The sequence below is a fragment of the Channa argus genome, chromosome 15, assembly GCF_033026475.1.
Source record: "Channa argus isolate prfri chromosome 15, Channa argus male v1.0, whole genome shotgun sequence".
In the NCBI taxonomy this organism is placed as follows: Eukaryota; Metazoa; Chordata; class Actinopteri; order Anabantiformes; family Channidae; genus Channa; species Channa argus.
In genome coordinates, this window is record NC_090211.1 from 22579295 (window position 1) to 22651383 (window position 72089).

A 72089-nucleotide genomic window follows, 5' to 3' on the forward strand; every position below is an offset into this window, starting at 1 on the left:
ATTCGATAAGATACGAAGAATGATTTGATGTGTGTTAATAACAAGTGCTGACCTAATTTGACAAATGCGATTTAATTTCATGCAGGTTTGCTACCTGTCACTTACACTGTCATCAGCTGCAATAAGCCCCCCTCCCCATCACCATCCCCAGCCACGAGTCCCCTCCTTTTCCATCTTATTAAAGAAACATTGCTCCATGTTCTGTGCCTCGGGACCCCATCTGGTGTGTTCACAATGACATGCATCATTTGCTTCTGTGCCTGAGGGGTTTACAGCAACCCTGCTTGAACAAAGGGCCACTGCACTGGACCCTGTTAAGGGGTGGGGGAGATAATAACCAACTGCAGCTCAGAAAATCAGATCACATGAGATGGAGTTTATTTTCCAATCAGCATGAAAGAGGAGAACACCTGCTGTAACAACCCCCCCCCCCTCTTAATATTTGCAGGACCCTGCCCACATGCTGTTATGTTGAGGGTCTGTAATGGCGTTTACCCAGACAGCTAGAAATTCCTGAAGTAAAAAAAGCAGCACGGCTTTGCTAAAACACAGCTGCTTTTATGAAACCTTCATTGTTACACTGTCTGTGGAGATTCTCCATCATCCAGGTGATGTTTCTTCAAAACATTTAGATGAGGTGTGAAACAATTCCAGTTGGTTCCAAACATGCACGTTTGTGACTTGGATGAAAAGGGCTTTTTCATCCTCATATGGCTTCACTAAAGAAAACACACCAGTCTGTCATGTGCACTTCTGTCTCTTCTGAACCGTAATTATGGTTCGCGACGCGTTTTGTCTCAAACAAAAGGCGACATGAGCCAACACAGCAGACGCTGTTCATCAGCACTAATTCTTTGACACTGACTTGGTGTGTGACGGCCATTAGTTGCTAGTTTTATAGTCATTTTTAAAATCTTCTTGTGTATATACTGTATACATGTGCTGTACTGTATGCAAAATAAGAAGTATTCAAACACACAGAGCCTTTGTTGTGTTGAAATATCTGAATTAGCCAAAGACCAAGTGGGAGGTGCAGACAAAGGAGACAGGATAGTGTAGGTATGTGGTCCTTTGTTGTCGAGCTGATTAATGAACTGCCCCTGCAGACCACAGCTGGAGGCATAATGATGCAGGGGGGTGTGTGTGCGTGCTGGGGGTGGTGTTTGGAGAATGTGTGGTGCTCATACAGTGTAATATATGTTTATATGTTGAGCTGGAAATTGGGTTTTAAGGTTGCGCTCTCATGTGCCCCGTCTGGCTTTGTCCTGTGGCATCATTCTCGTGTGAGTGAACAGCCTCATATCACTCTGCTACCTGTATGTAAATATGCAGCTGAAGGCAGCTGCTTAACTCGGCTCATAGACTAGACCCCAAAAGAAGCAGCTGCTGTTGAACTGACTGTTCATTTTCCAGTTTCAACAGATAAAGTGTTCATTAGTGATTTAGCTGCCAAAAGCCTGTTATTCACTGTTCCCACTTTGATGTGAGTGGTTTTGTGTTTTCAGTTCTTGTCCCAGCAGCAGATATCGGACCAAACGTCTTGCCTGAGTGCTCGTCTGATGTTTTATGACACTGAAGTGATGGTCTGAATTATTTAAGTGAGGCATGTCACAGTGCATCCAGCTGAACCACACATGCTGTGGACGTTTGCATGCAGCCGTGCAGCTGTGCAATGTGCACGAATGTGTAAACGTGTTAAGCAACACATAGAACTTTTGTCCCGCTCACTAAATTTTGTTGTTGTTCGGTGCACGTGCACGCTGCATTCAAGGGCCCGGTTTCCGTGGTAACAACAAATTAGCACAGCTCAGCCAAGGTCTCTCTGTTTTGCCCTACTGTGTCCTCCATCCCTCGCTCCCAGTTTTCTCCTTCCATTCGTCAGGAGCGTAGTTTTGGGGGGTGGGGGGTGGGTTCCATTCTAGGCTGGTGCAGCCAGAGAGGGAGTGGGGGGGTGGGCAGAGGGATGGAGCAGGGTATATGGGCAGGAGGAGGAGGAAGAGGAGGGAAGGAGACCCATGGGACACTCAGTCAATGTGCTGTAAACCATAACCACCCCACAACAGGCAGACTTCTCATTTCCACGACGCTCGAGTCCCAACTCACCAGAGCAGGGCAGCACACTCAGCGCTGAGGAGTGGGGGGGGGCATGACCCCAGTGAGGTGGGAATGGTGGAGAATGGTAATGATTTTTTTTTAACATGTATTATTCAGGAACAGTAAATACTGTAGATTCGAGAGGGTGAATGTTACATTTCTTTCCTACTTGAAACTTCTCACTATGTCAGTTTTCACGGGAACAGATGTCACTGATAATCACTGGGGTTCTTTGCCTCTTTCATCAAATCTAGGTCAGAAGCTGTGAGCTCATAAAAAGCCTGTGGTATTAATATGTGTGAGGTGATGCTATATTAATGAGGAAGCCACCAGCAGCCTGACAGAAACACCAGACGCTGACCTATTGATTCATTCAGCACGTCTGGGTCCCGGTTTGTTCTGCACTGAACACTTATCTGCTGTTTGCTTTGGGAACCATCATGCACTGGCACGAGCTGGTTTTCAGTTTTGTAGCTGAGATGGAAAAGTTGCTGTGTCTTTAAAAGCAACGTAATCCTGACCCTGTTACCTGAACGTCACTGAAAACACACCAGATCTTTCTTCTTGTGTTTTCTCCAGCTGTTTATCTTGGAAAACCAACCTCTACTATTTGTATAACAGTAAAGGAAGGAAAACTGCATTAGTCTGCATTTTCTTTTAAAAATGTGTCCTCTCTTTCGAGGGAAACCCGGTTACAGGCAGAATGTAAACACATTTTGTCGTCGGGGCACATTGATGCTGCTTCACAGTCACAAATAAACCTTGCTGTGTGGTACTTGACATACACACTGCAAATTAACACAATACTCATCATTTAAAATGCAATCAAAGGTAAAACACTGAAGGTCTCATCATCATCATCATCATCATCATCATCAGCAGCAGCAGCAGCAGCATCCACAGACAGTCCGCGATAGGTTTGTCTTTTTCTGGTTTTACTGGACTTTGGTGAAGGTTCTGAGTGAGGTGAGAGAGATGAGGTTTCCCACACATCTATGGTCTAGAGATCAGTTTGCACTGCTCCCCTCTCATCAGCTCTGACCTGGGATCTGTAGTCATGTATCTGCATGTGTGCAGCTTTCTTTGTCCCCCCCATCTCCTCATCCCTCACTCCTCTGATGTTTGGTTCATGGGTTCATGTCCTCCACTTCCACTCAGGAGCACAGGGAAGGCAGGAAAAGTGAGGGTGGACAGAGGGAGAGAAGGGGAGGGATGGAGAGAGAAAGCTTTGAATACAAATGAGCTGACACACATAATACATGCCCTGCCTCTCCTTCCTCGCCTCCCTCTCTCTCTCTCTCTCGATCACTGTCTCTTGCACACATGTGGAAACACTCTCCCCCCTCTCACACATGTTCCTGCGCTCTCTCTTCCTCTCATCTCTGTCTCCTTGCTGGAACAAATGGAGCACAGGAGGTAATTTCAGCCACTTAATGTGTTAATCTTCGTTGCTTGTTGGAACAAGCCAGTTAAAGGGAGGGTGAGAGGAAGATTTGGAGACGCTCTTTTACTCTTCACTGTGGACCAGGAGGCTGCAGGAGGAGGAAAGGACACACGGAAAGCTTTACCATCATCTGATCTGACATGGCCACTGCATAAGAATCAGGTGCCACGGAAACCGTCTGCGACGAAGTACTCGAGGTAAGGAGGTGGCACGTTTCCTCTTCTCTCTTCTTCTGGTCATTTCTGCAACAGAGCAGTCATGATGTGGAAGTCACCGCTCTGCTGGTTGCGTGCGTCTTCCTCTCGGTCTTTGAGTGGGTCGGGGTGGGGGGAAGAGTGTCTCTGGGGTATTCTGTGTTTTGCCGCGGTATTCCCCAAACAGAAGCCCTAATTACCCAGCGCTGGGTAAATCCGATTATGGTTTTACTCCGCTCTATTGCTTCGTTCTATTAATAGCAGCAAGGAATCGCCGTATGGTCAGAGGAGAGTCTCGGCTCAGGTGTCAGGATAGGTGTAGGTGTAGGTGCTTCCACTGTAGGCTGAGTGTGTGAATGGCTAGTGTGACTGCATGCGTGATGGAGCTTGGAGAGGGACAGTAGCTGGGCAGGAATGTCCATGCTGCACAAACACATCCAGGAAACGGCAAAGCAATGTGAAAGCTGAAGGACGGACAGTGACAGCACTGAGTTAAATCATTTACTTCCATCAATGCTCCACACTGGAAAGTCATCAGTAGTAGTCACATTAATATTATTGTGTTGTGTCAGAGTTATGTTTCTGGACTGACCGTTGGCTTTTAACGCTGCATTGCTGCTGCACGAATCTGAATGAATTCAGTAATTGTACCATATGTGCTGTACAACAATGTGCAGTAACAGTAGCACTAAGCATCATCCAGATTGTTAAGTCCAATTAGCCTTTGCGTGCATGTGCATGCTCACAAGCACTTGCGTGCGTGCTGTATGTCCTGGGGCAGGATGGTGGGCTGCAGAGGCAGCAGAGAGGACATATGGCTGCCTGGGTCTCTACACTTTGACTGAGTCCTCAGAGCAGCAGGGGATTCAGATGTCCTGCTTTCACAGTGTGCTTCTCATCTCCACCATTTTGATTTCATTCCGTCACGTTCTTTTGTTGCATTGTGGGTGTGTTACTGTGTGTGATTCACAGTCGGGACCTTTTTCTTGAACAGAAGCTGCTCCATCAGATGAAAACAAATATAAAACCTCTTGGTCTCCTCATTGAACCCTGGCTGTGAGGAGCTGATGTTGGATGACAACAGGCTCGAAAAAGTGAGGCTGTTCCGACAGTGGTTGCAGAGCCACAGTTTAAGTATGAAGCGGGTCCTGGGCCACATATGTCAGAATTCTAGCTCTGATATGAAAATTTCCCATTTACATTTTTCACTTCCACTTCATCGATGCTGGGAATGTAGCCTTTGTATCCGTGGCTGCATCTGTTCCTCATTATCTGTCCACCAACCTCAGTCTCTTTTGAGCGGTTGGTCAAATTTTCTCTAATTGATAGATGGACATCAGATTAGGCTCCTCTCCAGTCTCCTCCTCTAATCTCAGCAAGAGCAGATGGATTCTTCCATTCACACACACGTAGAGTCACTGCAGTGCTTTGACTTAAAATATAAGTTGTTGGATACAGTCACTTTACTGTATCTGCAGCTACTTTAACTCAATCAGTGGCAAACAGCTGCAACAAAATCACTGTACCTGCAATTTTTGCAACAAGTGGTCACTTTATCTGCGACTGCAGCAACTTCAACCTGCAAATACAACTGCAAGAAATGACACATTACCTGCAATCACTGCTATTAAAGTCAGTTTATCTGCAACTAAAATCCGTTCACTTGTGAACATTGTAAGTAACGTTTACCTGCAGAAAACACCACTGCAGTAAAAATCTGCTTACTGATTATTAGCAGCTTGCTAGCTAAGCTAACCAGCTGACTTCTGGTGACTCCAGCAAAGCTGGACACATTATCTGCTCTGCTAACTTAGTTAGCTAAGTTAGCTCAGGTTAAATGTTAAAGTAAATAAAAGAAACAATGTGACACCAGTGAAAGTTCTGTTATCAATTACAGCTACACTAGCAGCATTTAGCTAACGCTGTTTAGTTTAGTATATTTAATCATTATTATCTCCACTCAGTTTTTCTTTTCTTGTTTTTCTCTCCCAGAATAATATCTCCTCTTCATTTGTGTCAGATGCTTTTCCTTGTTTCATTCGAGCTGTGTGTTGGCACTGAATCATGTGCTGCTTGCCGCAGAGGGACAGTCGGGGTCTTAGGGAGGTTGTGAGACTGCAAACTGTGCACACAGTCAGTCCTGAACATAGTTCACCTTTGGTCAGCCCTCGGGGCCCCTACTGACCTGGGGCCCTAAGCAGTTAGGCCTGCTGGCACGGAGCATGTCTGTTTGCCACCACTGCAGCAAAGGTCAGTTTACCCACGAGCACTGCCACACGAGTCAATGTACCAGCTGTGAGGAAATTCACTTTACCAGTGATCTTCATTGAAGACTAATGGCATGAACAAGGTTATTAAAGAATCTCACAGAGACTCATCAGCCTTGGCCTGGGTTGTGTTTCCTGCAACATGGATGTGCTCATATGAGCTACATTAGTGCAAAAGATGGAGGAAAGATCCTTTTGTTCTATTATTTAGGCTGCCTCACTGGTATAAATGGGACAGGCAGAAAACAGGAACCAACATCAGTGTAACATACAGTAAAACCAGCTCCTCTGTGAAACAGTTTGATGTGAGTGGGACAGCTCAGAAGTTAGCGTTCGCCTGTGGGGACTTAACGTAAGCGTAATGGTTCTCATTCTTTCAGGGGAAGCCTCCCTGGCTCTGTGTCCCATTTAACAGATATTTATCATCAAACGCTTTCCCGCCTCATCGCTGGTCACCCGAGTGGTTTCTCCAAAAGCACAGTTTCATCCCGAGGACTTCTGCCAGCGTCTTTGAACTGCCTCCCACTGAGGGGAATGAAATGGTATCATCACACCATCAGCCTCCAGAGGACGACGAACAGGAACGATTCCTCCCTCCATCGGTTTGTGCCTCGGTTGCTTACTGCTGCTTTCTGTTACCTGGGGCTTCTACTTGTTCGCTCTGACAGATACTTTTTTCTGGATAACTCTCACACACACAGAGTCGAACAAACCCTCTCTAAAAGTGTTCATGGTTGGCACATTGTGTTGTTCTCAGGGCTGCTAAGAGCTTGGCTTCATGCCTTATTCATCCCCCAGGCTGATTCTATCCACCAGTGAAGAAGGAATTAGGAGGAAGAAAGTTCTCCACTCAGCAGCAGAACAGGTCAATCTGACAGCGATTGAGAAAGAAAAAAAATCTCTCTTCCTACCTCTGTGCTCGATCTACAGGGTACAACAACCACCAATATCACTGTAAAGTTAAATGAGTACAACTACTGCACAATACAGTTTGTTGAAGCCAAATTACTGTAAGACACAATTCCCGTTGATTAAACTAGGTTTATGTTTAAGAGTCAAGATTGACATTCAGTTTTCTGACAGTGGAAACTGAAATGTGTTCAAGTAAAATCTACATAAGCAAAGATGAAACCTTAAGGTATCCAGGTTCCAGTCTGGCTTCACCGAGGACCCTCGAGTCGTGTGGGCCCAGACCATTTGGCCACTAACTTGAGGTTCACGTGGCTCAAATCTTCTTCATGCTTTGTCCTCGTTGGTGCTCGGGGTGATGGGGAACCAGAGGTTTGCATAAATGCAGCTTGTCATTTGTTGACTTCACGCTAAATGTTGGAGAAAAGAACAGATCTGTGTTTTGTTGGTGGTGTTGATAGAATGATCAAAGGTCGATTTAATATGGCTGTGTTTCAAATCTGCATGTTTCCTGTTAATACAAAATGTAAAGTTCTAGTGATGTTAGTTTCTATGGAGACAGCAGATGTTCTTCTTTTTGATGGAGCAATTGTGTCCTGCACAACAAAAGCTGTTTTCAGACGTGCACTGCAATCCTGAGTGTTTGCACATATTGCTGTGGGTGAGAAGGCACATGAGCCCAGCTTTACCCAAACTTCATCTTAGTCCACATGAGCCATGTGTGAGCAGAGCAGGTTAGTGATCAGACTGAACAGGTGTGTTGATGATGGTTCTGTCAGGTGAGGATTTGTGCAGCAAACGTTTGTGTAGTGTTGAGCCTCCTGCACATTCTGACCCGACACCCCTGATTTCAAGAGGAGTTCTTCCTGGCTTAGACGGTCTCCCGCTGCGTGTTACATGTGTGAAACGTGTCCGGTTCGTGGAGGTTACAGAAAGTATTTGCGTCTGGTTGTTGTGTCACTTCATGTGTTGTCCTTTAAACGAAAGCGCCATCTTTCTCTGACTTTGCCAAAAGTGTTTGTTACCTACCTGTAACCACACACACACACACACGACATTCAGCTCTGCGTTGTCACAGTCCTGTACTTCACACGTTCAGTCCTGCTCAGGTCCACATCAAACATGGTGGATTCCATCTCATCCACATTCACTTCTTTAAGTTTTATCTGACCAAAGAATGTGCTGCCAATGTTTATAGTCTCCATGTCCAAGTCGTTTGCCTGCCAGATCCACCTGTCCACCTGTCTCCTATTCCCAATCACCCGACCCTCTCTGCCCACCCACACACCTGTTCCCATTTATCTCATCACCCCCCAGTATATTTACCTGCCACACCAGGTGTAGAGGTTTAGGCTTGGTTCCTGTCTGTTCTTTGGACTTTTGACTGGACCTCCCTGTGTGTTTGTCCCTGTAGGATTTTGAATCATTAAACATTGTGTTGAGTGTCTTTGCTTGTTATAAAAATCTGTCCAAGTTGACAACACTTGATTCACCGTTCATGTTAAACCCTAACGCTTAGTTTGCTGAGAGTTCACTGACAACAACCAGTGATGATGTCTGGGCCAGTGAGACAAAGCCGTCTTTCACCAAATGAGATGTTGCAGCTCAAAATGGCCCAATGCTCTCTGAGGGAGAGTTAGGTGATCAAAGATTGATAGCTATGAAGCAGAAATCCCAAGATGTTCAATTAACCTTCACTTATTGAAGACACGTAGTTCGGTTCAAAGATCTGTGTGGCTGACAAACCAAAAGTTGCATCTCAGTGACACAAACCCTTTAATTTTTGCACTTGGTGGAAGAACAGAGGCTTGTTTCAGTGAAGCAGAGCACAGCAGGATGTAGGTGTGTCAGATGTACAACACTGTGCTGCACACAAACCCACCTATCAACTGTCATTTCCTCGATTTCTAGCAGCTGCTTTATTTGTGAATAGTCACCGTGTGTGTACCTACCACAGAGAGCTGGACTGTGGCCCAGCACATTATATTTGCAGGTTTTGCTGTTATTCTCAACATAAGAATAAAACAGCAGTGAACTGTAGGTTCACAGCCCACAGTCACGATGAGACTTGACTTTTAATGCATCTGGTGAATATTCATGGACGCCGCATATGAATAAATGACAAAGTATCAGACAAACCATGTGCTGAGTGAGATAAACAAGCTGCAGTGTGATCGTTGCTGAGAGAAAGATCAGATGAAGCAAAGCCCTGGATCTGTCCAAAGCCTGTTTGTCCTGATTGGATTCCACTTAATCTGACACTCTGGACTTTACCTCAGGTTGGCAAACAGACTAATCGGGTTCCTCCTCTTTGTTCAGGCTCAGGAGGCAGAGAGCTGCACAGAAGGACGCTGAGAAGGACGGAGAGAGGGATGGCGGTGGAGGAGAAGCCCAGTGTGAAGAGCAGCAGCTCCATCGTCCCCTGCTTCCTGTTTGTGGAGGTAGGAAATATTTACACGCGTTTAGTCCTCTGATACTGTGGCTATTAACAAAATGTTAGCATCAACACTTTAAAAGCATAGAAAAGCCACTGAGGTGGCCCTTGGTGGAGGGGCGGGGCCACACCTGGCGGGCTGGGATTTGAACTTGCGGCATTTTACCATTTCCTTTGATGTTTTAAACTCTGACATTACTCTCTCTGCGTCTTTTACCATTAACTTGTTTTCCCTCCGAGGGAAACTTTTGAAGTTTCATTGCTTTTTGTACTTTGATGTCAGTGCCACAGGTCCCTGAAAGCACCTTATCTCCTACTGGTTTCACACTTAATTTTCTCAGTAAGGTGTAAGTCCTCGAACGCTACATCGCCATCCAAGCGTTACAGGCTACACAGATGTTTGGGACATGAGAATCACTTTTTGTCCCAGTTTACTTAGTATTTTAGCAAACTTCCATGAAATCACTCCGGAGTCGGCTAATTGTTTTTAAAACTCTTCTTAAATATGTAAAGTTTATATTTTCAATCTGATTCCCCTTAATTTTTTTGTCAGAATTTAGAAAAAAAGAGTTTTTCAAATGATGAATTCAATAAAGGACATTTAACTCATTAAATAATAAAATAACCAGCATGTATTGTTGGATTGTTATAGCTCTGCGAATGAATCTTTTGCAGCTGTAAAATAAAATAAAATTGATAAACTTACTGTCTGTCTTTAATACATGTTAAATTAGGTCATCGTTTATTTTCAAAATAATTAAAAACACAACGTGAACCATGTTAAAAGTTGTAAAATAATAATCGTACCCCTGTAGTTGTTGTTGTTATTATTTTATAATATTTGATGCCACTCACAGCCTTGATTTCCTTCAGGCTGTTTCCTGGTTTATCTCTGAGACTGTCTGCCCTCTGTGGCTCTGACATTTAACTTTGTGTCCAACCCCAGCAACAGCACTCTCTCCGGCTCGGTGGTAAACTTTTCACTCTGGGACAACTCAACAAACACTTTCTCTGTCGCCAACATCCCGGCTCGGTGGCCCTCAGCCTGCCCTGCTGCAGCACCAGAGGAAGCTGAGGCTTTGAAGAGTGGCTGCACTGTTGTTCTCTGGCATGTTGAGTGTTCTCCGGCCTATTTGTGAGCTGCATGATTCATCGAGGTGTTAGTCGATGTCACAGCACAGTCAGAGTGTATTTTCAGGAGCTGTGTACAGATCACGCCAAAGGTCACTGACTGCGACACACAAACACACACAAATGCAGCTTCATCCCCTGTGGAACATGGGCTCCTCACAGTTTTTACAAGCACTCAGACAGATGACTCAGAGGGCAGAGGAATCCCAAGTCTTCATTGAGTTTTACTGAAACCTGAACTAGTGAAACTATCAGACTGTATCAGATGGATCTCATTGGAAAAACATCAGCGTGCAGGTGCAGCATGCTGTGATGCAGGTGTTGCACTATGTTGTATTTACACATGTAGATCCACATTTGTGCTGAACTAAGTGGCTATTACTGCCTGTACTCTGTGCACTGTATTCTTGCTGAGCTAAGCAGATTCTCTAGATTTCAGGATGACGTGCCTGTCACGAAAAGAAACAGAAAGGACAGAGTTAGATAATATTTTATTGCGTCAAGAAAATATCACAAGATAAACAAAATAAAAAAGTCACAATTTGGTGAGAAATTTCACCCTTAACTAATCTATGTTATAATTTGTCACTGTGCAGAAAAACCATGATGGGAGAGTGTTAGTGATGCTGATGTTGCTTTCTGACAATCAGATTCAAGATTAAAAAAAAGATTACATCGCTTTTATCACTGATCTTCCACTAAATCATTGGCCAATGTTGAGACGATTACACCTGATATAATCTTATGAGCCGTGCTAAAAATTCTTATGACCGTGTCACAGCATAATTGACACCAGACACACTGACCACTGCAGAGCTGCACTCATACTCGTTTAAAATGACACTAACAGTTCTTGGAAACGTTGAATTTCTTATATCATTTATTGCAGCGTTAGAAACATCAATGGTCATTTGTTTTGTCATCTGTGGGGAAGCTGTCAAAACTGAATGAACTGTGGGGCTGAGGCTGTGGGGGGAGAGTGCTGAGGTGAAAGGGACAAAGGTGCAAACAATGAGAAGGTAATTACTGTATTTATTAAAAAAAACTTTCAGTGCCTAATTGCTGCAATTCGCATTAGAGTTCATGTGTCTTCACACAATCGCAGCTCAGTCAGATCAGAACACAAAGACATAATGAACATATTTTTCTGGACATGTGATTATCTCAGTTGTCAGTTGCTAATAAATGTCTATAAAGTAGTTTTGACAGAATCATAAAGAATCTTATTGGACTTGGCTGTGAATCATCACATTTTGATGGTTTCATTAGTCTCATCCAGTCTGCGAGTCTTTGGGCAGGATGCAAACAACAACTGTCATGCGACATTATACTTCCTGTTTACATTCCCCAAATGATTAGAGCTGTAGGTCCAAAGCTTAGAGCTTCACCATCAGTAAGTAGTGCAATTAACAGTCATGTTGCACTTTGGTGGGGGGTCGTTAGAGGATCAGAGTTCTTGATCTATGTGAACAAACCCTCTGCAGTTTTGTAGTTTCATGAGCTGGTGCAGCTTCTCTTCCGACCTCCCCACTGTACCTCTGCCTGGGCCTAACAGGAACCAGGTTACAATGGCCACTCCCCCCCCCCCCCCCCCCCCCCCCCCCCCCCCCCCCGGTGAAGCACTGGTCCCTCTGGTTACCATCCCCTGTAAAAGCTCTCCATTAGGCCACTCCGCCATATGCCTCCCACACATCAGCTTTCAGCCTTCAGGTCTCAGTCAATTCCCTCGCTGACTCTACTTCAGTCTGTCTGTGTGTGTGTGTGTGTGTGTGTCCTGATTTGCCAACACGAATCCCGCACGTTACTGTAGGCAGAGCTGTTTTTGTGCTGCTGCCTCGACTGGTTCGTCCTCATATTCCATGCAGTGAAACAAGGTGTTGAGCTGCTTTGATCAACAACCATCCTCAGACGTACAGTAGCTTGCAGACATCTTTTCAAAACTAAACCTCTTTCACGTGAGCGAGAACGATCCATGTCTGCAGTTCGAGTGTTTTCAACTTAACTTGCGGTGCAGTGACCCTGTGTACACATACTACATGCTCATACTGCATGCAGGGGTCTGTCTTACCAAGCTGAACAATGCACTGACTGTCCCAGTCTGTTACGGATTATTTTGGCCAAAGTGACATACTGATGTCAACTGACATTATGCTACAACATATAAGATAATATTATAAAGTCATAATGTTCTAAGGCATCAGCCAGGTTCATTACTGTACTGTAAAATGATTCACAAATCCTGACATTGATGCACTAACTTGAAATTCATCAAGGCATCAGGTGATGGTAGAAAGCCTTTGCTGGTAATTTAACAAGGTGATTTTAATATCAATCACTGCTCACTATTTTAAAATCAGCTGACTAACAAACATGTGCTGTTAGCATCTCTGACCGGCGTTAACGTAACATAGCTACTTCGCGTTGTTCCCGTCCGCATGTTCGTATCTATGAGGTAAACTTCCAGACACACTTTCTGTGGACAACCATGCGCAGGCCAAACATTTGTGCCTTGCAGAAGTATTCACACCCTTTGAAATTTTCCACAGTTTGTCATGTGACAGCCACAAATGTAAAGGGATTTTATTGGGATTTTATGTGATAGACCAACATAAAGTGATACATAATTGTGAAAGGAAAGGAAAATGATTTCAAAGTTCTTTACAAATGGAGACAGAGCTCATGCTGTCTCTTTCCTACCTCTGCAGCCTTATAATTGTTTGCCATGTTTACTCATTTATATGTGACATTGTGAAATGTGCAGTAATTTGGACTCAGTGGGCAAAAAAATCTAATTGACTGTAGATCTGGAAAAGCATGTTTTACTCCAGGTGTAAACAGCCCGATACACTGTTCAGCATTTAAAAATAATCAGGGAAATAGACTCATGTTGATGCAAGTAGGGCACTGAGTCAGAGTCCAAACTGGGTTTGATCTCGTTTCTGATGCTGTTGCTAAGCAGAGAGCAACATCACATTTCTCCTGCAGCTTTGAGATTTCATGCATCAGAGTCATTGTAGATCAGGGTTTTCTCCCCCTTATATCCTGAGGATGCTTCATGGTAGAATGACAGAGCTTCTGTTGCCTTTTCTTATCTTGAATCCGATTGAACTGGTCTTATGTCAAGTTGGGTCATGAGGACGGCAGATGTAAGTCAGACGGTATTTTGTGTTTAAATCTGAACCGACGACGACGACGACGATGATGTGTCACTGGGAGAGAAAATCATCCCAAAACGAGGAGGTGAAAATGGCATCTGGGCTGAGAAGATGGTGTCAAATGCAGGCAGAAATGCTGCATCATCCACAGTTAGCCTGTGTTTGTGTACTGATGCACATCCTGTTTGATGCACACCTGTCTGCAGTCATCCAACCATCTGTCCGTGTGGAATCACCCAGTCTGAATGGAACTCGTCCAGGCTGTGAGCTCAGACGTGTGATCACACAGCTATGCAGTTAGTATCCTGATAAGACTAGTTTTTGTCACAGGAAGGAATTACAGGTGATATTTATGATACAGTACAGCTGCAAACACACCTCCAGTGGAAAACCAGAGAATCCCCATCACATGTACAATGTTCCCTGCATGTTTGTGATGCACACAGGACTCAAAGCCTGCAGCTTCATGCTGCTTTTAAAACAAGACGTTGTTACTCTTACAGCCCGGTTTGGAGAATGAAGATGACCAGTCTGCGTGTGGTGATCCTGAAATGATGATACGTAGCTGTTGTCCTCGTGGAAGCTGGGTTGGACAAAACATTAAAAACAAATAAATGATTTATTTAAAAATGATGAGTAAGGATGATTAACAGTCCGAGCACAGGCAGCTGTGGCAGCAGCGCCTGAAGTCCTCCGTGAACCGTACAGAGCAATGTCAGTGAACTATTAATAAGTTAATATTTGAGAAGTGGGCTTGTGGCTAAAAAGGCTGCAGACATTATGTGGGGGAGGCTGGTGAGCAGCGAGTCACTAACCAACAGTGATGCGCATTTTCCAAAATGTCAAACTGTTTCTTTAAATGAAGAAAACCCTGTGCTGAGGAAAGGAGCTGTGTGTGTGTGTGTGAGTGAGACAGTGATCCATACTGAGCCGGAAGGACCTGCTCTTTTATTTCACCCCACTCTCATCACCGGTTACCATGGAAACCAATCAGCCAGACTCATTCCCCGACTCCCTTCATCCTCGCCGCCCTAATCAAGAGTCACAACCTTTTCCATCAGAGACACCCACTCAGCCATCTTGCTCTGTGTGTCTCCTCTGTCCCCTCCATTGGCTCCGGCATTTCCCATTTTGTTAAATGTGATTCCCTGCCACTGCTTATCTCTCTTGTCTCACAGTTTGGGCAGATTTCTCTCGGCCGTTCAGAGACACACAGATATCCACGTCACTACTCCACTTCTGTACAAGCAGTAGGATGAATTCCTACATGTTGGTTCAGGATCCAGTTTTGAATCTTTAGATCAGGTTCTCTCTGTTCAGTGTCTGTTTCCTCTCTGATTTGGCAGAATCAGCACAGAACAAAAGACTGAAGAGTCTGTGTAATTTGTGTAGTTTGTAGAACTGGGAAGGACGAGTGCTTGGTCTGCCATCAGTGTTACAACCAACTCTGTGACCTGAGGCTGAGCAACAACCAGTTAGGGATGCACAATAGCGCCTAACCCAGTCTGGTATCCCCCTGCAAAGTGCCTTGGATAAAAGCACTATCTCATGCAGGTGTCTTAAACAGTTGCTGCACGTCAGTGTTGGAATCCTTTCACACCGTTTAGCTTCAGTCCCTTTAAAAGTGTTTGAGGCAGTTGTTAGTTGAAGGCACAGTAGGCGTCTGCTGCCATCAGAGCAAGTAGTTGATGACAACAGGACAAATATTTCATCCTACATAACACTTCTGTCTGTATCCTCTGGTCACTTCACAACTTGACCACTGTAACACTCTGTTTTCTGGTCTTTCACACAAGCTTCTCCATAAACTCCTCTGGTTCAGAACTCTGCTGCTCGTATTATAACCCACACTCCCACCATACAACATGTCACCCACACTCTTCAACTGCTTCACTGGCTTCCCACCAAATATCGTATTGACTTTAAAATCCCCCCCGAACTTTTAAAGCCCTTCATTACCTTGCACCACCATTCAGAGCTCCCACAGTTGTAACGCCTTCTATCAGTCAGGCCTAACAAGTCGGGGGCTTGTCCGGGAGTCAGGCTTAATATACTGATCACAGGAGCCGTTGGATTGCAGTAGCCTCAGTGAGGAGACATGTAGTGAAACTCAGCCTTTCAGCTCGGCTTAATGTCTGTGACTGGGTTTAATTCTTCATTACTGAACTTTGTCGCTATCAACATAACCAGTTGTGACAGTGAGATTAGCTGGACTGTGCAGAAGTGCACTGCATTCATATTTACTTGATCATGTGTCACAAGATGCTGTTTCATCAGTGCTATTTGAAGAGGACCCAGAAAAGGTGCAGACTACAAATGAAATAGGTTTTATTGTTAGTATGTGGGGGGAGATGAAGGGGTCAGCAGCAGGGAACACTTCGGAGGAGGCTGGACACAAGACACGATGGGAAAGTCTGAGGTGGAGAGGACAGGTGAATACGGTGAGAGACACTAATGGAACAGGCTTGGGTCTTACTGTGAAGAAGCGCAGATGGGACATGATGGCTACCGGGGTCTGGAGTGTGGCGAGGAAGCAGCTGGGATGGTTGGAACAGGCAGGGGGCAAAAACACACCAACGCCGGCTGAAAAGATCAGGTTAAGCACAGAAAGTAGCAACTGAAAAAGGCCGTGTCAGCAAACATCCACATAATAGTGATGAAACTAGAAAGTAACGAATAAATAGAGACAGTACCTACGAGTCCAACGTAAAGACATCCACTTGAGACAGATCAGTGCGACTCAAACAGAGGATCGATCAACCCGAGGTTTTATTCACAAAAGAAACAATAGAGCAGACTTTCCCGTGGGAGTGTCACCCATCCGGACGCCAGATAAAACCCTGGGTCTGGTGTGACCCGGGATCAAAGAGACAAAGTCGGGGAGGAGGTTAAACACATCAGGAGCAACAACAGAGACTCACAGGTGAGAGGAGACAGGGAAGGTTACCAGGGCAACACAGATCAGCATCAGTACCGTGACACATTTACTGCATTAGCTACAAGATCAGCCATAATGATGAGATCCAGTCTCCGAAGAATGTGCTTAATGTTTTCCAATAAATAGTTTTAATTTAAGTTACTGAACTGAAAACGAACGTGTCATCTGCATCCAACACAAACCCGTCAAACCCCATCTCCACATACTGTATTGGAAACTTTTCTCCGAATAAATTGTAGCTCTTGGCCATCTGGGGACACACAGGCCCATTTTCCGTTTAAAAGTAATTTGTGTTTAAACTAATTTACTGTGCTTCAGTGAGGACTGTAATGGAGAATGCAGCTTTGTGGTTAGTCACTTATCCAGACTAGTGGAGGGGCCAGTATGAATCCCACAGCCCTTCTCTCCGCTCTGCACATCAGCTGCAGCTTCGTCATTCAGCAGTTCGAAAATGAAATACACAATTTCCAATTCCCGTCCCGCGGGTAATTTTCCCACAGACCCTTGGATTCATTCTGTTTTACAAATATTACTGTTGGCCAGTAGCTTTTCACAATGAATTAGCTTCGAGTTTTCAACACAGATTTTGCAGTGAGCTCGAACACAGATCAGCTCACAGAACAGTATCATGTCAGTGTGATCATCTAAAACGGGTTTTAATCTTACTCCATTTCCCCTGTGGTTTAAAATACAAAGTGCAGCAACGGGTGCCAGCATCAGCCTCGTGGGTGTTAGTGGTAATTCTGAATTCTTCAGCATTAGTCACAGATCATTTAGACGTTAGAGAGCAGAACTCTGTCCAGCAGAGGGCAGTGCTGTAACACAGCTGCAGCTCCCTCACACCATCCAACTTTTTCTTCGCATCCATCAGCAGGAGTTTTGACAACTCCATCTCCGTTTTTTTTTCCTTGCATATTTTTGTCACTTTGACACATTTAGAATTCACGTTTCTGCATCTCGCACACTTACACATGCTTCTCACAAGCCTCTTAACACCTGAGTGACATGCAGACATTAGACAGAACAAACCAGCTTCTCTTTGGCTCCCTCCTCCATCTCTGTAAATAGCCTGGTGTGTTTAATGGGGGGGTGGTAGTTTCACACCTGTCACAGTCCAACATTCACACCTACATTACAGTTAGCTGACCACTCAGATACTGGACTGGACACACAAACATTCAGCAGAATATCAGGGTAAAAACAGACATTCACATAAAGCCACTATACTTAAGTCAAAGCCCCTGTGGACAAAGTCAGTGTCCCCTGAGGAATAAATCAATGTGCACGACTGACTTTTCTGAATGTGACTGAGCCGCGATCAGCAAATTGCTGTTCAGTTTGTAGCAGGTGAGACCTGAGTGTATGTTGATGGTGACTGAGAGACTGAAGTCCTCCGTCTGTTTTAGTCCTCTCATCTAGATGCCCGCTTTTTTTTATGCTTAGTGCAGCTTCGACATTGTGGTTCTGTGAGTTTGATTTACTGTTGGAACAACAACAAAATGTCAACCCTCAGCGTGGCTGTGATCAAACCACGAGCATCATTTCCACAGTGTCCTGGGCACATGTTGCATTTTAACTCCACAACATTTCGGAAGCTGCTCGTTTGACAACCACAGTGACTAGTTACTAGTTACAATTTTTCCAACCTGTCCAGTGACAAAAAACGATATCAGATTTTTCTTTCTTTCTTTTTATTTTCTAACTAAAGTTAATTCAAATGTAAACCATTACAGCAGTTAATGGACGACTTCGCTGATTTTAAAGTTGCCTCTTTTGGATCCAGTGTGGATGGTACATTAAACTTACCTCTGATTTTTAGGTTTAGATTTGTTTGTCATTACACAGACAAGATGTACACTGACATTGCATCAGATGGAGAGTTAGGCCTGACCCCCTGACCTGGTCCCTTACACACATGTTTTTAGTGGTAAAGAGGAAACCAACACAAACACGGGGAGAACATGCAAACTCTACACAGAAAGGGCCTGTCCGGTCCAGCGATGGGAACCCGGGACCTTCTTGCTGTGAGGCAACAGTGCTATCAAAATATCTCTCTTCTTCTAGCTGAAATGCCTCCAGATGACATCACTTTCAGGAATCTTCAGTTCAGATTATGTTCTTTTGTTGCTTACACTATGGAATTTGTATTTGTGGTCAACCTGCTTTCCCAGAGCTCCAGAACTGAACACAGAATAAACTGTCCATTAATCTAACAGCCAAGTAGACACACAGATGCTGATCTACTGCCCAGTTTTCTTGTCCAGTTAATTGCAATCCTTTGTCTAGTTTTTGGGTATTTAATACAGCAGGATGGTGTATTATGTATTATGACGGTGCAGGATGGTGTTTGTGGGCTTGACTGCACATGCAGTACTGATTTCTTTCCCTGGGATTTGTTGGCATTAAGAGAACGATATCCCCAGATTTGAAGACATCTCTGTGTTGGCTCTGCTGTAAAAAATAAAAATAAACCCACTGCTGCTCTTTTAACTGCTGCTCTGAAGCCTGACTCCTTCTGCCACATTACGTATTCATGAGCAGTGAGTAATACACAGATTGCACACGGTATAAGTTGGCAGACGGAGGATTGTGGCGCTCGGAGCAGGTACTGGGCCAGTCGTGACCAGTGTTATCTCTGTATAGTGCACGCGCAGGGTTTCCCTGTGCCACTGTGTGCACTGCAGGGGTGTGTATGTGTGGAGACAGTGTGAATGCTTCTGTTTTATCTGTTAAAAGACCGTTATATGCGGCTTACAGTCCTTCTTTGGTTTACTGTGGTCTCTCACAGTGAGCAAGGCCTCTATTTCCTGCATGTTGCCTGGTTGACCTGTGCTGGCACATGTGGCTACATTCACAAATGCCACAGGAGTCACAGCAGCTTTTGGAACCAATCATCCAACAAATAAAAACGACTTCCTTTCTGTTTTTTCTTGCACTTGCATCTCGTAAAATTGATGTTTTCTCCTTGACTTAGATTTTTGCTGCCTTGAACCTCACTTGCAAGTTGCTTTGGACAAAAGCGTCTGACAATAAAGTAAATGTAGAAAGTAGATCAGAAGACATCTTATAGTCTCTACACAAAGCAAAAGGCAGCTCATTGTTATTTCAGTGATGTCTGACAGCGTCTGCTGGTCCCTTCACTATAGAGCAAAGATCCCAAGCTAAGTCCTTCGGCTCAGTGGTGCCGCGATGGTGGAACGAGCTGCAGAACTCTGCAGGCTCAGCAGCCTCCCCTGCAGCTTTAAAGAAACTCTTCTGCAGCTTTCCTCGTCCTTGCACTAAGTACAGAAACCTTTTTGCTCTTTCTTACTTCTTTCTTTCAGGCCTGTGTGTTTGCATAGTCAAACCGACGCATTTTCTTCTCATGGCATTTTGCTCCTATGTCAAAAATGCCAAACCACTAAATCTAAGTGCAACATTTTACACATGTATGACGTCTTTTGGAATCAAACAAAGCTGTAACACCTGGTACAATGTTTGAAGGATGATGGTTTTTAGGATTACTGCTTTGGGTTGGGGGGGGACAGTGGTGTGCTCATGTGACTCGAGGCTCACCGGATCACCATCCTCTGCCCTTTGCAAGTCTCCCTCTGTCTCAGCACATTAACATGTTGTACAACACCCAACAAGAGTCTCTCTGGAGAAATAACCCAGTGTTGAGTCGCAGATCAGATCATCAAAGTGATGTCTTTCTCCCTTCACATAGACGCTGAGCCAGAACATGGCAGCAATGTTACTGTGTTCTGGCAAAACGTAGGGTCAACAATGCAGGATTGGTGGGTTTGAGCTGTTCACACGGTGGCTGGCAGGAGAGGAAATGAAAGCAACAGGAGGTGTTTTTACACGACTGGAGGAGGATTAAAGCTCCTCGTCCTTTTCCTGTTGCTCCAATCAGACTCTTCTCTCCCTTTAACCATTTTCATATAAATACAAAAAACTCTCTTCTTCTTCTTCTTCTCCTTCTGTCCATCTCACCTGTCTCCCATCATTCGTCCACCCTCCCTGTGGGTCCCTAAACGCCTCCTCTTCTCCGTCTTCTTTCTTTTCTCTCTCCTGCTGCTGAGGCTCCATCAGCTCGCTGAACGCACCATTAGCTCTGCTGCTTTCTTATTCCATTTCCCATTCCTAAACATTTTTCGCTCCATCTGAACTTTTACAGTCTATAAAACACTCGCTCCCACTTTTAAACTCCTCCAAGAAGCTGACCAACCTTTCAGGCTCCTCTTCATGAGGGAACCATCGTTTAATCCTACAAAGTCTATTCATCATGTTGTGCAGTGTCTGCATTTTTCCAAAATTATTTATTTAAATGTAAGTGTTTGTCCTTATTTGAGTAAGATGTGGACGGAGAGAGCGGTGATGCATGTTAAAGATACAGCAGACTTCCCAACCTGCTTTGCTTTGGTAATCTTCTAAATTGATGGTATATTTGGAGCCTGAGTAGATCTGTGCCTGCAATTATCCTATTTCTGAGCTGTGCAGCAGCTCCTGTGACCTCCTGGCTTTTGTTCTGACACAGCAGCATTGTCAGCTGTGAGGCCTTCTATACAGAGGTGTGTGCCTTTCCAAACCATGTGCAATCATTTCCAAAATTCTATTTTCACCTCTAACTGAGTCTGTCTGTTTGGTGTTGGACATGTTCATTCAGTGGGTTTTTCAGAGCTTTTCCCTCTACGTGATTAAACTAAGACATTAAACTAAAATAGTTTAAATTTGTGAGCCATTAAATTAAAACCGTGAGCTGAAAGCCACTAAAATGAGAGAGCTGCTCAGTCAGGTGATAATTTGCTGAAGTATTGTTCCTTTCACATTCAGAGAACATGTCCCTGTGTTCTTATTGATTCGTTTTCAGTGTAACAAATATTACAGAGTAACCTGGTCCGACACTGGAGCAGCAGCTATAAACTGAGGCTAATTCACACAAAGACTCTGCTTTAAGAACAGTGTTCAGCTTGTTTGTGTCTCAGTCTCAGCAGGAAGTCTCTCCTGTGTTTGGAATCTGATTAGAGACCAGTAAAGACCACAGAGCTACTCCAGCTCCTGCTGTGAAGCTGTGATTAGCACTGAAAGCCTGTCACTTTTGAAGCCACGTTTGAATCACTGTCCCCGTGTTAGTAGAATAGTGTCAGGAAACTGCTTTTGCTTAATGAAAGGTAGAGGAGAGACACAAAGGAAAGGCAATATTGGAGTGGGAGGACGGTGTGTGGGCGAGGACGGTACTGTAGGAGGCTTCTGGCTTCGGCTGAAAAAACAACCTCCAACTCACTATAACACAACACAAGGTCACAGTCTTTGAGCAGCAAACGTGTTTCTGTGGACTGTGTACCAGAGGAAACCAGATGGTGCTTCTCTGTTCACCGTAGGGCTTCACCATGAATCTGCTTTTAAATCTCCATCTCAATTTGAGCCTGGAGCGATGATTCGGCAGTGTGTCGCTGCATCAAATTCAACTCTGAACATTTCTCCACTGGTGCCGTAGTGTGATGAAGACCTCTGGGACAAACTTCAGTCAAACAATACACTGGCGAGATTGGTCCATAATTAAATATTTAGGTGCAGCCCTGTATGAACTGGACAGAAATTAGCTTCTACCCACCAAAACACAGTATCTTTACCTGTAATGCAGTACATTTAAAGCACGGCATTGTTTTTTTTTTTCAGTCAGGTTATTTTTTTGTCCATTAATATAAACAGTATCTGCTGCTACTGAGTCCATTGTGATACTTCAGTATATAAAAATACCACAGGTTCCTATAATTCAGCAAAAATACTCAAACCAGACAAGCAAAAGGACAGTCTGGGTCCAACATCAGGGTGCAGACAGTTAGAGCTATGTAAAAGAGTAGAGTCCATCAAGGAACAGCACGGTGCCATAGATCCAAGGGAAACTGGTACATACTGGTAAATTAATGAGGGACATTGGGCACAGGTCAGGTGAGGGGGTAGGCGGGGATAAAGTCCAGGGACATTTGGTGGCAGAATGGGGGAACTAGTAGGGGGCTGAGGAACAGACTGGACAGACAGACAGACAGACAGACAGACAGAGGACCATAATGATAAACCAGGACAGCTCAGTCAAGTTAATGTAATTCAATATAAATATTTCCAAATAATCATTTCTAAATGACTGAAGAGATTCAGAGCAGTTACATCAGCTGATAGAACCATAAATTAGCAATATTAAAGATGTTCCACATGAAAGAAATGGTCCTTTATTCAGAGAAAAGTTGAAGATCCGCATTTGATCTGCTTTATTTTAGCCGACTCTGAGCCATTCGCCCGATTGGCCCCAAATGGATTTGATGCAAATCGTTAGCACCTATCAGCACCTTTGGATGTCTCTTTATCTTTATCTTTATCTTTATCTTTATCTAAATATTAAAGTCTTTTCATTTAAACGTCGGGTGCAGAGATAATGTGACTTCAAGGTTTGTGAGTTCAGAGTTTTTGTTTGACGATGACTCTTCTCGTAACATTTTTGGTCCTTTCTCCATCACTGTGAAGATCTCAGCAGCTCCTAAAAACACATGGATGAGCTTTACACAGCTTTTTGTGGGAAAGTTTTTCAGCCAGCCCCTAAGCTTTGCACCTGTTCCTCCCCTTTTTTTACCGTCTGTGCAGTCACTCTCCTTTCTTTGCCCCCTTCCTCAGATTCTCACCTCTCCCTTATCCCCTTTTAATTCCTGTTTTTCTGTCTTCCATCCTCATCAAATTGTGTCCTCTGGGCCTCCCCTTCCTCCTCCAGGACTGCTGTCACGCTGGCCAGGTGAAGCGTAGCGTGTATTGATGGCAGGCTTCTTAATGGACAGCATGTGTCTGACGGTGGACCGCTGTGCTTGCTGTCTTTCTGCTCTAAATCCTCCATCCGTAAAACACAAAACTGCTCTTTCAGGCAACATGGCTCCAACAGCATCCAGGGACACGAGAGAAAATAAGAGCGAACATAGAAAGAGTTCGACTTTTGTGGATGTCCTGTGGATGTTTGTCAAGTAAAGATGCAAAATGACATATTTCTAATGGAACTGGTAGCGGCAGCACACAGTAGCCAATGGTAAAGACATTTAAAGTGAAGCTACAGTTCGAATCCCTATTTATGATGAAAGATTTTGGTTTCAACTTGTACAAGGACGACGTGTTATTTTTAGGGATAACAGAGGGAGGGAGAGTGCTGGTATTTTAGGAGCCGCTCTCGGCTCACTGTGGTGGGTCCTTCACATGCTGTCGGCTGTTGCTGTTCCGCCGGAGTTTCTCCTAAAATGCTCTGCGTGTCTCTGGGCAATGTTCTCAGGCGTCTTGGTGTCACCACAACTGGGCCCAAAGCGTTAAAAGTCAGACATACGTGTTCAGCAATGTCTGAGGGAAGTGGGGGGAGGGACTGAGGGAAACTGAGAGCAGGGATTTTTGGGAGCTAAAACTAAAACGGAAGGAGCTGCGTCCTTGTCCTGAGGATGTTTCACCTTTAGTTCGCTGGAGAATCTAAACTTCACCGTGATGTTTGAGGTCATGCTGCACGGGGAGGAGGATCCAACTGCTACGTCACTGGTGCTCTAAAAAGAATTTCCATTCTCTTTGTAGTGTCACAGTGTGAAACACCCTCAGATCTGTTGGGTGACAAAAGGGGAAGCACAGACAATCCAGGTTTTCATCATCATTCATCCATAAAGAAAACCCCTGGGAGCAGCTGTGCAGCAGTAACACAAAGTAACCCCTGCACATGGTTACGGCACATTTGGCCGTGAGCGTTTCTGAAGCACAGGTGACCTATAGCCTGTAATGTCCCTGAATGCAGCAGCAGCCAGATGAACGGTAACTGTTGCTAACATGATATGAAGCCTGGGCACAAAGAGAGAGGAGCTGGGGTTTGCTGGGAATGGCCTTTATTTGGGTTTTGTCATTGTCTTCACCTGCAGCAGCTGTCATTACTCCACCATGTTGACCAGCAAAGCCAACACACGTGCAGGCGTAACCATGGAAACTAAGACAGTGGACATTACTGCTGCTGCCTTTGAGTTTGAACAGAGGAAGAAGTAATCACACAAGTTACCATGGCCTTTGCTGAAGTACACAAATTGTACTTGGAGTGTAAAAATGCATTTCTGTACATTTCTGCTTTCAAACTCTGATTCTAGTTGTAAAATCCAATCCTTTAAAAAACGCCGAGGTCAAAATATTTTAAATACAATTACAGTACAAGAACTGAATCGGTTTGATGTCAGGACACAGTGAAGTCCAGTAAGTTTGGTAAGTGTTTGTTGAAGAGACAGGACATGTACTGAATAATGACATCTGCAGACAGTTGGGAGAAGAAGACACATCAACAGTTTTTAACCTGGCTTCTCATCTCTAAAACTTTTCTAATTAATCTTCTGATGAGAGGTAAACAAAGGGCAGAGTGGGAAAAGGAGTGTAAAGGATTTCTAATTGGTGGGCGAGACGTCAGGGTGTGAGTGAGCCGCAGCACGTGAAGCCAGTTCATCTTTGTGTGTGATCACCAGTGTTGGAATCAGTGCTCACATCTTTGCTGAGTTACAGCTCTTCTCTACCACATGGTACCAGCTCAGCTTAAAGCTGGATTTATTTCGCATGCGTGGAGTCTAAGCTACAGGTCTTATTAGATTCTGACCGGCCGCGGACCCTCTGCAGACTCCTGTGCACCTCTGAAGTAACCCCAAACATATTTCCTGACTTGCAATAATTTCATTAAAAGTAGCTGCTGTTTACAGGTCACTTACTCTCTATGGCTTTGGTATAGGGTGTAAATGTACATTAAACCTATAAACTTTCCTCTGACTTCCCTATAATAAAATATTTCTCCGCTTCTAGCTGAAAAACTCCTCCTGATGACATCACCTAGAGGAGTTTTTTATCATTAGGAGTTCAGGTGATGTCATTTGGAGGAGCTCTGGAAAAGCAGGTTGACCATAACTACAAACTCAATACTAAATGGTCTGCACTTATAAAGTGCTTTACACTGCTTCTAATTCACCCACTCGCTCACACACCGATGGGGGAGCTGCTAGGTCTTGCTCAAGGACACTTTGACATGTGACCGGAGGAGGTGGGGATTGAACCAACAACTGCGAGAATGGTGGACAACCGCTGTACCTTCCTGCACCACAGTCGCAGGAAGGTGCAGTGTTGGGGAACAAGGCAACAAGATGACATAATCCCAACTGAAGGTTTCTCCAGTGATGTCATCGGGAGGCATTTTTAAACTAGAAGAAGAGAAATATTTGAATATAGGGAAATCAGAGGAAACTTTAATGACAATTATTTACACGTATTACGCAAAGTGGAACCAAAAGTTAAATATCAGTGAAAGTGTCCTATAACATCTATTAGCTCCAACTCATTAGCTCAACTCAGTTTGAGTCACTCGTAGAGTAGAACACCAAAAACACTTGATGCGGTGGCAAAGAAATTCAACATGGTGGCACAGAAATGCCACCGCCAACTAATTCCTGCTTCTGATTGGTCAGAAGTGAGACGTGTCTCTAACACAGCCTCACCTCTAAGCAACCAGTTGTCTTGTCTGAACTTGTAGCGTTAAAGAATCAGTCACAGTGGTTTCATGCAGGATCAATACATGAGTGAATGTACTTGTTACCCGCCAGCTCTGAACCATTGTCTTGTACAGGTGTACGACCTGTGCCACCAACATTCTGACACGTTTTATGTACACAGTTAAAAATGTAAAGCTTTTTAGTCGACACACTGATAAACTCGAGGCGAACAGGGGTTGGTGGTCTCAGAGTAACTGCATCTCAGATAACTGTAGTGGAGTAAAACTTAAATACCTTAAAGCTACAATATGATTGTGAACTAGTGCTAGAGGCTAAAGTCAACCCACTAGGCTCCACCCACCCGTCCTTCTCCCTGCTCTCCTCTTCTACCACCTGCTACACTCCACCATGCTCTGCACAGCTGTTCAGGTAATAGTCGTTATCTAATTCCGACAAATAATATTAAAAAACTTAATCCAGCAGAGATTCTCTTTGTCAGAAGGCTGAGCCTCACTCAAACCCTTTGGAAGCGAATGTCTCTGCAGAGCTGCACTGTTGACGGCTCAGTCACATTTGGAGAAGAACTCGCTTCAGTTACACAGAACTTGAGTAAATACAATCACTACTTTTGTTATGATGATGCATTAACACTGTGCTGCTGTTTCTGATTTTCTGACACAACGTGATCTAAAAGATGATGAAAATGATTCACCCATAAAACAAAGCTTTTATCAGCTGGACACTGGAGGCTCAAGTTCACCACGGACCTGCAGGTCTGCAGCAGCTCCAGCACAAACACATTCACTGGTTTTGTCTAAACCATAAGTACACTGCTGATTTTTAAGGCAGTGGGTGGTGGTGGTGGGGGTGGGGGGGGGGGTATTATTGTAGCTCCTTCACTTTAACAATCACATGCATGAGTCAGAGCCGGTCACAATAGGCACTTTGAATTTTTTCATAGTTCATAGAACAGTAACCAGAGTTTCCTTTTTTTATGTTTGGACCTCTGGCTGCTGTTTATTAAGCTAAGTCCATTTACATTAGGATGTGTGTGTTTTCAGCACCGTGAGACAGCTGTGATGTCCTCAGCCTGTGTCTGTGTGTCTTCCTCGGCGACAACATCCATGCTGTAATTTCTGTCCTAGGACTCTTGCTTTATTGACAGTTGTGTTGTCATGAGATACTTGTCATACAAGTTTAGAAGATGTGGTCAGTTAATCCAGATTTACAAATCAGATCCAGACCCCAGGATGTAGATCCGAGCATCATACGACCCCTCCACCATCTAAGCAAACCACGGGTTTACAGCCGGCTCGTGTTCATAGCGTTTCCAAAGCCAGTGTCAGACTTAAAAATGTGTGTTTTATTGAGGAGAGCTACAATACACTCCAGCAAGGCAAAGCCACCAAAAAGCTTCCAGCAGGGGTGTGTGTGTGTGTGTGTGTGTGCAAACTCTCCCATACACACACAACCTCACATCTAACAGTTGCACAAAAAGCAGCAAAAAATAATTGTGTGCATGTCAAAGAGTAATCAGTGTTTAGAAAAACCTGATTCTTCACCACGACGACCACAGACAGCCAAGCACGTCTGTCTCAGGGGACACACCAAGAATAAAAACCGTCCGACGTGTATAAATACACCAGGCGTGTGTGTGTGTGTGTGTGCACGTGGCATGTAGCTGTTTCTTTAAATAGGGGTTGGTAGGTATTAGTACACAAAAGTACACATGCTGTACACACATCCCTGGTCAGGATCATTCAAGTTTGTAGGTTTGTTTGTAGCCAAAAGCTAAGACCAATGAAACAGTCTGAGTCATTAAACTCTAATCAAACCTTCAGATTTCAAAACCAACGGCCTGGTGAAGTGGAATCAGATGTTTTCATCTTTGGGTCAGGAGCGATTGTGTAGGAGATCAGTCATTTCAAAATGCGAACCTGAATTCAGTGAGTCCAGCACTCACAGTATGAGTTAGTATGTAAAAGCAGAAACCAAAAAACTTCCAAGATGAACTGTAGAGGAAACAGCACACATCCATGTACAGGGAGCAGAGCTCAGGCTTATTAAAATCACTGGGTCAGTCTGTAAAAAGGGGAGTGAAATGCTGTAAAATGATTAGAAAGGGATTATGATTTTTTTATATTGGTGATTGATGAATCATTAGAATGTACATTTTTATGACTCACCGATTCACTGAGTGACACGTTAACAACCTTTTCCTCGTCACGTCCACGGATTCATCGCTAATGTGTGTCTGTGCACATGCTGCTTCCACAAATACACCCACAGCTCAACTGTAGTAGATTTCCTGAGTGCCAGCAGCCCTCCCACCTCCCACCTCCCCCCTCCCCCTCTCGCTCCCTCTCTCCCTCCCTCTTGCTCTAATGCTCTCTTGCTTGCTTGCTCCCCATGCACTTGTTTCTTTTTGCTGCTTGTTTTGCAGGGGGACCCTCCGTTATTCTGTTATTCTGTTCTTGCACATTTTCTCTTTCTTGTCTTATCTCTGTCTCGTTCTCTCTCGGTCTCTGTCACAAACTGAGCGTCTCCTCTGTCCGTCTCTTTCTCGGTCTGTTTCCTATGCATCTCCCTGTGGCTAAGGGGAACGGGGACTTGACTATTCCCTCTTCCTCTCCTCCTCCTCCTCCTCTTCCACCTCCACCTCTCCCTTTTCTACTCCACCTGCCATCCTCTGGCTTCCTAAGGGTCGGATAATGTTCTATTTCCAGTTGGTGATCATGGCTGGGACGGTGCTGCTGGCTTACTACTTCGAGTACACCGACACCTTCCCTGTGCACATCCAGGGCTTCTTCTGCTACGACAAGAGCTTCTCTAAGCCCTACCCCGGGCCGGACGACACCAGCAAGATCCCCCCAGTGCTCATCTACTCGCTGGTCACAGCCATCCCTACAGTCACGGTAAGAGCTGGTGTGAAATTAAAGATCCAGACATGGAAGGATGTTTGTATCCAGTGAGCAAAAGAAAAGAGCTTTAACTCTAACTTGTCAAAGTTCAAGTGCTTGAACTGTTTGTGTGTTTGACAATGTTTTCTGCTTCTCATGATTTGTGGCTTTGTGCAGTCTGGCACTGAATCATCCCTGGTTTGAACACGCTGCAGCGCTGACACAGTGAGCCCACTGTTGAGCTGCACGGAGGTAACCCCCTCCATCCACGACAGGCAGGCGAGAGAGGGAGGGCAGAATCAGCTCAGAGAGCAAGAAGATGTGAGTGAAGACACAGGTGATTAGTGAACGAGACAGAGAGAAAAAGCACAGTGAGAGAGAACAGGAGTAGGAGTAGGAGTCAGAGCCATAATGGCAGGCAGCAAACGCTCTCTGTAAAACTCAAGATGAGAAGTGTCTGAGCCCCCAGTAAAACTGGATGCAGCGAGCGTGAAGAACACCTGCCTCCGACTCTGAGCACAGACCTGAAGGTCCCCAGCACAACACAGACGCACAACCTGAGCAGAGTGCAGAGACACAAATCCTGTCTGTGTGCACCAGCTGATTGTGGTGAGAATGCTTGTAGGTCACATGTAGAATCCCATCATTGGTTGTTTCCACTGTGTCGGGGAGCCTGCAGAAGTGCTGCGTCTCTCTGTCGGCAGCGATCAGGCGAAGGTGTTGTGTTGTGTACCGCTGCTTGTGATCGACACAGCTTCAGCATCAGCTCTCTACACTGTGCTACTAAAGGCTCTAACTGTCTGCTGCTGAGGCTGAGGGACTGGGATGATGCAGTGGCTGTGTCTTGATGGTGAAACACTAACTTTCTGTCAAACTGTCATCATTTCTACTTTGTGTTTCTCTCAGCAGAATTCTGCCCAGGAATCAAAGGCTTCTTCATTTAAAAATCCCACAGTGACCCTTTGTGGGCTCTGTAGTAACATCACATCGCACATCGGATGAGTTATTACTCAACAAGCATTCGTGTCAGCTCTTTACAAATTAAGCAGTGGCGGATTTTATGCCTTATTTGTCGTGAGATAAGCGGCTGGAAATCTACACCAGCATAACTGGTGCATGTTCAGTTTCTTAAATCAAAATGAAAGAAACTGCTCTTTGTTTTGGTTTAACACTGCTGCCGTATTCAGCGCCCGCACTCACTAATCTAATCCAAGCAGAGCTTCACAGCTGCCGTAGCTCAGGGTAAATTACTCAGGAAGTCGATCTGGGTCAGAGCACATTACGTCCAGCAGATTCTCTGCTCTAAAGTGTGCTGACACAGGCCTTGGTGTGCAGAAACTCCCTGTGATAGCACCAGACTGGGCCAAGTGCTTTGCCATCCGCTGCTGGTTTCCAGAAGAGCTTTGCGTGTTTTTCGGCCAATGCAGCCGCAAATCAGAGACCTGTGATTTTCTATCCGTGGTGGTATTTTAGCCGAGATCCACTCAAAGGACGTGTTGTTGCTGTTCTGCAGCCTTAATCAGAGTCCTCCAGGCCAACAGAGGGTGCTGTATCTCACTAAAGTGTTAGCACAAGCTGGGGTTTGTTTCTAACGTTTGATGCCATATGACATGACTACGCTTTCACTGATGTTGAACTTGCTTCTTTTGGATCTGGTTTGGGTAGTACATGCAAATGGATGCTGTTAAACTTCCTTCTTAGTTCCTTGTATTAAAATATCTCTCTTTTTCTAGACCTCCAGATGACATCACCTGGAGGAACCTTTAGTTCCTTCAGTTATGTCATCTTGTTGCTCATACTATGAAGTTTGTAACTGTGTAACCTCCTCCAGTTGTCACCATCTTAACTCCTAATGATGGAAGAGTTTCTCAGCTAGAAGGAAAGAAATATTTTAATTTAAGGAAGTCAGAGGAAGATTAAAAACATTAATATTCATTTACACCCAAAACTAAAGCCATTTGTGGAGCTGCCCTTTAAGTTCTTTTTGTGGTCCAAAGACTGTTTACTGTAACTTTACAGTAGAGGTAGTGTAGTTTTCCAAAAAAACGATTTTTCTTCTTGTCTACATAAGATGCCGGGTCTTCTAAACAAAAGTAAGTAGCTATAGTAGCTCAGACTCATATGAAATTACTTTCAAGTCTTAGGAACTAACTGTTGGTGTTGATTCTCTGAACTCATGAACTGCACATGAGTCTTCAGAACTTATACTGTATCTAAAGTGTATACGAGCTTCAAAGTTGGTACAGTTGGTGTAAATTTGTACAGTACTACTTGTTCCCGTGATGAAGATCATTTCCACCCAGTGTCTAAGCAGATTTACTAAGTTGTTCATCCGAACATTAAAGACAACGGAACACAGTTGTAGCCGAATGTGCGAGTCCGAGTTTGTCAGTGCAGGTCTTGTAGGTCCACAGTGTCGTCGCTGGACTCTAGTAACTGCACAGTTTCACTGACTTGCTGAACTTCGTGCTCCAGCGTCTCGGATTATCCTCCACCATTTACTGTATAAAATGTTGATGCTAACGCTGTCCGATTTTAGCCCAAAGCCGCGGCTGTATCTGCAGTCACGCTGATAATGCTCCACACACATACACACTGTTTGGCTCATTTTAGGGGCAACTTGAAAGTCTGTCTAATGGAGCTTGTAAGCCAGTTAAGTCTGGGATGAATTAACTCATTGGGCAGAGATTCGATCTGACATTTTGCTCCTCTGTGAATCCTGCATTTGATTTATTTGCGTCTCTTCTCCTTCGACCTCTCTTTCACGTCCTTTCTCCTCAACCTCCCTCTCTCCTCTTGTCTACGTTGACCTTTTTGCCTCCAGCTTCTATTCATAGCCCACTTCTCTCCTCTGTGTTCAGCTTTGGCCTTTTTTCTTCCAGCTGCAGTGTCATATCACATAATATTAGTTCCCACAGTAGAAGCACTTAAGAGTAACTTTTAATGTTTATAATATTGGCGGTTGCTAAAAAGGACAAAGGCGTCACCGTAAAATTGTGACCTCTGCAGCTCAAAACATCTACATCCACTTTGAAAAAGCTAATTAATCCACTTCCACACTAGTGAGACTCAGGTGTTAAACACCTAAACAGAGCTGCTCTTTACTCTCCTCCTCCCTCCATCTCTTCTCCACCTTTTTTGTTCATTTCTATACACGGTGTAACTCAGGTTAATGAACAGATGGCAGGGTGGGCTCCGTGCTGGGAGGTGGGGGGTGATGGGGTGATGGGGTGAGGGGGTTGGTTGCTGTGACACTGGCTGCCATGGGAGCATATGTGTCTGGGGGACGGCTTCCTCGCGTCTGCTCATGGACTTCTGCTCCTCCATCTGCGATGGGAAGGGCTTGTAGGAGGGGGGCTGATGTTAATTTAGGGTTAAAGTGGTTGGGGGATGAGAAAACATGGGGAAAAAGAAAAAGAAAAGATGAAACAAATTCAGGTCATGAAAGGACGAAGACGTTATTTTCTCCTCCGTCCACTCGTCTATCTGTGTATATCTGAAGCTGAGATCCAGTTACCACAGCCCCCACTGGGCCTGGAGAACAGTCACAGCTCATCTCAGCTCATCACTGAGCACAAGCAAAAATACAGGCACCACACACACAAAGAGGTAAAGAATGCATGTTTGTTTCATTCTTATAAAATCACTTTAAATGAAGGATGATTATGAACAACTGTAAACACATACATAGAAAATATAAGACACTGAATAATTTTTTGAATGTCATAAAATAATCAAAAGTATAATGGAAAGATGCAAAACAACCAAAAGAAGCAGGATTCACAATGAAAGTTTTGCACTTTCTCAGTTTTACTTTATGTAATGTTATATAAAGATAATAACAGAAGAACAACAAAGTACGAAAAGGCCTTTGTACAAAAATTAAAGAACACAAAAAAAGTTAAACAAAAAACATCACATGAAACAATTACAAAAGTAGAAACTGGATCTGCAGCAAAAGTCTGAAAAGTCGGAGGACATCAGTATGTCCAGCGTCCACTGTGGATAAACTCTGTCTCCTAAACATTATGTCCCCATACGACTGCAACATCGTTTTTTTAATTTTTTGTTTATGATCATTTCATGGCCAAATCATTGGAATGTAACGAAGCAAATCTTCTGAACTCTATAAAAAGCAGCTACTAAAGTAGAAACACTCTCTACATAGAAACAGTATTTTACACCATTGGCTATAACTTTAGGGAGTTTTCAGAGGATAGTGATAATAGTGATACTGATACTGTAACACGAGATCAAACTTCTTTAGGTTCATGTTGGATGTTTTGAGACAAAAGACAACATGAGCTGGTGCAGAAGTTGGTTTTCGTCCCTGCTAGTTCTTTGGCGTAAGCCTGACGTGTCACAGGATGCAGCCACTTTGACTGTTACCATGCGACTCACTGCTCAGTTTACCATAGTTGTAATTCGACAGACAACCTACTGGATTTGTAGCTTTATTATCAACATGGGGCAATTTGATCTATTGGCCACAGCAAAAGTAACAGGAGGGAGAGCGGTCGTCAGTAAAGGCTGGATAAAAGTGACACGCAAAGGAAGCTGGGTGGATGAAGAGGAAATGAAACTGGGATCTAAAGCATCAGATATTTTGGCAATTTTAACATTTTATTAATTTGTTCAAAATTGGAATTTATCCTGCAGGATTCAGGAGCATGCAGCTAACATTTTTTCAAGGTTTTATACTTGATTCCTGAGTTCAGATTTCATCCTTCGCATGGGCTCAGACTTAGTGACCTGCTGCAATAACCGGATTAGAAAACAGATGATGGTCTGTGGAAAACAGATGCACAGGCATAAAGCAGCTGCTGGTCCCATTGCTACACATTTATGAGGGATGTGAGATTTGCAAAAGGGGGACATGAAATTGAGCTGGATGAAATTGGAAGTGCAAAGGAGAAGGGCACCTACATATAGATACCTCCTTCCAGATGTTCCAGTGGTAGAACTAGGATGAAAGGTGAAAGAGAGAAAGAATGGGAGGGATTAGCGACGCTCCGAAACCAGGATGAAGAGGCTTTGCTTCTGTTCGACTGAATTAATCTGTGCTCTTTACAAAATGACAGTACAACACTACAAACAGGCTCCTGATGCTCAGCAGCATCACAGCGGTTACCGTGTGTAATCCCGCACTTCTTAGCACATCATTGTTGTGCAGATGCATCGAGGTTTGTGCGAAGTGGCCTCCGCCCCTGTGAAAGCGTTCGGTGTCCGTGTGTGCTGTCTGCATGGTGTCTGGCTGAAACACACGCTGGTGTCTGTACTTTCAGCCGGTGTCCTGAGAGCACATTCACAGTCCTGGGGACAAAGTGATGCTGATCCTCATGTCCTCAGTCCTCATCCATTAGTCCAGGTCTCCAACATCCGCTGCATCGCAGAGGCTGAAGTCACTGCAGATGATGCCGGATAATGGGAGGCCAGTGACAGCTACGCATCTCTCTGTACTTTACACATGAATAACCTTGTCAGAAACATTAGTTCTTGGGGCTGCAGCCAGTCTGGACGGTCCAGGAGCTGTGGCAGGCTCTCTGAATATTCTTAGAAAATATTAGCTCTGCTCTGTGGACCATCATGACTAATATGAGTCATAAAGTTTGAAGGTTGATAAGAGCAGATGTTTCAACTTTAATACGTGTCCAGTTAAAAGTTGGAAGGTTTAAATGCTTGAAGGACCTGCAGACATCATTAACATCACTGTACGTCATAAATTACACCTTGGATTTCATTGATGCTGTGAATGCACTAACATCAGAGACACCAGAAATACCAGGGTGGGAAAGTAACTAAGCATAAGTACAGTTATAGATACTTAACCTGCTTTAGTGCAGTATCTTTAGTGTACTTTAGACGGACAACATTAACAGTCAAGTCGTTTTAATATAAAAATATGAAGAGTTTTATTGTAAAAGCAGCTCCACCTTTAGCAGCGGTGACCTTTGACCCTTAGGTTTTTTCAGAATGACTGTACAGGTTTTGCCATAATAATCATAATCAGTATTTTTTAAATACATTGTTTCCTAAGCTGAGCATTTTGACTTAAAGTACAAGTACATCTAATTAGTATTTTAGTAAAAGATTTGGACAATACCTTTAGGCCAATTCTTGCACTTTTATCTGAGTATTGACTTTGTGTACTTGTACCACCTCGGCAGAAAGCTCAGAGGGGCCACGCCGACCCCTGGTCCTCCATCCCACTATTAAGACCACCAGTGTTAGTGTTAGTGGTTACTTTTCACAGGTGTGAAGTTGTTGGGGCTCAAACATTTGTGCTCCAATCACAACTAAACAACATTTAAATGAAAGTTATGGTCCCAGTTTTGCTTGTGTCACTGTGCAGTAGTCGTCTTTCTGATTTTGGGCTTATAGAATAAGTCGCCCTGTTTAATTCTTGTTGCCTGTTTTACGTCTAACACAGCCTGAATAGAGCAAGTAGCTGTTTGCAGGAGAGAAAATAATGGAAGCAATTTGCATCTCGCTGCTCCGCTGCAGTGCTGTCGCCTCATTTGTCCATTGCAGCTTTATTGACATCATTACCACAGTGTGATAACAGGACAGGTTGTCTCCAGACTCCTCTCCTGTCTTTAACTCCACTATATACAATAATTATTCATAAAGTCACATATAAGTATTGTAAAAGTATTGATTAGAGATGTTTTAAGTCGGCCTCCAAGATTTCCAACAGGAAGATTTTTAACATGTGGCTTTTATCCAAAACAACTTACAAGTCTGAAAAAAGTCAGTTTCCTTCCATTTAGTCTCAGTTACAATGAGGCTGATCAGAATCTGAACTCATCCAGGTTTTATCCCCAGTTACTGAGAGGGTGCCCACCTGATGACCCACCTGATGATTTAGCTGCAGATAGTGGGTCACACTGGTAATTTAGAAAGTTCTGTGGTGAGATTCATGGACTTATAAACAGATTTCTGTGGATTATAAAGTGATCCCTCCTTCCTACATGGTCTTTGTCACTTTTAAATTCCATCGCCCACTGCCTGTCAGATTTACTAGTAGATGTCACTAATTTACCACAAACTGATTACAATAATGCTGGAAAGTGACCTACTAAACCATGACAGTGATTCATAACTCACCATTCAATGGCATGATAACACTTGGACCTGCTGGGTTGTGGTGTCGGGCTCTTTCCTCAGGTGAGGACAGGATTCAGTAATGTTTGACATGTGCACCGGGGCAAAGCTGGTTTATAGGACTACTGGAGATGGATAAGTAGGGGTCAAGGAAATCTGGCCAACAAAAGCAGCTTCGCCTCATGCAGTGCTTTAAAATGCTTTTATACGTGTTAGTTCAGATCTGATGGACTCGAGAATGGTGTCGCCCAACACATTCATAGTAGTGAAGGGTCTGAAAAACGTGGGTGGAACATCCCTATTCATAATGTTACTATTAATGTAAACTCTTTCTTCTCCTCATCTTAATGGTGTTTCTCTAATCACTCCTGCTCTAGTCACCCCCCCCAACTCCCACTGCTCCTCTGCATTCATCATGTCACTCTCAGTAAATCATCCTCACTTATTGTGCTCTAATAAAAGTGAACTCGCACACTCACATCTGACTAAACTCACTCATAAAACTCTGATTACTCACACACACACACACACACACACACACATCCTCCAGCTTTGTAATGCCAACCACAATGGGCTCTGACCTAATCACGTCAGTATTAAAGTTGCATTACTTCACTCTTCTCTTTCATTCTGCACCTAAATCATGCATGTGGGTGTTCATGTAATACTTGTCTACAACCCTTTCTCCCAGTGTTGAAGCTCATCCTGCTGTGACACATTACAGCCCCAGATCCTCGCGTGTCCTTTAAACAACACCTTTCTGGACACACCTGCTCTCTCACAGTGTGGAGTGGATGAACAATTACGTTTATTGAAATCATGATCCGCTCAGCGGCAGCCTTGTCATGTTTTACTGTGAAGAGCAGTTGGGGAGGGGGATGGAGCTCAAAATGCTGCAGTGGAGAGAGAGCATGTGGAAATGCTGCTCGATATAATATGCTGCGTTATTCACACGCAAGGCAGCCGAACACGAATAATTAATCCCTGCAGTACGGCCCATAACCTCATCACCTTTCTACCTTTTCCATACTGCTCCTCTCCTCTTTATTCCTGCTGTATACTGCTGTCACTTTTTTAGTTGACCGCTCATAAACTTTCCCATCCCTCCTCCCCCAGGGCGCAGGTTTAGTTTCAGACCGTGCGGGTTAGTCTGTACATGGTGGATTGAATGACAAGCTGTAAACTGTTCTGGGACATTTGACCTCTGCCTAAAGTTACATGAGCCTCTTGCAAATCGCCTACAAATCGTAAAGAAAATACTAAAATCTGATATTTCCCCTCTTTTCTTTTCAAGTGGAGCTCTGACTGGCTGCTGTGAGTGGACGGAGGATGGGATGCATGTACAGAGTGTAGGTCATTTGTGCTTTGGAAGCTCAGCATTGCGTTAGGATGCAGAAGGCCGTGGGTTTAAATCCCACCCCAGCTTTATTTTTGAAACCGATTCTTTAAAACCTGCCAGATCGGCCCTGATATCGATTCTTTGTAGTGAATCTCTACTTCGCACAGATGTCTCTGTGCACTATGCCAGATGATTATTATAGACTTCCATGTTTGCTTTGATGAAGGTTCTCAATCAATGTGTGAAGAATCGAGTTGTAGGCTTTTTGTAGCCAATGCAGGAGGTGCAAGAGTTTTCATCCACCGTGGACAAAACATGTCACTTGCTGCATCAGACAGTGGAAACTCTGTGCAGCTCCTTCAGCAGCAGAGTGATGCTCCCTCGGTGTTACTGCAGATATTTCATCCCCACCGATGTGAGACCGTACAACTCAACAGTTCAGCTGAATATTCCTGGTCCTGCTTAATTACTGTAAATTATCTTGACGTTGTGTTTTTTATAAATGCTTTTGGATAAACATTGTTTATTCCACTTGGTAAATACTTCAAAAATGCTTTTTGCATTTTATACTGATCCTGTGAGCTGCTTAACGAGCGAATTTCACCGCTGTGGGATCCATTAGGTTTGATATTAGTCGTATCGATATTGTGAAAAATCTATCAGAGACGTTGGATAAGATTTTAGTGCTACATTATAATTTGATGTTGTGTTTGCACATTGTGCTTCATTAAGGCCCATTATTCACTGACCATTGCACCGTTTCCGTTTATGTTGTTGTCACTGGAACTGACTTTGAGTTAAAGCTGCACTACAACTTTTCTGTTCAGTTCTTATATGACATTGCACCTTTTGTATTGTTTGCAGCATTTTAGTATTTATATTGTGGGAGCTGTGAGGACTTTCTGAATATTTGCAAAAGACCTGAACAGGAGCTCAGTTTCGTTAATGCTATTTCATAAAATCGTTTTTTATTGTTATTTGTGTTGTTTGATGGTATTTTAGTGTGTGTTTGTTTGTGTGTTGGTTCGTTTGATCAGCAATTAAAAGGTTTGTCATACGGCTGCTAATGTTTGTGGTGGTGTGTCTGCACAACATAAGTGTTTTTGCTTTATCCATTTGTCCCCATGTTGATTTGGCACCGCTTTTAGTCGAAGGTTCGTGATGATTGAGTTAACACATCGTTCTTCTTTAAGAGAGACAGATCACCAGGGGAGTTTGGATGGTTGATTCTGAAATGTTTGGGGCGTTTTATGATACGATTTCCTTTGCACATTGTCTGTAAACAGCACTGGGCTTTAATTGTACTTCATGCTTCTAAAGACAGTCACCACCCACTGCTTTGCAGCTGTGCATGACCCCATGAGTGACAGCACACAGAAAAGCAGCCACTATAATGCTGTCCTCAGCCTGGCACTGTCCCTAACACCTCTGATTTGAGGCTCGGATTAGTATTTAAAGAGTTGTGTTTCACTAATGGAAGAAAACACTCGGCTGGGCACACACTTCACAGCGCTGCCGCACCAGCTGGACCCCTGCATTTCATTAGTTCATCTGACTGGGCTGGAGCCACTTGGAAAAGCTTATTAGCACAAGACTTGACTGAAACATGATCACATTTGCCCTTCATCACTTTCTCTTTCTCTCTGTAGTTTGGTTTCCTCCCCAGACAGCAGAACTTTGGAAGCGCCTCCAGTTCCACTGTTCTACATTTATTTCTCTTGTCTTTTCCGCTTAGTTCAATGTCTCAGTCTATCCTGCAGAAATCCCGAAGAGAAGAAAATGAGGAACCTTTTTTCTTGAGAGATCTGGCCTCCTTTCCATCATCGGTCATCTGGGGTGATGTCTGTGATGAAGGGCAGCTCAGCTGTCAGCTCGACATCGGAGCTCTGGGGTTTTTTCTTTTTGTCTAAATAACAACGCAGGATAGAATACTGGAGTGAAAACTGCTTGTGTCTATTGTGAATTTAGAGATGTGGAACAAACTTCAAGATGGAGGACGGGAGCAATTTCCTGAAATTGGGTTGAGGGACAGTCAGTTAAGGCAACTGACAGTAAAGTAAGGAATAGGTTAAATATGGATAGAGGTGGATGTGTTTGAGGTCATTCTGTCAGACCAGAGCAGAATGATCACTGTCTGTATCATTGTTTACTGGGTCTGTGTCGGCGTCTAAGTGCTGGAGGTGCTCATGCAGATCAGTCACAGCTCATTAAAGGATCATCAGTGTGGAGAAGCATCGCTGTTCAGATCACAGTCACCTGACCTAAGCCTCTGCCACAAGCCTGACACTCCTCACTAAGAGAACAATAGAACTGAGAGAACCCAGTAACGCTGGCTGCTATTTTTACATCTCTGCACAGTCTGGAGAACCACGCTTGATTAAGCAGATGATGAAGCTGTCTAATTGGATTTATTTGTAGTGCGAGCTCTGAGATCATTAGTAATGCTTATGAGTCTGAGCAGCACAGGGTCAGTCCAGGTGGAGCTTCACGGTTGAGCTGCTCCATCTTTGTGGTCCAATAATTCCAGTACTGTTACTCTCATCCTTCCTAATGTGAAAGAACTCTTTTTAAATCTGTATCTGACAAACTGTAAAATGTGATGTCTCACTCTGTTGGAGTGTCTGGAACTACAGAAACACTCGGTTCACTCTGATTGTACAGATACAGAGTACAGATACTGGCTACAGAGATTCTCATCCAGTCATTCAAACAATTAACTTTTATTACTGATGGTATAAACCAGCTGTCGTTAGTGAGAAGGAAGTGAGGACGTGACTCTTACTGGCTGGTCAGGGCACAGCCTCCATGCATGCTGGTTAAAGGAAGATAAGTTACACTATGGTCTGACGTGTCCAAAGGTTTTGTAACTTTAATAGGAAAAATAAGAAATAGCATCTAACCAACCATATTAACACCATACAGGAAGCTTTTCTCTTCAGTGGTGAATTATAATAAACTTTGCAGGTGACATTTTTATTACCAGCACTGCAGTTCCTGAAGCCAAGCCAGATAAAATGAACGACTTTATGTTTCTGTGTGTGGTTGAGGAGTGTAACCCCAGATTTTTAACAGATGTATAAACTGTCATAAAAATCACTTATTGTTTCCAACCATTGCTTCTGGTTGTGTGTGTGTCTGTGTGTGTGTGTGTGTGTGTGTGTGTGCGTGTGCACAGATTCTCGTTGGAGAGCTGTGTGCCTTCTTTACCAAGGCTGCAGCAACCCAGGAGAAGACCATTGTCACTGCAGACTGCTGCTACTTCAACCCCTTGCTGAGACGCATAATACGCTTCCTAGGTGAGCACTGTTTATTAGAACACAGCCTCTCTGCTCTTTACCTGCCTGCACAGGTGGGCGTGTCAGAACCCGTCGGACCCGAGATTAAAACGAAAAGACCTGCTCCACTTCATCAAGCAGAGCTGTGCGTACAACCGCAGAAAGGAACGTATGAATATTAAGCAGCCGACAAATTTGCATTGAACTGAACTGAATCTAATGAGGTGAAAGCTTCTGCAATTTCACACCTCAGCTGATAATAACGTGTAGATGCTATTTTAGGAAGGAGAAACTCATTATCACTTGCTTTATCTGAAAGTGCTGTTTTGATATTGGTCTCTGTCAAACATGTAACATGCTTTTCTTCATCTTCTTGCACAGTGGTGCGAAAAGTAACTAAACCATTTAGAATGATCTGAATTTATGTAAACATTTGTCTTTTAAATCTGATTATATCTTAATCTAAGTAAAAATAATGAACAAACACAATATGAGCTAATAACAGGTCAGGTTGAAGAATCCAGATTTGATTTGGGGCTCAGAGTGATTCTGAGTTGGCCAGATTATGTCAGAAGATGGGAGGCAGACTTTTGGAATTACTGGACTTTATTAAAATGTTCTGAAGGTGAACCAGCGAGGATGCTGTCGCACTAATGGAGTCTGGATGTGATACAATCTTAAAGGCAAAATAAGTCAAACAGGCAAGAGTCAAAGTGTTTTCTTTAGATAAAAGAAGGTTGTGGGGTCGAAGGTGACGGAGGTTTCAGATCTGGAATGGAAAACAGTAGTGCTGTTGATTCCTAATGAAACGTTTTTGTTGGATATTTTGAAGGATTTCGGGCAGATGTACTTTAAATTTAGAGGTGTTTACTTTATTCATACACTTTCTTCATTCAGTGCAGTTTGAGAGGATGGAGTGAGTCGTTATTTATAGTTGTGTATCATCGGCGTAGCAGTGCAAGCTGGTGATTTCCACTGTTGATATTTACATTTCACTGTCTGTCCTAGAGGGACAGTTTGAACTTCAGAGGGCAGCGTGGCTGATACTGAGGTGGATGAAGAAAAGTAGCAGAAATAAATAGCAAAGATGTGTATGTGGGAATGGACTGTTCGTCCCCGTCCAATTTATCATCAATTAGTGAGAATTCAGTGGAAACAGCTCTCAGCCAGCTGGTGATGCAGCAGGACAATGATTGCAAACACTAAATGTCTTTTTTGGATCTTAGTCCACAGCTCAGCTTAAAGAGAGAAGCTGTGGAATGTGACGGTGCATCTAAATGTACACGACCTTGCTTGCAGGTGTCTACGCCTTTGGCCTGTTCACCACCACCATCTTCGCCAACGCTGGCCAGGTGGTAACAGGAAACCAGACGCCTCACTTCCTGTCGGCCTGCAGACCAAACTACACAGCGCTGGGCTGCCAGTCCACCATGCAGTACATCTCAGAGCGCCGAGCCTGCACAGGGAACCCGCTGATTGTCATGTCAGCACGCAAATCCTTCCCGTCCAAGGACGCAGCGCTCAGCGTGTACGCTGCAGTGTACACAGTGGTAGGTCGGAGCTGAGGGAGGTGATTCTTTGTCTTTGCACTGAAAGTTGGTGTTTTGCTGAAGCACAAATGTGACAAAGTACAAAGGAAACAGACTTGATGAATCATTGTGTACATCCAGATGTTCATTCTCTCCAAAACCAAATAATTCAAATGAATTTGTGTGTGTGTTGTTTCCTCTGGTTGCTGTACTGCGTGTTCCCTCCTTCTTGGCCTCTGCAGATGTACGTGACACTGGTGTTTAGGACCAAAGGCACGCGGCTGACCAAGCCCACCATCAGCCTCACACTGCTGTGTCTGGCCATGCTCGTTGGCGTGATCAGGGTGGCCGAGTACCGCAACCACTGGGCCGACGTCCTGGCGGGATACTTCACCGGGACGGCCATCGCTGTGTTTTTGGTGAGGAAGACGAGGAAGAAGAATCCCATCAGTTAGCGGAGGCTTACGACACCCGGGGCTTATTAACCTTAACCAAAACACTTCAGGTGCGTAGTGTGACATGTTTAACACCTGCTCTCTGTCTCCAGGTGACCTGCGTGATTAACAACTTCCAGCGGTTGCAGCCATGTCCTCCCCCTCCATCGCGACCCCAGCGCCCGGAGTCCGTGCTGGGAATGCCCATGGTGACGCTGCCCTGTGTGGAGAGTCCACTCGAAAAGTTAAGTGGCCCTCAGGTAAGGGGCGGGGGTGGGCGTGAGGCATGGCTGCTCTCACAAAAGAGGGGCTGACATACGCGACCCCTTGTCTCTTACCTGAACCTTTTGTCCTGCTTTTGTCCCCAAAAGTGAAATACTCCCCAAATGTGCACGATCCAAGCCTCCCTCCCCCCTCCCAACAAAAAACACATCAATTTGAGTACAAGTGTGGTGAGAACACACCTGAGATTTGTTCTGCTGCCATCTCAGCCTTCTTTACTACTTATGTGTCCTTGTTATGGAGGACGCAGAGCCACTTATCTCTCTGAGGTGAGTCAGCAGATCGACTATTCAGATTTCATGCAGAGCAGCAGGCTGGAGGTCAGCTATAAATTCAGCCGAGGCTCCTGTTGGGGATGGAGCTTAAAGTTTAAAGCTTGGAGTTTAGTGTGTGGTCGTCTGTCGTCTGTCACCGTCACTAACCCTCACCTGACTGCCTCTTTTCCTGTCTCCCACCTGTCCTCTCACTCTGCTTCCTTATCCCCACTCTCCTCCAGCATCCCGCACTCTCCTCTTCCTCCCCATCTTACAACACCTATGTCCAACCATTCTAACCAACTTTGAATTTCCTCTCCTCGCCATCTCCATCATCTGTTTCCTTATTTCTGTTTTGGCTCTGTTGCATCTTCCTCTCTCTCACCTCCTCCTCCTGTGCATCGCTCTTGATTATTCTTTTCTTGGCTTTTTTCTCCTCTTCCCTCGCCTCCTCTCTGCCCCGTCCTCTGTCTTTCTCACTCCTGTCTTTCCCCTGCAGACTCCGCGAGGATCTGCGTTCGCTGAGATCACATGACCATCAGCCCTATCGGTTCCCCGCCACCCCCGATGTCCTCATACCGTCTCGCTCCATTTCCAGCGAAGTGTAGACGAGTCGGAGCGGCACTCGCCGCAGTGCGCCGCCCATCCGGCCCGGCGGTATGCCACGCTGCACCGCTCTTACTCCACACAGGTCTAGGCCTCGCCCTGCTGCCCGCTCAACCCCCGAGGAACCGATAGGAAAAAACTCTTCAAAGACTTTTTCACATTCAGTACGAATCTCTTGAAACTGTTTTTGGTAGAAACTCAACTGTGTGAACACATCAAACCACCAACAGTGTCCTGCTGCCTTTTCTTCTTCTTCTTTCTCACAACTGTACGAATGAGATTTCTGCCGTTTGAAGGAGGAACACGCTGACAGCCGAACATGACGGTGAAGTCCCAGGACAGGCCTTGATGTGGGCTGTTTGGAGGTTGGAGGCCACATTGGACCAAAGAAACCCACTGAAGGATCTGTGCGCTGCAGAGATTCACTTGTAAAAAGAAGCATCCTTTTAGCAAGCCACGCACACACACGCACACACACGCGCACCTGTCCTTATCTCATCCCTCTCTCACACACACCGTAGTCTGAGTAGCCCCCCGTCGGCTCTGGGTGAGGTTTACTCAGATCAAAGGATGTGTTTGCGAAGCACCAGACAAAAGCAAACGGGATGAAAGTACAGACATCTTCACGTCTTCTTCTTCGTGTTTTTTCTCTCTCACATAGTTGCAGTTTTACCAAAAAACTGACACGAAATACAGTTGTTGAGACAAAGCTGAGCTGCAGACTGCAGGCTTTTGTATTCTCCTCAGACGAGGAGCCTTCTCACAAAACACAGACGGTGTCACTTCCTCTGAACAAGGTTTACTGCAGTCATTTAATTATTCTTATTAATTTCTGAGATTTTATTACAGATTGGTTTATCGACATGTACATACGTTGTGGTTGCCATGAGCACTAAATGTCTCGTGACAGTTTTGCTGATTTTGATTTGCACACTCCCTCCAGTTGATGCTGTCTCCTCTAAAAGCACAGTCTCTCTTTAGCTGTACGTGACTCTAGAATCATCACTGTGCTGTGAAATGTGTCCCTCTGCTGGACAACACACACACACACACACACACACACACACTGTGTCAAGTAAAAGAGAGACAGGATGTCCTTCTGGTTTTGGTCAAAACAGATTCAGCTCTGAGGAAGCAGCTAACTGATCCGCAGTCACTAAAAGCCCAGATTCTACCCTGAAACCTCTGCAAATGCTGAGATGTGCTTGCTGCCATTTTCTCCTGGTTTTGACGGCACAGCTCCAAACTGCTGCTGCTGTGTTTCACCCTCTGATGCTCTTGTTCCCTCTTCATTTCAGTCAGGTCTCACAATCTGGATTGTTGCTTGTTCAGCTTGTTTGCAAAATGGCGTAATGTCTCTGCGTTGCTGCAAGAAGTGATTTTCTACATCAGAGGCACCATCACGCGCTTTCACGATACCTGTGGTTTGTGTTGTTGCTCAGATCAATTAAACCGATAAAAAGCACAAGGAGCTTTTATCAAGTAGCAGTGAAATAGTCTGCACTGTTTTACCTTAAGACTTTCCAAAGTACTTTACAACGATGCTTCTTTGAGAGCGTTTAACCTACGTTAACCAAACAACCGTGATGTTACTTTTATGAACATTGTTGTTAAGTTCGTCCCCACTTAACCACTAACACGTTGTTACCCTCCATAGTTCCAATGCGCCAGTTGTCGTATGAGTCGATGGGCGTCTGCAGGAAATGGTAGTTGCACCTTTCTACTCCCTCAAAAACAGCAAGTTTGAAGTTTCAGATCACTTTTTTGGTTTATACCTGTTTTAAGAATGTCTAAACCAGCACACTGCAAACTTTCCTCCACCTCGTCTGTGCTACTTTTCACATTCTGAAGCTGAAAGTTGCGCCTGCACTAGTCCTGAGGTCTTGATATACAATCACAACCTCCTGGACACATGTTGCATTAGACACAACCCTGAATAAAATCTGCAGAGAAATCACTGCTGTGAAAATCCCACATTGATGTGACTTTTGTTGCAACAGTTGCTAAATTTATACAACAACAATATTTTTGGTGTAAATTATCAAAACTGTTAAACATTCGATCAAGTTCACCTATTCGGGTCCTGTAAGAGAATCACAAAGTTCAGTCGTACGGCTCAGGACGGGACTCTGCTCGTGTGCATCCTTTTCCCTGAATCCACTTTCTAACTCTGAAACTTGTTTGTATGATATTGTACATAGCTCACTTTTGTATTCAGAGTGTGTTTTTACACGCGTGTCACCAACAATGTTATGGCAAATGTATCTGATGGTGAAAGAGAAGAGTGGGCATGAAGGTGCTGAGCCACTCCGACCACTGGATCGGACCACTCCCTCCTGCTCATGTCGGGAAGCTGACGTAAGCACAAAGTCCCAGGACTGCAGCGTGTTGAGGTTTGGTCCCTGAGGCGCAGTGGGACAAAGGCTGTAAGAAGGGTTGTTTTAACGCCTGAGCTACTGAGCATTTCCTGTCCACCCATTCTCTGTCCTTGTACCTCTGCTTTGGTCTTCACCAGCAGATCTGTGTCTTATGTTAATAAATGCTCCACTGTGTTCACCTCCTGTTGGTTAACATTGTTAATATTTCACTCTCTGCTCCATTGTGCTTTTAAAAAAAACACCAAAAGCATCATTTTCCTATCACTCCTCACAGAAACACTTCTGCTTTGTGTTACATGTGTGAAAGATCTCTGGACGTCTGTGGCCTATTTCTCCCAACAGTGAGAGAAAGTCTAAATCGAACAATCAAAAAAATTAGTGCTTGTTCTGCTGCACCAGCAGTTCTCTGGAGTTATGACGCTGCCATAGAAGCTGTAGCTTTAGCCTCCTGTTAGCAACAGCTGTGGAGTGACGTACCTGCTGTGCTGCTGCATTCATCACCTGTTCAGAGATTCTCAGACGATCACTGATCACATGTGTAAACTGCAGGAGAACAGACTCGAAACATAAAACTTTGTAATAAAACGTTGATTTGTGTATAGAAATCATAAAATTAATGTCACACTATGTTGATAATTTGGCTTTTCAGCTCCATCTTGTGAGGATCCTCCTGCCTTTGTTGCTTACAGCTGGAGTCTGTGTTTTTATTTTCTGTCATCATTCAAAAAAGCACCATCACAGCCTCAGCTTCAGGAGTGGGACACACAGAACCACTGGATAAAATTATTATAAGTTTCTCCATGTCCCTTTTCTTACTCTTCATTTATTTCAGCCTCCATCGAATGTCAAGGGTTTAAACAACATTTTAGTGAAACAAAACATCTGCAGGTGACCTGAGCACTGAGGCAGGCACAGGTAAACTGACCACATCAATCACAAGATGGCGTCTGCATCCCCAAAACCGTCTACACCGTCTGACCTAACTTCACTTTTTCTCAGAATGAATTTGAAAGTGTCACTGCTGTGCAGACAGGTGATGATGTGTCATGGTTCAGCTGAGCGATAGATGCCAAACATTATCAGGATATAGTTCAAATCATTCATTTTGAATGAGCCTTGTGGTGACGTCCAAGTTAATTCCTTGTATGCAAACACAAGGTCATGCAGCTAAAATCCCAACATGACAACTTTTCATGATGGAGACGTGTTATTGATGAGGTGCACTTCCTGTTTCTGCTTCAGTTCTGCGGATGAAGACCCTGAGTGTGTTTGACATAAAAAAAACATTATTTCTAGAAACACATCTGTACACAAAACACAACTCGCCCTTTAGGACTTTGGAGACTCCTGTGCAGTGGATGTTAAGCTCAGACGTGTCCAGAACTCGTAACATCGGTATCTGGATTTTACGGATGCTCTGTCACGTAGAAACAAACACACACCTTCAGGTCGGAGCTTGTTCTCCTCTAGTTCACCTGTCGACTCCGAGGCTTCGCTTTCCTGTAAAATCTTCACTAACTCGTGTTTTACATCAAAGAATAAACTGGCAGCGTTTGAGTACAGGTCTTCTTCAGATCTTCAGCTCTGGGGAAGAACCGGCTTTGATCGTGCTGCGGCAAAACCCGCTGTTTGTAAAGACGTGATGTGTGAGGAGAACAATAAACAGATGTTGCAGTAAGAAAATCAGTGTCAGTCCTTGTTTTGAGACAGTATTCACAGTGGTTTGGTGGCAGATCTACAGTCCTGCCTCAGTCCATCAGCTACACCTGCCGATCACTGAGGGTTTCATGGAGCTTAGCTGACACTGGGTGAGTGGCTGAGTAAACAGGTCACAGCCATGTTTTCACACAGCTGCAAATCGCTTTTCATGGGGGAAGTTTTCTGAGTATGTGAGTAAAATGTTCCCAGTCCTTTGTTCTTCACCTGTACTTGGGTTATTCTGCCTAAGAACATCCAGTTGGTCTGACTGCAGCAACATCACACTGGTTTGTGGTTGTTTAGACACATTGAGGTTGGATCCACTTCACATTTATGAACCTTTTAATCAAACCACCATCTTCGTTTGACTTTAACCAAAGTACTTTGCTGCCCAAAGCAGCCACACTCAGGCTTCTGACCCCTCACTGACCCCAGATACTTTGCATGAATTGAAGCAACATCCTACACAGATTTTGTTCTCACAAAAATGTCATCAGTGTTGCACATGAAGATCAGACTTTAGGAGACAGCGTTGCTGTCCCCTAAGGTCCCCAGGTTCAAACCAGGTGAGCAGACAGTGACTCAACACAAATGGACTTTTGACTCAGGACTGGTCCCTAATTGGCTCCAGAATTGACTTGACTCGTGAATGTTCAGAGTTTGAAGCAGCAGGTTGTGTTAACAGTCGAAACTGATTCAAACTGGTGTCGACCAAATCAAACGATCTAAACATAACCATGAAAACACAACCGATACTTAGAACATGTTATTTCCTGGTATATTTAACACTTTTAGCTACTGTTTACTTTTAAGATTAAGATTTAAACCTTGGGTGTATTTGAAATTTTACATTCAAAAACTAATTTGGAAATGAAAAAAGCAGTAGTTTCCAGCTGTTACTGATATGATGTTTGTAATATCTTACAATAAATGCAGTTTCTCCTTCTCCTCTGCTCTATTAATCATCAGAAACCCTTCAGATTTACCTGGTGACCCCGTCAGAGGAGCCTGACCCCAGGTGTCCATCAGAGTATTGCAGCATGAATACTTTTACTTTGATACTTAAAGTAAAATTATGAATGCAGGACTTTAACTTGTGATGTAGTATTTTGAACGTGTGAGTGAATTACACTCACTACCGACAGAGAACAGGCTCAGTGCTGCCACCGTGTGGTTTTACACGAATGTGCCCAATTTTTCCCTTTTTATGAGTCTTTACAATCGTTCAAATCTATCTGAAAATAACATTTTATGCAACTTCACTAAATGCATAACTTCATAAGTGGCTTATAAACATATAAAAGTAATTTTAAGGAAAGAAAACAGAATCCGTGTCCATGCTCACTCTGTCTGCTTCCTGTTTGCACACAGCACAAATCAGTAAGTCAACACAGATGGATTTATTTCACAGCTTTTATCTCTCAGTCCTACTCTCACATCACAGGACACATATCTGCTGTGTCCCAGTGGACGGATGGAGGTGGGAAAGAAGATTTTCATGTTTTCTGCTGCGGAATAAGCTTTAAACTTTAGCCAAAGTCAGTAAAACATTTGCTTCTTTTACTTGTTTAATATTATTTCTTTTCTGTAGTTTCCCAATAAATTCCTGGAATGTAATAATTCATGTTTATGAAATCCTGCACGACTCATCTGCTTACAGGACACAATGATCCCAGTTTAACATGTTCATCACCAAAGGGCAGATACTATGGCCTCTTTGACTCACTCTGCCCACGTATCTGTGACCTTTTATTCGCTCCAGCAGCAGTTTGTGAAGTGTGATTGCTCAGATGCTGAGGAGCGGTGGGTTTCTCCGTTTTAAATCATTTTAAAATGACCATCACACTGATCAAGCAACAGCAGCTCTTTAAAAGCTGTGCACCCCCGTTGGAAACGTCCTCTCCTGCCGGAGCCTGGGAGACTGAGCCTTTCTCTCAGTCGGTAAATGTCCTCTCATGATGCCTCATTAGACTCCAGTCGCTCTCACGAGAATATGCATTTGCGGGTGAGATCCACAAGATGGCAATGCACAGTGCATCACCGAGGTGTGCGTGCGTGTGCAGCGTTCATCTGTTCACGCGTCTTACATGAAGAGGTTTCTCAAGCTGTGTGAGAAGATGAACACAACAATCAAACGGGAGCTCGTGAGAAGATCTGCACCTGTGTCCGCTAACGAGCTGTAACGAGATCCATTTTCTTAATGTCACAGATAATGGAAAGAAGTAGCTCCACATCAGTGTCACTCTGGTTTCCACAGCGCGCGCCCTTTTCACTCATTTCAGGGATTCACATCCACACAACACAGAGAACACGGCGCATGAATTGCACTGAAAAGCTGATGAAAGACGCCGCACAGTACAGCTGACACTAATTGCAGCCAGCTCACTTCTCCAGACTTTTCAGAGAGCTGCACCTGCAATTCCTAAAAAACCTCTGCTTGACTGGGTTTAAGCGGCCGCTAAACATCCCAGTCAGAGAGGTTCTAAGGATGACGCCGTTTCCTCGGTGAAATCCCACCTGCAGCGTCTTTCTGCTCTTTCTCCTGCCCACACAGGCCTCATTAGTGCAGGCAGCACCGCTCCCTCGCTTCTTCTCTGCGTCGTTTTTTGGTGTTTTTAGTGACAGTTATTATCAGGCTGCACCAATCTTTTGGTTTTGAAGACGAACGTGATCGGCTTGACCACAGGCTTTAAGAGCAGGGGAAGATCGAGGAGCCAGGAGAATAAGTTCTGAGTGACGTCTTGGAGAGGAATCATGTTGTGTTTGTGCAAATGAACGTGTGTGATGTTTCTTGGTTTGTAGTTTAGTCGTTTTTCCCAAATGCACGTCCAGTCTGCACAGAAATGTTCTATTCCTGTAGAAAGTAATCGGCCAAAGAGTTTTGACCCTAAAGTGATCTGGACATTACCTGGAGGAGCTGTGATGTAAAACACACGTGGCCCTGCTCCCTGGTTCAGAGTCAGTGTAATGACTGCATGGACCAGACGAATGCCAATATGGGTGGAGACGCAAGTTATTGACAAGAAGATGCAACATGAGAGCTGAAGCTGAAATCGTCACATCCAGGTTGAGTTGCGAAGCCTGTCACAGCATGTGTGTTATACAGTACATGCATGAAAGGACTTAACAGTAGATTGCTGCAGATCCGGACCAAACCTGTAGTGTGTATGAAAGATGTTTCTGTCTTTATTCATATTATATGTCCACGTGGATGCTCAGTGAAGATATAAGAGATTTAGTCTTTCTGAGAGTCAGTGGCAAAAGGAACCAGGTATCATCAGCCTAATTAGCCAGCAAGTGAAGCTCTTCTGATCTTCTGAAGTAGATGTAAATGAGAACACGTGCAGCACTGACATCACGTTAGAACCCAAGCAGCTTGTGGGAACCAGAGAAACCGCTGTTTGGATGCGTCTGCATCTCCGATCAATGTAAAGAACCAAATTACAAACTCAGCCCGTCGCTCGGTTCATTAAAAAACCATGTTGTCTTGATCTTTGCTGCACAAATTCCGAGCACTGGTGATTAATTAGGGTTTTTTTTCTAATCCGCAGCTGTTAGCAGGTCTCTGCAGCCTATTCTGGTATTTTCCTTGTGGGTTTCTAAGCTTCGTTTTTTACTCTTGAACATACTGAAACTGTCCACGAGACGCACCAGTGACTGGAAGCACGTTCTATTCTGTTCTAAATTCCACATTTTTCCACTTAGTAACACTTGCTTTTTATTTATTAAACTCGAGACCATTTTTCCGCAGATGATTTTTAATGCTGTATCATCTGCATCGTCTGTTCCAGCTGTAAAACTAAATGTGGCTACAAATCGGGGCCTGTTTGTTCTTAAGAATGTCAAAGGATAAATCTGCCTCCATTTGGATCTGAAACTTAATATATACAACACTACACAACACTACACACCTTGTTTAGGTCAAGATTAGGTTAAGATTGAAAAGTGACAATAAACTCAATGATTATGAGATTGACGTTTTTGAAAATTCTATTTCAATATCAATCTGAAGTGACATCGCAGGCCTTGACTGACAGTGGAAACGAGCAGGTGGCAGACGACGGGGCGGACCCACCTCAAATTCCATCCCACTCCGGGTTGGCCTCTGTGTGCCGGGATTCGGGACGCGTGTTGAAAAGCGGAGTTCAGGGCGTCACTTTCCCTCGAGAGCATTGAGGAAGTGTCACGTCATCATCGTGGTTTAAGTGGAGAAGAGGAGCAGAGACGAGCCGGATGAGTCATGATGGGACAGACAGAGACGTGGACGGGAGGGAGCTGCTATTGAATTTGCTGCAGAGCAGGTGTAGAGCAGCTTATTATGTTTCTACTCGTCTTACTCTCTTTACATGGAAAATAATGTGACTTCACTAACACACACCGACACACACACACTCGCTCAGACACCAGATGCCAGCTCAATATTCATTTAGTTAAATTATAACTGTTCAGGCAGAACTACAGGCTGACACAATGAAATTACACATAAGCGTGAGTTATTGATTTTGTGTTGTGTGCAGCGGGTGTGAAATAAAGTGAAAGTATTACTACAGCATGGAGGAAAGTAGTGCAGCGCCGACGGGAACAGAATGTACACACTTAAATTGTCCCTCCAACGTGACGAGCAATTACAGATGGCCGCTGAACAACGGGATGGTTCAATCAGCCAGAGCTGGGGCTCGTATCCGGCGGTGAAGTGGGGTTAATGAGTGTGTTTGGCTTTAACCAAGCGTGCGGGGGGCTGACGGATAATGTTTGTTTAGATACACAAGTCCACAGATAATGTCTTCATTACGTATTGATGAGCTCTCCTCCAGTTTCTAGGCTGCACTGCCTCCACCGCTCGCTCTGTGTCTTTATGCGAGGGCTTTACTGTCTCTGTCTCTGTCTTCATTCTGTCTTTCCTTTTCGGTCACTTGAACATAAGTTACACATCACCCCCCCCCCCACACACACACACACACACACTCACCCCCTCCACCCAGCCCTTCACTCCTTGCATTATCTTTCCCGGAAATTGCATTTCCAGCACAACCAGGGCCCCATTATGAAGAGGGAGCGACATGCTGTAACCTTTTTAAAAAGCCATTAGTGATGCACCTGCCCCTCCCCCTAGCCCCCTTACAGCACCCACCACTCCTCCTCCTCCCTTGCTTCACCATCCTTGACCCCTCCCCACCCCTGTGGCAGCCGTAACGTTATTAGAGCATTTAGATGAGGGGGGGGGGGGGGGGTTGTAGCGAGCGATAGGATGCATGGAGGGAGCAATAAAGATGAATGCATGCAGCAGAGAAGACGGGGACGTGAGCGAGAGAGCAGGAGGACTAATCGATAAAGGTAAACAATGAAGTGTCTGTCTCTCCCCTCGCTGTCCCTGCCCCCACCCAAACACAAACAGCAACTGTAACACCAAGCGTGGAAATATGTACACACACACACACACACACACACACACACACACAGCAGTGACGACTACTGCTGCTGCTGCACGCTCATGTAGCAGTGGACCACACAGCCTGCATTATTGTCCAATTAGAATGCAGAGACAAGCCAAGCAGGGCCGCAAAGAGGGGAGTGGAGCAGTGGAGAGACGGTGAGCGAGGCTTGAGACAAGCCAGGCACACAGACAGACACTAAATCCAATCGCACAGGCAGGTTCCAGGAAACAGGCAGTGAGAGATTCAGGAGGAGGAGGACGCAGCAGCTGTAGCTTAACTGTGCCGTACGAGCCCACACAGGCTCGACTCTCTGACTGACTCCACTGAGCTTTCAGGGGGAAACCCAGAGGACACAAATCCATAAAAACAACCTGCCGCACATTCTACAATTCAGCCCACTTCATGAAATCCACTATCACACGGGGGTGTTCATTAAAGTAATTATTTGCTGCATAGAGCTTGTGTGGTGTGAGGCGGCGAATAAGAACCTCTAACAGTCGATGTCAGTCCCTGCAGGAATCCGTGATGCAGCAATTGTGACAATTAATTCTGCACAAACTTATAATTTAAACACTGCAACATGCAACACATTTGTTAGGAAAGCTGAGGCATTTTTAGGCCTCAACAATCACGAGAACCATGGTTCTGGTTTGTGATGCTCCTCTGTGAGTCCGTGGTTACAGCTGAACGATGGAAACATTGACCAACATTAAAAGGTTTGCGTTCAAAAAAACCTGCTGCAGAAGGAAGAGACCTGAGACTGAGGTGATGTTCAGCTCGACAGTGACTCGAAGCAAACAGACAAGGTGACAGCTTAGCGTCTTCAGGACACGTCTCTGTCCCAGAGTAAAGGCCCCACTGAACATGTGAGGATGGACGTTCCTACAGAATGAGATAAACGGCCTAAATCCAGGAAGGATGCGTTTGTAGAAGCTAAAACAAGAAGATTCGGAGCCTCTACACAAGTCTGCGTTTTGGGCCGGAGGACCTTTGTAAAGGAAGGAGTTCAGTTTTGGAACTTTAACATGTATTAAATGTAAAAATGTACAAACATGTAGATCGATGGCCAGAAATTTCCAAATAATAATGGGTCTGAACACTTTGTCTTTTCCTCCTCACTTTTGTTGTAAATGGTAAATATTCTGCACTTATGTAACACTTTTCTACCTGTTGGCTTTCAAAGCACTTTACACTGCTTCTTATTTACCCATTCACACTCACAGTCACTCACACACTCATACACTGATGGGGGAGCTGCTATGCAGCTGGCCAACACTCACCGGGAGCAACTAAGTTGGGGTTCAGTGTCTTGCTCAACATTTCGACATATTGAACCCAGAACTGTGAGATTGGTGGACAAGCGCTCTACCTTCCTGCACCACAGACGCCCCAGTTGTATCACTTATGTCTCTACCTAAGCCCCTCCCCCCATCCTTCTCTCCCCTCCATCTATTTAGACACTGACACCAAACCTCACACCACACGGCCTGCTGATCGATACATGACATCATCAGTGGGCTTTGGGCGAGGCGCTGAGCTGAAACACATCACGCACACACACACACACATATATTGGATGAGGACATTCCGTTGACAGAACTGTTGAGGACACTGCGGGGTGTTGGGACATGGCCTTAATCTGTCAGGCTGCTGATCAGGACAGATGACGAGAAGCGTCATGCTTACTGTGTACGATCGAGTCCTTTTTGATCAGTCTGTGTGTGTGTGGGGGGGCTGTCACCAGCTGTACAGCGAGCTGGGGGGCTCCGCTCTAAAGCTGGACTGCAGAGTCCATGTCCATAAAGCTGCAAACACCTCCCAGTCCACTTGAAGATGGCTGCAAAATCACTCCGAGTTTATGGCCTTCAGGCTCAGAGGTGCATTTCAGCATTTAGACTGACACGGTGGGAGGGAGGGGGGGAGGGGGCCAGAGAGGACATGTCTTTGATGGAACAAAAACATCTTTACTCCACAGTAAGTAGAGGAGCGTCTGTCAGTGCGAGTGAAGGATCCAATCACAGATAAATGCAGCTTCACTCGAGGTTCAGAAGGAAGAAAACCTGTGAACAGAACAAAGTGGTTTGGGTACATGATTACATTCCACACACTCTGTTATGCACCTGAAAGCTTCCGTTACATTACGGTTCGTGATTTTGTTTAATTGTACGTTGGACTCATCTGTGTCCTGTCACCGTCGCCCACATGTGCCCTTTCTCTTCATTATCGTCCACTTTACTGCACTGCTGCCATCGTTCATCATTTCTCTGTCTCATTGTCTCAGCATAAAATGTTCCAATGTTCCTCAGATAGTTTTGGGTTCTGGACTGCGGCCTCTGCTTCCTGACACCGGCTCCATAGTGAGTCTGAGACCCTGATCCTCCTCATTCTGCACCAACAGCTGTAGCAGCGCTTGCTGGTTATTTTGCTGCTGAATGAACAGACGAACACACTCAACCTTCAGAAACTTCATTCAATCTGTAAATGTGCATCAAAGGAGATTTGACCATTTGTCCCAAAACACGAGAGCCAGTCAATGTGAACTTTAGTAAGCCAGTTCTCCCAGAACGCACGTAAACGTGTAACCATCAGCTTTCTCCAGCTGTGCATGTGAATGAATGAGTGAAAGTAGAGATCGTTAATGGGGTGATGCCGCCTCATTTTTAAAATAAAATCTGACAGAATATTTTACGAACACAAAGTCTCTTGTAGACGTCTAAATAAGTCGCTTTTGCCAGTGGATTTTTGTAGATAGACACTTCCTGTGTGGATCAGCTATGTGTGTCTCCCTCTCTGCTGTCACTCTGCTGATACATGAACACACACAGACAGAAAAGTCAGAAAGCAGCATTTTCTTTCGGGGCAGGTCAAGATTCTGAACCCTTACTGTTGTTTCCTGTTGGACACAAAGACACAAAAAGCTGCAAAACGAGCTCAAGGACACAAAATGTCCACATGTAAAATGACCACAAACAGAGAGGGTGGGGGGCACTTCATGGGTTTTCTCATGATCTGTGTATGTGGGGTGGGGGGCTGCATGAAGCTCAGAGCCCGTGGTCACAGTGACTGTATGACTTGGTGAACATCATCTACAGCCTGCCCCCAGACCAGATGAGACCAGGCAGCCAACAAAGAGAGGGGGGGGGTAAATCACACCCCTCCTGTGTGTGCAGTCATCGTGATCTCCTCTTCCACTTCAGCCTGGGGCAGACAGTGCCACAGCCCCCACCCCTGCCATCCAGGTGATGTACAACCTGCCCCCCCCCCCCCCCCCCCCCCCCCCCCCCCCCCCGCCCCTCCCAGCCCCATTTACTCCAGCACTGGATGTTCACTGTGCGTGGTGGAGCAGCACGGTGAATGTGAGCATTTGGAGCAAATTGAACTCGGAGTCTCCGCCCCCCCGCCATCTCACCCCCCACCCACCTCCATAGCAGGTGGTGCCACTGGCAGCAGGGCAGAGAGGGGGCTTTGATTGCTGAGCCAGTGGGCTCAGTGCATATTTAAACGAGGCCTTTTGTTTGTGTTGCTGCGAGGCCCGAGTCAGACTCACATGCGGAGAATACAAATCAGACCTTTGACAGGAGCAGTTAACCTGACTCTAAATATAGAGGGGGGGGTTAGAGGCAGCAAGGCGAGAGAGGAGGTGAAGAGGAGCGATGGGAGCAGTCTTTTCTAGATCCCATTCTCCCACCTAAAAAGAATCTGGTGCAAACATACACAGTGAAACGACTGCTGAGCAATGCACTGATGTATGCAAAGCCAGCATGATGTGTGTATTGAGGGGGGGGGCAAAAGAGAGAATAAATAAAAAAGTGAGAGTGGGGAGCACGGTGGGGAGAGTGGCAAATGAAAGATAGGGAGAGTCTGTTTAATAAAGCAGCAATCTGGAGGGAGCGAAGGGGAGGGAGGAGAGGGAATGAGAAATGTGCTCATACCACAGGGATCTGAGCAGACTGCAAAAGAGGAGGAGGTGGAAGTTGGGGGGGGTGGGGTGGGGGGGCAGAGACAGAGAGAAGGAATTAGAGAAGCAAAGAGCCTGAACAGCCAGGAAACAGGACTCAGATCATTTCAGATCCCACAAACACCAGCTCAGAAACCCTGGCTCATGGCTGCTAGTTCTCCTGAGTGCTGGGACGAGAACCGGTCCATAACACCAGGGGTCACGTGCAACCCCACCCCACCCCCACCCCCACCCCCAGCTGGTCAGCAACCAGCGAGAAGGCGATGGAGAATCGAAGCAGGCTGATTGACAGGCGGGCAGGTTATGCAATAAAGGAGCTGCAGAGTGATGGATGGTCAGATACTGTGTGTGTGTGTGTGTGTGAGGCCACTTAAAGGCTACTTCCTGATCCTGTTTGACAAATTATAAACCGTGATGAATGGTGGTGCAGTCCAACACTGAGCCCCTTCCTCAGCTACAGCTTATCATGCAACGATGGAGCAGCACCACCACCACCTTTACTACCACTACTGCAACTACTACTGCCACTACTAGCACTACTGCTGCTGCTGCTGCTGGAGTGTACTAGCTCCTACTTCCTCTGCTGTGTAATCCACAGCGGATCAGAGCAGGTTCGTGGAGCTTTGGGAAGCAGAGATCCAGCTGAAGCTGCCAGTCCTCTCACTGTGGCTGAAATCCTGCGGGATTGGATTAGGATGGATCCAGAGCCAGTCACTGAGAAGTTGCTGTCAGGGAGCTGCAGTGCTCACACACACACAGACACACACACACACACACACACATTGTGCTTCCTGCGCGTGCGTGTCGGGCGGTAACGCACTCAGCGTTCGTCCATCAGCTCCGATTATGCGCTGCCGATGTGAAAGAGACAAACGCTCCGCGGGCCGCAAGGATGGTTTGGTATCAGCAGGGTCTGGACTCAGGAGGACAGAGTGTCCATCACTGGTTCAGTATTTAAATACAGGACCATCTGTAATTTGGAAAAGTGAATTAGCCAAATGTGCTACGCTCTGTAGGCAGCCTGAACCCTCCCACCCCGTCTAATGAGAAGCAATTTGTGTGTGCGTGCGCGTGACACCAGCTTCATGTGCGCTGATGGCATTAAGACACAGAGACCTCACACAGTCAGTCCACGTCCCTGGTCCTGTTCATTATTAGTATGATGATTATGATTATTAACATAATTATTATATTTATTAGTGGCTAATCCGGATACTTAGCGTCACTGTGAGCCTCATTCTGTTTCTATATGAATCCGGACTCCGCCGCGCCCCTTTGACCACGCTGGATTCTCAACAATGGGAGGACAGGAGAGAGAGAAAGGGAGAGAGAGAGAGAGAGGGAGAGACGGAGAGAGAGTGAGGGAGGGAGGGGGAGATGAGGACAGAAGCTGAGCCACAGATTCCAGGATCTAGAGGATAAAGGGTGGAGAGTCTCTGCCTCTCGGATCTTTTTTCTCCCCTTTTACCTTCATTTTTTTCTTCGGGGGGGTTTGGGGGGATGGCAGGAGGAAGCGAGAAAGGCAGAGTTGGAGAGGGGGCGTTTCCCCGTCTCACTGTGATTTCCACAAATTGCTCGTGTCCACTGTTGTCGGCTTGAGCGCATGAGGAGGAACTGAGTGACTTCCAGCAATGGGTGAGTACTGAAATCCTCCGGAGATGCTGCTGCTTTTCTCCTCATAATCCGTTTGACTTAAACGCTGTGTAATAGAATTAATGGCCGAGCAGAGATGTGCGGCTCCAATATGGCTCCAGAGCTGAGTGAGGAGCTGTCAGCGTACAGAGAGGAGATGGGGGGGGGCGGGGGGGCACACGGCGCAGGGTGGAGGGAGGGCACGGAGACGGAGGAGTCGTGGCATCACCCCCCCCCCCCCCCCCCCCCCTTTTATTCTCATTCATTATTTTCCCCATGTAGTATTTTCCAACTTGCTCCGGAGCTTTTTGTCTCCTCTGGCTGAGCTGAGACGTGTTGCTCACACTGGGACTCGGGACACTTTGCAAAGTGGACACAGCAGAAGGACGGAAAAGCACAGGCTGCTGTTTGTGTGTCCGCGGGCTCAGTTCTTCCTGCTCCAGGCTCTCAGGCCTCAGCTTGATGCTATGTCTCCTGTCTCTGTCCTATGAGTCTCAGCTCACTTTGCTGTGTCATCTCCTCATCGGTCTCTGCCTGTTGCTTCCAGTCGGTTTCGTTTGTTTTGTTGCAGCCTGTGGGAGCAAGTGGCAGCGAGTGTGTGTGTGTCTGTGTGTGTGTGTGTGTGTGTGTGTGTCTGCTGGAAGCCATGAACTCCCTGAACTCCATCCTTGTCCATTAAATTCCTATTGATCAAGCAGCAGAGACTTAAAGTTCCATCTCCTTGGTTTTCATGTGGGCTCGGAAGTGGAGTTAGTGTTTGGACATGGATTGTCTGTGCGCGTGTGTGTGTTTGCAAGGACATTATAACCCATGCACGTGTGTGTGAGTTTAGTCTATTTAGTAACGCAGCAAAGCGGCACATATCCCTCCACTGGGAGCTGTCCTTGGTTCTGATCCGTGGCCTTATATCCCTCCGTCTCCTCCTCCCCCCACCCCCCACCCCCTGTGCGTGAGTGGTCTTTTTTTTGGGTGGGACGGACGGGGCTATCCTCAGAGGGCCTCGAGCAGAGAGGATGCTGGGTAAAAACAAAACATCTGTGTGGTAATTGGGCTCCCCTCAGTATTGTAACGAAGACATTGACATCTGTTTGATAATTGGCTGCCCCGGCTCCTCGGCATGTGTCAGGCTAAATGCTGCTTTGGTGGAGAGTGTGTGTGTGTGTGTGTGTGTGTGTGTGTGTGCACTGGGCTGCATCTGTACCACTGGGGGGAGGGCTGCTTGGATTTTTTAGCCGTTCCACAGGTCTGTCTGTGCACACATTCATGATGGCAGCTTGAACTTGGAGCGTGCACGGGTTCACAGCCTGCGTTAACCCTGACAGATCCCCAATATAAGCACTAAGTGTGGAGTGATTGTTTAAAGCCTGGGGGGGGGGGGCTTCAGACCCAGCAGAGATATTAGCAGCTTTTGCAATTTGTTCAGAGCCTTTGACGGGAGAGGCCGTCAAATTGCTCAGATAAATATGATGAATAATTGATGCGGCGCATAGTGGGGAGCTGTTTGCGAGCACGCTGGAAACTGCCGCTGATGCTCCTCAGACAGAGTGTGTGTTTTTGCACGAGCCGGGCGTGTGTGTTCTATCCTCACAGGCTCTAAACAGTACAACACCGACTCTCATCCCGCTCAGATCTGATCTGCACAATCAATCCTCAGTGAAGGGGTCCGAGCTGTGATCAGAATTTCAGATCGTCCTCTGAGGCTCTGCTCTACCACAAAGGAAGAAATGTTTCAAACTCCTTTCGCTAGATGTGAAGGTTTGAGCTGCTACCTAACTACTAACACTACTAATACTAATTCCTAGTAATACCTCGTATTACTGCTGTAATCCCGCACATCTCTACACAAGTGTCAGGGCTCAGAGTAACGGCTGAAGGATTCATTCATCGAGGACACGTGGGAGGAGGTGGAGTCCAGAAAGACCATCCGGACAGTTCAGAGCGCAGATGTTATGTCCCTTGAGGGGGGGGGGGGGGGCTGCATGATGTGAGTGGCAGGGGAAACTCTCGGGGCTTCACAACCACTAGATGCTACAACCTACTAACGTTTCTGCCTTTTCATCTTTTCCGTGGTTCATTTTTCTAACGTGTCTCCTGTCTTCTCCTCATGTCCTCCTCCTCCTCCTCCTCCTCCTCGGTATCTTTCCTTCCTGACTTCACTCGTGTGCAGTGTGGGGGCTGGAGCTGGCAGCACTGCGGGGGCTGTCCTCACCCCCGCAGATGTGTGCGTGTGACAGGGACAGCAACGTCTCCCACTCCCTTGCTCACACTCAGAGCTTCCAAACAAAGAGCCCAAACTTTGTTGCAGCCCATCTTCATCACATCCTCTCCTCTTCCTCCCTCTGCTGCACACAGCGGAGAAAGTGTCGATTATTTACAACGTAGGAACAACAGCAGATTTATCGTCACGTTGGCGCCTTTAAAACACTGCATTTTTACACCCGTTAGTGAGGATTTGTGCATGGACACGGATCAAAAGTCAGCTCCTCAGCAAAACGTTCACGTGTCGGTTTAGCAACAATCACAGTCGGTGAAGATGCTGCTGAGCGTTTTAAACATTTTCTGAACAAAAAGAGTGAAACTGCCAAACGGCGTCTTCCTGATGTTTGTGCCCATTCGGGGCCTTGTGAAGTGGTCAGATGTGAGGCGGTTTCCACAGTGCTCTGATATCCTCAGAATGAAAAGGGAAAAACTAATAAGACTGCTGTGAATGATTCGCTACATCCGTCTGAAAAGTGCTCTCTCTCTCTCTCTCTCTCTCTCTCTCTCTCTCTCTCTCTTGCAGGACCTGGATAATTCCTGCAGCTTTCGAATCCCCACCCTTCCCTCCAGCTCTCTCCTGCTGTACAGCCTCAAACCCAGAACGAGGAAGGGAGGGAGGAAGAGGAGGGGAGCGAGGTGGCGTGACTGTTTGCTCCCGTCTCGACCACGGGTATTCTTGGGTTGATAATACAGATGTCGATGTTATTGCTTGAGAATACGCGTAGCTGAGCGGAAGCCGTCCTCCTCAGCATCATCCTGAATCCTTCGGGTGTGAAGAGATGGTGGTCGGGATGCTTTCCTGAAGCCACGCCCCCGCCCTGCATCCCAGCATCCTCTGGGCCTCTGCAGGAAGTAAGATCTTTCCGAGCGTGCATCACACACCTTTTTAGCTCTGACAGTTCACACTCTTGATAGATGCTCTCACTGCGAGGAGTGGAATCCCATAATTGCACACGGTGGAGAGGTGTGTGTCCAGGGTTCGGCGATGGGGACAGGAACAGAAGGTCCAGCAGTCAAATCAGCTCCTGTTGCTCATCACGTATAAGGTCACAGTCAAAAAGCAAATCCAATATCCATTTAGTTGGTCTGAGATAAATCTCAGTCCACTATCAGCTGTTCTCCAAGCTGCCTGGGGGGAGGAGGGGACAGTGAGAGAGACAAACTGGGAGCAGCAGGCAAGAGGACTAATGTATGAGCACGGAAAATAACATCTAGTGCAGTGAAGGACGTTACTGCAGTATTTTTACTTTGTGCTGCATTGTACCTTGGACATGAGGACGCATTTAATGCTAAAAGGCAGTTCAACAGTTCAGCTTTTTGTCCGTGCTGTGATTACACACATACATGCGGGTTATGGAACAGGTGCAGAGGAATTCCCCCATTCATAGTTCCTGTGTTTGGATTAAATTCCAGTTAGTTTAGATTGAATTATGTAGACAAATCAAACCAGTGTTCAGCTGTTTGATAAGGACATAAACGCCCTTGTTGCTAAAATCCATTTTTTCCAATCACTGCAACTTTTCTACAAATTCTGTACTGTCCCTGAACGCCTCACACTGCTGATGGGAGCTTGCTGACACTTTGTGGTGTTATGTTAGCAAGTAAAACCTGCACACAAAGGCAAGTGAGCAGCTGTTAATATGCTCCAGGAGAAGCAGAGATTTCTGCAAGACGTCCTGCTAAAGACCACGCAAGGCAACATTTACGCCACACATAACACTCCACTTAGTTTCACTGTAAAAACACCTGCATTATCAAACATTTCAGTCTGCAACAGTCTCAAAGAACATCCTGGAGATGCTGATTAAATTCAGCGTTTCACTGCTTTGTCTGAATTACGTATCCACAGCCAGATTACACACAGAAAAGTCTGCTACAGTAACTTCAGATCTTTTAACTCGTGGACTGTTTCATTACTGTGTGATTGGTCAATTCAGTCTTATACAAGTTTAGGCAAACAGTAAAACAGGTTTTCTTTACTTGTGTTTGTCGGTTTGTCCTCTACTCTCTCCACCTTTGGTGTCACGTGGTCCAACTTGTCCCTGGCCCAGTGCAGTTTGCAGTGGATCCCATCGGTGTTGTTGTCCTGAGGCGTAATAAGATGATCTGAATGTATTTCCCTCTGAGATGCTGCAGCGTTTTGACAGAAACTGTGTCTCTGAGGTAAATCCTGGAGATTCCCAGCAATAGCAGTCCCCAGAGACAGCACTCACATCAGGACCTCTGTCCCATCTTCATTTCTTCATTTCATTGCCTCCTCTAATTACCTGCTTCAGCAGTTTGGGTTTTGTCTAATATCTGCTTATTCTGTGACTACACACAGGAAGGAAACACGAAGACCTGAACTTTTCTATCAAAACACTCAACACAACAACATGAAAAAGCCACCGTTCACACTGACACCACATTTAGCTCAGGGAACCTTTTTTCTGCCACTGTACTGCTAAAAGTGTTTATTCCTGTGTGTGTGTGTTTGTGTGTGTTTAGTTTTAATATTTGCTCATTTTGAACGAGTTTCCAAAAAGTTGGGACAGTTGCATGTTTCCCACTGTGATTCTTCTTTCAGCAGCACTCACAGTGTTTGGGAAGTGAGCCGAGCAGCTGCGTTAATTATGAAGCCACATTTTCCTCGTTCTGGCTGGATTTCAGCAGCTTCACACTTTCACTGATTTCCAGTGTTCTGCCTTTGCGTAGAGAGATTTCTCTGGATTCTCTGAATGCGTTTATGATATCATGACCCATAGGCAATGAAATCACCACATTTGGTGCCAACGTTCCTCTGCAGCAGCTCAACACACTGTCTCTCAGTGGGAAAATGCAATGTGTGGAGCAGTGAGTCTGGCTGATGCGTTGGACAACAAGAGGAGTCAGCGACTTATTGTCACTGACAGACAATAAATGTGAGTAGAGACAATAACTGTTTCGTTAATAAACTTGCAGGTTTGAGGTTTTTCATATTTAGAGCTCAACACAGAGACATAAAGACACAGAGACGTGTCCTTTGTGTGTAGTAGTTTTACAGTTTTATGGCTCAGGCCCTTTGGTCCTTCACCAATCAGTCAGTGATTAATTCTACAACCAGGGGCATCCACACATCTGCCTTCGTAAAAAATCCCACTAGCCCCTTTACAGAGACTAAATCCCACAATCTAAAAAAGAGGAAATTGACAAAACACCAAAACGTATATAGAAAGAAAAGGCAAAACACAAAGACTTTTCAAAGCTTTTCTTTAACACATTTATAACATTCAGCTTCAACGACTCACATACAGAAACAATGTGTCTTGTGAGATCCTTGTTTTTTAACAGCAGAAAAGTTTTTACTACATAGATTTTGGTGCATGAACACTGGAGCACAAATATCACATTGTTAGTATGATGAGTCAGACATGATTTGAAGACAAAATCTTTTCCAGACATTATGATTTTTAGAGCGTCTGGTTATCACGATAGTGTCACGGCTCATTTCTATAGGAAAAGCCGCCTTTAATAAATGTCTTTAAAACATCAGTTGGAACAAGCTTGTTAGATCGAGTCTAAAAAAGGTGGAGGCCTGATTCAAAGTCATATCTGAGTGTAAAATAACATTTGTTTATCGCTGATTTATTTTTGTCCTAAGTGACCACATAATAAAATCCTAGTGTCATTTCCTTTGCTATTAATAGTCAGGCCACTTTTCTCTGTGAGCTCAGGGACTCGACAAACTGTGGAACCACTGCACACAGAGCCACTTCGTCTGAGTGGACGCAGATGTGCAAACTTTTTAACCTCCTTTTGACAGAGGTTCATCCTGAAGGGGACGTGAATGTTTCAGCATGTGCATCACCAACATTTCTTCGTGCTTCACTTCCTGCAGGGCCGACGCAGACGAGCGTGGTTATTCTACCGCCTTTGCTCTGCAGCAGCGCTGAGCTGCCAAACATGGCCGACAAACAGTCCGGCACGTTACGTCTGCGAGTGAGCCGACGTTGTCTCTGACCCCACATCCTCCCCTTATCTACCGCCGCTTGCAACAAACACAGCACTAAAGCAAACGCAGAGACAATAGAGCGTGAGTGAATATGTTGGACTGAGCTGTAATTTCCCCCTCGATGGGTCACTCCATTACAATTAGCCCCGAATATTCCTCCAGACAAACAAAAGGCGTGCAGGGATCTGAGGGATGGATGGAGATGGAGAGGAAGGATGCTGCAGGTATACAAGGATGGTAGGAGGGGGTGGGTGGGGGGGAGTCAGAATCACGGTGCAATAAGAGCCCTCTCATTAGGGCCTGTTGTTATCAGTGTGCAGCCTCGGTGAGACGTGGCAGATGAGAGGAGGGAACAGAAGGCCAGGAGGAGAGCAAGGCGCAGATTAGGATCCTTATTGCTATGATAATCACTGTTTGTCATCCAGGGCGCACGTTTCACACCTGTAGGACATGTAAATGAGTGTGTGTGTTTATATGCATGTGTGTGTTTGCAGGACAGAGAAAAAAATTGTGCGTGTGTGTGTGTGCTCACGCACACACGAACGTGTTTAGAATGAACAAATAGATAAAGATAGAATTAAATAAATAAATAGCAATCACATGCATTGCTCTCGGTGCCTGGCAACCGGATCTCTCCGTTGCCCTGGAAACAGTTGCTACAGAATGTGAAGTGATTGGCAACCGTGACAACGAGGAGGGAATAACATTTGACCCCACTTGCTGACGAGTTGTGGAGGGAGCGGGGGAGGGGGAGTTGGTGGTGTGTGTGTGGGGTGGGTGGGGGGTTCAGGATGTGAGCATATGGAGAAACACACACACGCGTGCACACACACAAACACACACACATACCATGCTTTAACGTAGCAGCACCGGTGCCAACACAATCTCACACTCTGCCACCCACCCACACACACACACACGCGCACACACACGCGCACACACGCACACACACGCACACACACACACACACACAGCATCAGATGTACTCGGGTGTGTCTGAGATTGATGTGATTTGGCTTGATACATGTTAAACGACAACATACACAGAATTGGAAAGTAACTAAAAGCTTATTTGGACATGACTGTTTTTCAATTGATGGTACTTGTACTGCATTACATATTTTTGCATTATATTTATCTGACTGTGTCAATGTAAATAATATAAATACAAAGATCTTCTGAGGAATCCACACAACAAGTGTTTAGTTATAATGATGCACATCTGTCCCGGTGTTTGCAGCTCTGAGGACAGAGTGTGTCAGTACAAACATGTCCACGGAGACGAAGGTGTGACTTGTTAAACTGGATTTGACTTCATCAGCTGCAGCGGAAACATTTTATGTTCTATTTTCTAAATAGGGAGGAAACTTTACCTATAATCTCTAACAGGTTTGGTGGAATTAATATTAGTTATCAGCCTTTTCTTTTGACAGCATTAGGTCTTAAAGGTTTTAGTTTGACACGAGGAAAATTATCTATCACAGCTTCTAAAAAACACAATGTGCATCTGCAAATTGTCCTTCAAAGGTTTGAATCAGTAAATGTACAGCAGCATTTTTACCAGAACGGTCCACAAATGTGTTTTCATGCAGAGATCGTCAGTTTGCAGCTTGAGGCAAAGAACAGGAACCATTTTACTGCGGATACATGACTGTGCTCGTCTGCAAACATGTTCCATACGAGGCTGAACACACACACACACAGTTGTATTGAGGCAGGCATTGTTTAGCTCCTCAGCAGAAGGCAGAGTGAAATCACAGGCAGCTCCGGTGCCAAGAGGAGAAGCTCTCTCCTCTTCCTCTCTCCATCCTCCCGTCGCTCGTCCCTGCTCTCTGCCTGGCTAAACTAATAAGGCTGTGATTAATGGTCTGCTAATTGCTGTAATCTCAGTTAATTAGAGTGGAGATTCTTCAGAGCTGGAGAGCTCAGGGAGAGATGCACATAGCACTGATGTGGACGCTCGGCACCGGCGACGCTCCACGTGCACAGGGACGCACAGAGGGCCAGTAGTAGCAATGCAGTACAGACGTGAGTAAAAGTATTGATTATGATGGAAAATGGCCCCAGTCAGCAGCAGTGATGAAGTACTAGCTAGTACAAAGTAGTGAGCTCCTTTATGCTCAGTGTGGAAAAGTTACAACTTACAACCTGCATTTAAAAATGTTACTTAAGTACAAAAGTACTATCAGCAACGTATACTTAAAGTAGCAAAAGTACTAATGAGTTGTTTTTCTGAGAGAAATACGTAAGGCGCAGTTGTAAGAGACTTGCACGGAACATTTTGGTTGGAGAACAACAGTTAAGGTGCATTTAACTGTCATTGTAGATTTGAGTAATAAAGTCTGTTTGAAGCAGGGAAAGAAAACACACCAATGTCGTCCGTCTCATAATTTTACTGTTGTTTACAGGCATTGTAACTAACATATATCTGCATGCAGCCCTCACACCAGAGCCTGTAACCTTATCCTGAGGGTCTTTCCACTTACCCTGACTCAGTTTGTAGTGTATATACAGTTCCAGTGGTGTCAAATGGTGATGTTCCTGCAGCGACCAATAGTAACAGCAAAGTTTACCTGCGGCTACGACGTGATACAACAAACGGCAATTAAACGCTTTAGGAAGCGTCATTATGTGACACTGTGGGATGAGAACGTGTTGGAATCTGCAGCAACTTTGACTTTAAGTGTTTAGAGCCCTGCACATTGTCTCGAAGGCAACAGCTTTAGCTCAGGGATATTGGCTGGTTTCCTGAGTAAACTTCAGGTGGTTCTACTTTTGGGACTTGTGTGAAAATGTGATCATGTTTTAGGTCAAATTTGTGCAGAAATAGAGAAAATTCCAAAGGGCTTCCAGTCATTCCAGCATTTTCACACAGTCCATTAATTACATCATAAATGATTCATATTTATACATTTGACTGTTTTTCTTGCTTTTTTGACGGATTGCAGAAATGAATGCACCTTATCCTCTTTACAGATGTATCCATGTCTCACTCATCATAACTTTAGTTTAAATGTTACAGTTACACACCGTGTTAGTGTGAGTGGTTCTGCCTGAAGTCACTGAGGCCTTGTGAACAACTCACTAAGTGTGAAATCACCTTCACAGGAACACGGAGATCCACATTTGGGGAAAACAGCTTAAGTTAAGGTGAAATTCAAGGGAAATGTGTTTAGATATGACACAGACACACACAGATGCCAGTTTACAGTTTGTGTGTCCCCTTTGTGTATCTGCTGCATATAGTGTTTGACCCACATATCTGACTGCACGGTGTGAGAGGTGTGAAGATCAGAGCCTGAGCCCTGAGGACATCCATGCACCACAGAGCGTCTCTCACACACGCACACACACAGAAAGGTGAGGTGGGCTGCAGGTAACCGGGGCTGACAGCTCCCTGTCTGCAGGATGCTGCCCAGACGTGTGAGGAGTGCAACAGCTGCACTGCCTCCCAGATGTGGCAGCAGGAGTCACAACACAGACGGCCGCAGCTGTTCACACGTCAAGACCAACGAGGGCCAGCTCTTTGTGCAGGCCTGTCAGACTGGCCGGGGCGGGGGCCGGTGGGCTCGAGGTTTGGGGCGAGACTGACAGCTGCGTATGAATCTGTGTGTGACGGTTGTTGAGTCGTGTGCAGCTTCTCTCCAGCATTTTGTTACACTAGTTTACTGTAGTTGTGTGGGAGGAAAATGGAAGAGCTTGCACATGGCACTGCACAAACTTATGGCACCCTCCTCCCCCCATCCCGTTCTGACGCCTCCACACACCCCCACACACATACTTGGACCTGGCAGAGCTGCTGCGCTGCCCGTTCCACTTTGTAACTGCTTTACATTAGCAGCAGCAGCATTATGTAACGTGGTGTGTTGGGGGGGTCGGCGTCCGCTGGGACGTGGACGTTTGAAGACGATCTGTTCCGTCTTTTCTCCACTTTCTAATAAATGAAGCCTGCTGCTCTTTAGACTTTTCTAGCAGCTGAATGAAAGGGGAAGCCCCCCTCCCCCCTCTGGGCCTCTGAAGTACTGCTCCTGTGTGCAGACAGTATCGAGTGCACCACCTTGTGTTCACTATCACAATGGCAGCAGCTTGAGATCAGCTGGTGGTGGGAGACTGCAGCCCTTCACTGGGTTCTGTATCACAACTACACCAGCCACAACATTAATACCAGGCTGGTTTAATATAAATATTTATATAAAAAAATATGATGAATTAATAACAGCTGATGTGTGGTTAAATTCAACTCCATCTTCACCAACGGTGACCTTTGACCCTTAGTTTTAATAAATGACTATGAATAATTAATTAATTTACTATTACTTCTGTACTTGTAGTGGAAAATGTTTTTTACTTGCATTTTTACTTGAGTATTAAGTTTGTGTACTTGTATGAGCTCAGTACACAGTGTATCACACGTGTAGCTGCAGGTTGATCACAGTGACCATGTTGACCCTGGTCCTCCATCAGTCTTAATGTTGTGGCTGACCAGTATATTCTGAGTTTAAAGTTAAAATCTTCAGAGAAGTGTACATTTTCTGAGGTCAGAGTGATCGAAGAATAAACATTATGATTATTCTATTGCAATAATCATTTGGAAGCTCTGCTGCTTACACATTATTTACATGTGCACATCTGAGTTAGTTCCATTAAGGCAAAATGGTGAATATCATCTACTGTATATACAGCTGTTCATTCTCATCACAGAATATTCCAGTTTGTTCTCACACCTTTACCCCTACATCAAATCAACTTTGCTCACACGATATTGGGATTTTATTGGCACACGATTCCAACTTTGTGTTCACAATATACACACATTTTCTCGCCACAGTGGATCATTGTCCGCATTTTGATTCGGCAGTTTTTACGCCGGATGCCCTTCCTGACGCAACCTTCCCCAGTTTCTACTGGGCTTGGATTGGGTTCAGTGTCTTGCCCAGAGACATATAGCTGGGACCGGGGATCGAACCACTGACCCTGTGGACGACTGCCTTTACCAACTGAGCTACTCTATTTCCCCATTAATACAATTTTATTCCCACAATATTCCTAATTTACTCAGACAGAATTCCAACTTCAGTGTTAAAATATTCCGACTTTATATTCTGACTTTATTCCGCCAATGTTCCAACTGTATTCCTACAAAATTCTGACTTGATTTTCTGACTTTATTCTCACAATATTCCTAATTTATTATCTTCTAACAGACACTGCAGCAGACTGTTCATTGACAAAGTGCTACTTTAAATCTATCATCATGTACATCAGGCTAAACACCAGAGATTTTCCAGACGTGTTGCTGCATCTTATCCATCTCCTACAGCTGAAGCTCAAGTATTACACAGAAGACACATTTAAATTGCATATTTACTTGCTTGAATAATGGTTGTTTTGGACTCAGCACCTGCAACACAGTACTAATTAGTCTCCTCCTGAGGTAATGAAATGGTTTGAGCCTTGGTGAATTTCAGCTTTGCTCAGAGGCCCGAAGGAGCTGAATAATTACTGTAATGGGCTAAAGACAGCAGCACAATGATTTATTCAGCTCTTTTCTAAACAACTAATGTTATTGTTGAATGAATGCACTGTTCCAGCCTCCCCTCATAAAAGGAGAGCAGAGAAACAAGACGGTGTTCACACTGTATGTATACTGTAGTGTGATTTGTGAACTTGTCTGCATGTGTACTGTATGTGTGCATGTACAGGTGTGTGCACGTGGGGAAAATACAGAGTGTATTCCGTCCACATGCAGTCATCCTCACAGCTTTTCTGTTTGTGCTACACACGTCTGATTCTAGGTTGAAACATTTACATTTGTGCTGTGGCCACATTGTTTCTGTGTGAAAACTGCACCATGAAACTCGCGCACAGACTCGTGCATGATTTTCCTTCTGATGTAGCTGAGATCAAAAGTATTTGCTGCTTTGCTTCTGTAGACATGGTTACATCAGCAAAAGCAAAGCGGCAGCCGCTGCCCTTTTATTTTTTACTGCAGACAAGAAATCAATCTGAATTTGGAATTCGTGTCTTTGAGCAGGTTGAGTCAGACAAACACAACAATGTGAGAGACGACAATGGATGTGCAGTGAGATAAGAAAAGTCCTGAAGGAATTATTGACACTGTTTAAAGCCTTTTAAAAGATAAAGCTCCTCCATTCATGCACTAAAGCTTTTCAGTTCATAATAGGCTGTTTCACATGTTTTTTCAACTTAGCTTTTTCACTTTTTTTGTTCTCATTAAAAACGTCTGCATCTTTAAATCTCTGAATATTCTTCATAGATGTTGTCCAGATGTTTTCTACTTCACCACGATGTTCGCTTTTAGCTGGAAGTAATAACGCTGCAGATCTCACAGCTTTCAGATGATTATTCTACACATCATGCTCATATGTGTACATCTTCTGGCTTTAGGATGAGCTCAGCAGAAAACACACAGAAAGAAAAAAGACGTATGTCTGACTCGTGTCGGAGTGAACATCTGGTGCTAATCGGAGAATTCGTTTCAAACATTTCAAAGTGATATTTGAAATATTTGAGGTTGCACTTAAAAAAAAAAGCATCTTTGGAAGAGATGCTCTTGAGACGTATACACGAACTGTGAACACTTTTCTGATAGATTGTGCTTTGATGTTTTCTCCTTGACTTAGATTCTTGCTGCCTTGTACCTCACTTGTAAGTTGCTTTGGATAAAAGCATTTGCTAAATGACTGAATGTAAGTGTAAATGTAAATAAGGTCTTGTACATTACTTTTTGACTTTTGCACATATTCAATATTTAATCTGCTCAACTTTGTTTGTTGTTGTCTGTCTGTGTATGTGTCTCTGTGTTGGTCCTGAGACAGACTGGGTGGACCCTGCATCTCATTCAATGACACCTGAACAGGATAAGAGATGACAGATAGTGGATGCATGTTCTGCATATGCAGATAAAACCAGAAATGCAACAATTAAATCTGTTAGTGAAAAAGTC

The 72089-nt window shown here is 44.9% G+C and overlaps 1 protein-coding gene across 5 annotated transcripts; it reads left to right on the plus strand.

Moving 5' to 3' along the window:
* Positions 1-3330: 3330 nt before the first annotated feature.
* Positions 3331-47878, plus strand: plppr2a (phospholipid phosphatase related 2a). 5 transcript variants are annotated; one of them, XM_067477975.1, is made up of 8 exons: positions 3331-3735; positions 9228-9349; positions 28772-28984; positions 40588-40708; positions 41987-42237; positions 42459-42635; positions 42764-42910; positions 43429-47878. In XM_067477975.1, the coding sequence occupies exons 2-8, from the start codon at positions 9281-9283 to the stop codon at positions 43483-43485; spliced, it is 1035 nt and encodes a 344-aa protein (XP_067334076.1). In that variant the 5' UTR covers positions 3331-3735; positions 9228-9280; the 3' UTR covers positions 43486-47878. The 5 variants fall into 5 exon arrangements, with proteins under 5 accessions (XP_067334076.1, XP_067334077.1, XP_067334078.1 ...); XM_067477976.1 differs by having other exon boundaries at positions 3333-3735; positions 43686-47877; XM_067477974.1 differs by having other exon boundaries at positions 3337-3735; positions 42764-42894; positions 43686-47875.
* The last annotated feature ends 24211 nt before the right edge of the window (positions 47879-72089 follow it).

Coding starts and splice junctions, on each gene's coding strand:
- plppr2a (XM_067477974.1), top strand. CDS start 9,281: ATGGCGGTGGAGGAGAAGCCCAGTGTGAAGAGCAGCAGCTCCATCGTC. Junction 28,985..40,587: donor CAGCCATCCCTACAGTCACG/GTAAGAGCTGGT, acceptor GCGTGTGCACAG/ATTCTCGTTGGAGAGCTGTG. Junction 42,238..42,458: donor ACGCTGCAGTGTACACAGTG/GTAGGTCGGAGC, acceptor TGGCCTCTGCAG/ATGTACGTGACACTGGTGTT.